Source organism: Chionomys nivalis, chromosome 2, assembly GCF_950005125.1.
Source record: "Chionomys nivalis chromosome 2, mChiNiv1.1, whole genome shotgun sequence".
Taxonomy (NCBI): domain Eukaryota; kingdom Metazoa; phylum Chordata; class Mammalia; order Rodentia; family Cricetidae; genus Chionomys; species Chionomys nivalis.
The window spans coordinates 73,594,727-73,657,172 of record NC_080087.1 but is presented as its reverse complement, the minus strand read 5'-3'; the positions used below and the strand labels follow the sequence as shown (position 1 = coordinate 73,657,172).

The following is a 62,446-nucleotide window of genomic DNA, read 5'->3' as shown; positions in this document are numbered from 1 at the left end:
TTCTCAGAAAACTGGGAATCAACCAACTTCAAAATCTGCATTACTACTCTTGGGCATATACCCAAAGGATATTCAATCATACTATAAACATATTTGCCCAGTTATGTTCAAAGAAGCGTTATTTGTAATAATCAAAACCTGGAAACAACTTAGATGCCCCTCAATCAAAGAATGGATAAAGAAAATGTGGTACATTTACACAATGGAGTACTACTCAGTAGTGAAAAACAATGGCATCTTTAAATTTGCAGGCAATACAAATAGCATAAACTATCTCAGAGTTGCTCTAACCAAATAAGTGGAAGACCTGTATGACAACAACTTAAATCTTTGAAGAAAAAAAATTAAAGAAGACACCAGACAATGGAAAGATCTCCCACGCTCTGGGTAGGTAGAATTAACATAGTAACAATATCAACCTTGCCAAAAGCAATCTACAAATTCAATACAATGCCCATCAAAATCCCAGCAAAATTCTTCACAGATCTGGAAAGAACAGTACTAAAATACATATGGAAAAGCAAAAAACTCAGGATGGCCAAACCAACCCTGTTTTGCTTCTGTAAAGCAAAAAACATAGTCAATAAAACAAAAAGGTAGCCTACTGAATGGAAAAAAATCTTCACCAACCCAACATCAGACAAAGGACTGATCTCCAAAATATATAAAGAATTCAATAAATTAGACATTAAAATTCTAATTAACCCAATTAAAAAGTGGTGTACTCACAACCAAGAAAGAGAACTACAGGCCAATCTCACTCATGAACATCGATGCAAAAATACTCAATAAAATACTGGCAAACCGAATCCAAGAACACATTAGAAAAATTATCCATTATGATCAAGTAGGCTTCATCCCAGAGATGCAGGGCTGGTTCAACATACGAAAATCTATCAATGTAATCCATCATATAAATAATCTGAAAGAAAAAAACCATATGATCATTTCATTAGATGTGGAAAAAGCATTTGACAAAATTCAACATCCCTTTATGATAAAGGTCTTAGAGAGATTAGGAATACAAGGGTCGTTCCTAAGTATAATAAAAGCTATTTATAGCAAGCCATCAGCTAACATCAAATTAAATGGAGAGAAACTCAAAGCTATTCCACTAAAATCAGGAACACGACAAGGTTGTCCACTCTCTCCATACCTCTTCAATATAGTGCTTGAAATTCTAGCAATAGCAATAAGACAACATAAGGGGATCAAAGGGATTCAAATTGGAAAGGAAGAAGTTAAACTTTCATTATTTGCAGACGATATGATAGTGTACATAAGCGACCCCAAAAACTCCAGCAAAGAACTCCTTCAGCTGATAAACACCTTTAGTAGCGTTGCAGGATACAAGATCAATTCCAAAAAATCAGTTGCCCTCCTATACACAAAGGATAAGGAAGCAGAGATGGAAATCAGAGAAGCATCACCCTTCACGATAGCCACAAATAGCATAAAATATCTTGGGGTAACTCTAACCAAGGAAGTAAAGGATCTATTTGACAAGAACTTTAAGGCTATGAAGAAAGAAATTGAGGAGGATACCAGAAAATGGAAGGATCTCCCTTGGTCTTGGATTGGGAGGATCAACATAGTAAAAATGGCAATTCTACCAAGGGCAATTTATAGATTCAATGCAATCCCCATTAAAATCCCATCAAAATTCTTCACAGATCTTGAGAGGACAATAATCAACTTTATATGGAGAAACAAAAAACCCAGGATAGCCAAAACAATCTTATATAATAAAGGATCGTCTGGAGGCATTACCATCCCTGACTTCAAACTCTATTACAGAGCCTCAGTACTGAAAACAGCTTGGTATTGGCATAAAAACAGAGAAGTCGATCAATGGAACCGAGTAGAAGACCCTGATTTTAACCCACAAACATATGAACACCTAATTTTTGATAAAGGAGCTAAATGTATTCAATGGAAAAGAGAGAGCATCTTCAACAAATGGTGCTGGCAGAACTGGTTGTCAACGTGTAGAAGAATGAAAATAGATCCATATCTATCACCATGCACAAAACTCAAGTCCAAATGGATTAAAGACCTCAATATTAGTCTGAACACACTGAACCTGATAGAAGAAAAAGTGGGAAGTACTCTACAACATATGGGTACAGGAGATCACTTCCTACGTTTATCCCCAGCAGCACAGACATTAAGGACAACATTGAATAAATGGGACCTCCTGAAACTGAGTAGCTTCTGTAAAGCAAAGGACACTGTCACTAAGACAAAAAGGCAACCCACTGACTGGGAGAAGATCTTCACCAACCCTGCAACAGATAAGGGTCTGATCTCCAAAATATATAAAGAACTCAAGAAACTAGACTTTAAAATGCTAATGAACCCAATAAAAAAATGGGGCACTGATCTGAACAGAGAATTCTCAACAGAAGAAATTCAAATGGCCAAAAGACACTTAAGGTCATGCTCAACCTCCTTAGCGATAAGGGAAATGCAAATTAAAATAACTTTGAGATACCATCTTACACCTGTCAGAATGGCTAAAATCAAAAACAGCAATGATAGCCTTTGCTGGAGAGGTTGTGGAGAAAGGGGCACACTCATCCATTGCTGGTGGGAATGCAAACTTGTGCAACCACTTTGGAAATCAGTGTGGCGATTTCTCAGGAAATTTGGGATCAACCTACCCCAAGATCCAGTAATACCACTATTGGGAATATACCCAAGAGATGCCCCATCAAATGACAAAAGTATCTGTTCAACTATGTTCATAGCAGCATTGTTTGTAATAGCCAAAACCTGGAAGCAACCTAGATGCCCTTCAATGGAGGAATGGATGAAGAAAGTGTGGAATATATACACATTAGAGTACTACTCAGCGGTAAAAAACAATGACTTCTCGAATTTTGCGTGCAAATGGATGGAAATAGAAAACACTATCCTGAGTGAGGTATCTCAGACCCAAAAAGAGGAACATGGGATGTACTCTCTCATAATCGGTTTCTAGCCATAAATAAAGGACATTGAGCATATAATTTGTGATCCTAGAGAAGCTAAATAAGAAAGTGAACCCAAAGAAAATCATATAGTCATCCGCCTGGAGAGGGGAAGTAGACAAGATTGCAGGGCAAAAACTGGGAACTTGCGGGTGAGGTGGCAAGGGGCAAAGGGAAAATGGGATGAGAAACATGAGAAAGGGAGGATGGGAGGAGCTCGGGGGATTAGGATGGTTGGGATATAGGAAGGGAGGATACGGGAGCAGCGAAGTATATATCCTATCTAAGAGAGCCATCTTAGGGTTGGCAAGAAACTTGACTCTAGAGGGGTTAGCAGGTGTCCAGGGAGATGTCCCCAGCTGGTATCTTGGGCAACTAAGTAGAGGGAACCTGAAATGACCCTATCCTATACTGATGAATATCTTGCATATCACCTTAGAACCTTCATCTGGCGATGGATCGAGGTAGAGACAGAGTCTCAGTTTGGAGCAACGGTCTGAGCTCTTAAGGTCCAAATGAGGAGCAGAAGGAGGGAGAACATGAGCAAGGAAACCAGGACCACGAGGGATGCACCTACCCACTATGACAGTGGAACTGATTTATTGTGAGCCCACCAAGGCCAGCTGGTCTGGGTCTGAATAAGCATGGGTTGAAACTGGACTCTCTGAGCATGGCGGACAATGAAGGCTGATGAGAAGCCAAGGACAATGGCACTAGGTTTCGATCCTAATACATGAACTGGCTTTGTGGGTGCTTAGCCTGCTTAGACGCTCACCTTCTTTGACATACATAGAAGACCTTCGTCTTTCCTCAGCGCAGAGAATTTGGACTGCTCTTCAGTATCGAGAGGGAGGGGGAATGGTGTGGGGGGAGAAGAGGAGTGGGGATAGGGGGAGGGGACTGGGGGAGGGGGCAATATCTGGGAGGAGGGGAGGGAAATGGGAAACGGGGAGAAGGTGGAAATTTTAATTAAAAAAGAATAAAAAAAAGTGGTGTACTGAACTAAACAGAGAATTCTCAAAAGATGAATTTCAAATGGCCAAAAGATATTTAAGGACATGTTCAACTTCCTTAGCTACCAGGGAAATGCAAATCAAAATGACTCTTAGATCCCATCTTATACCTGTCAGAATGGCTAAGATCAAAACACTGATGACAACTTATACTGGAGAGGATGTGGAATAAGGGGAACACTCACTCTCTGCTGGTGGGAATGCAAACTTGTGCAACCACTTTGGAAATCAGTGTGGCAGTTTCTCAGAAAACTGGGAACCAACCTACCTCAGGATCTAGCAATACCACTCTTGAGAATATACCCAAGAGATGTCCAATCAATCATATTACAAAAGCATTTATTTGTTCAACTATGTTCATAGCAGTATTATTTGTAACAGCCAGAACCTGGAAACAACCTAGATGCCTCTCAACTGAAGAATGGATAAAGTGTGGCACATCTACACATTAGAGCACTACTCAGTGGAAAAAAAAAACAATGACATCTTCAATTTTGCATGCAAATGGATCGAATTAGAAAACACTATCCTGAGTGAGGTAACCCAGACCCAAAAAATGAATATAGTATGTACTTACTCATAAGTGGATACTAGTCATAAACAAAGGACATTGAGCCTATAGTTCTTGATTTAGAGAAGCTAAGTGATAAGGTGAACCCAAAGAAAAACATATATAGACCCACCTGGAAATTGGAATCAGACAAAAAAAATTTGGGAGCATGGGGGCTGGGTGTAGAAGGAAGGGGAGCCAGGGGTTTGAGGAGAACTTGAAGGAATGGGACAGTAAAGATGGAGGAAGGACAGATGAGAGCAAGGAAAGATATTTATATTGATTGAGGGATCCATTATGTTTTTAGCAAGAAACCTGGCTCTAGAAAACTAGAAAACTGCCTAGGAATCCACAAGGATGACCCCAGCTAAGATCCTAAGCAACAGAGGAGAGGGTGTCTGAACTGGTCTTACCCTGTAGTCAGATTGATGATTATATTAAATATCACCATAGAACCTTCGTCCAACAACAGATGGAAACAGAGGTTGAGACCCACATCAGAGCACGGGACCAAGCTTCCAAGATCCAGTTGAAGAGTGGAAGGAATGAGAGTATGAGTGAGGACCTCAAGACCATGAGGGGTTCATCCACTGAGACAGTTTGCCTGAGCTAAAGGTAGCTCACCAACTCCAACTGGACTGGGAATGAACGAGCTTGGGAACAAACAACTCCCTCTGAAGAGGGCTGACAGTTGGGGCAGACTGAGGGGGCTTTGGTTAACCCTTGGGAGCCTGCTCATGCTGGATTGCCTTAGCTAGGCTGAATACATGGGGAGGTGTTTGGTGTTAAGGCAGCTTTATATGCCATACTTTGCTGATGCCTGTGGGAGGTGCCCCTTTCTGAGTGAATTCAGAGGAGGGGTGGATTGAGTGGGGAGCATTGGGAGAGGGGTTGAGGGAAAAGGGAGGAGAGGCTGCATTCAATATATAAAATAAATAAATTTAATTTAAAAAAATTTAAAAAATATAAACAATAACAGAAATGTGCATAATGAGATCATTTGATTAGATCTTGAACTATGGCCACTTTCTTTTTGGAAAAATAAGAGACACAGGCTTTTTCATTCATATGAAAACACATAACTTTCTGTTATCTTCCTTTTTGTGTTTCTGTACAATCTTTTATGTTTCTGTCATAAAATTCCACTTTTCCTAAGAAACATTGTTACCTGATTATCTTGGGTACCTATATACTGCACTTTTTCTATACATTTGCTTTAAAATCATTACATGGATTCTTGCTACATATTATAAACGCTGTCTGTCTCCTTACTAGATAATTAGAATTTATGTAGTAATTGTTTCATAGATAAAGGAATTTCCTTGATATTGGAGAGGAGCTTGGTTCTGCTTCAATTTGGTATCCCAGACTTTGTTGACTCCCCAAGAAAGGCCTTACCCATGCCCCAAAAAGTGGATAGGAGATGGGAAGCGGGGAGGTGGGAAGACAAGGAAAAAGGAGAAGGGAAGGGAGGGGGAACTTGGGTTGGTATGTGAAATACAAGGTAAATTTTTTAAAAATTTTATGAAAAAATTTCCTATAAGGGAATGGACTCAGATTTAAAGCAAACTCCCCATCATTCTACTAGACCATTTTCTTCTTAATGTTTTCAAATTTTATATGTGGATACAATGTGCTGTGGTTATCATCATTCTCTATCATCTCATACTAATTTTTATATTTTTCTTTTGTTTTTGAGAATACAATATAATTGTATCATTTCTCCCTTTGCTTTTTTCCTTCTAGAACCTTCCATATACCAATCCTTGCCCTTTTTCAAATTCATTACCCCATTTTATTAATTGCTATTATATATATGTATATACATATATATTCCTATATATGACCTGCTCAGCCTGTATAATGTTGCTTGTATGTATGTCTTCAGGGACCCTTCCACTATTGGCGGGCCTCTTTCTCAGCTCGTCTTCATTTGTCATTCATGTCGTTTTTGAGTGTGAGTAACAAATACTCAAGGTGGGTGAGAACATGCTTCTCTTCTTATGATGTGTGGTTATGAAACACATCTTCTGCCACAAAGAGAGTTTTTAGATATAATCTCCACTAATGGGTGATAATTCCACGATTTGGACATTTATCTGTGTGAAAGCAATGTGAGTATATTTTTAACAAGTTATAGACTCATGTTTTAAATAAGGGGTAAAATACAAACGCATTACAGTATCTCTTTGTTTTTGTGTTCCACACAAAACTCAAGCCTTATACAATCTGTGTGTATCAGACACTGCTAGTTTTCATGGATCTGAAAATGGAGTATATAGAAACTTTGGAATGTAAGTTCAGCTCTGCCATGTTTAGGTCAAGTAAGTAAAATTTTTCTTTGAAGCTTGCTTCAGTCTACCTAATACTGTTGGTAAAGTACCAACCTTGGTTCTGAGAAAATGAGAAAACATTACCTTTAGTGCTAGTGACAAGAGCCTCAGGAAATAATAACTGTCCAGTTGAGCAAGAAAGGAATAATGGGTTCTTTCTGATACTTGTCAGTCTTTCCAGAGGGTAAGATGTTCTGGTCTCTGATCAAAATGTTCTTCACCATGTAGCACAAGACAAATCTTTAGACCATCCCTTGCTCACTGTGTACAATTTTTATCATAATTTCCATAACTTCATGAATATTCAGGAACATATTTGCCATGTCACTGGGAAAAGTTATGATCATTATAAAGAGGATTAGAAGAATACTTTTTAACAAAGAAGGAAAGATATAAATAATTCAAGAACGAATGAACTCTCAGACACAAATATCATTCTATAAGCGGTATGGGAAAGAACCTCTCATTCTCAGAAAAAAAAATATATATATATATATATGGATGGTGATAGTTCTAGTTCAAAACTGTGTTATGATAGAAAATAAGTAACTTCAAACAGTATCAATTTCTCTCCCAAATTAGGCTCCAAATGCAAAAGCAACACTTCAGAGTCACTAGGATGGCAAAGATTGAAAAAAGAAAATAAATTTTGTCTTCTGGATTGCTATCTCCTGGCTTTCTATTCATATACAATGAGTTGTTTTGTAATTGGGCAAAGTCAATAATTTCAAATGAATATATGGGTATCACTTTACTGTCCATGTCTCAAAGAGAAAAGGATAGAGATTAAAGATAACAAAGTGAAAATTTTTCAGATTGGGTGTCTTTTTTGCAAAACCAAATTCCCCCAAAAGGCAACACTTTTAGAATGACACCATGGAACACATTCTAAGATAGACATTGAGTCACTCTACATTTAGGACAAAAAGATTTCACTGTGTCTGAGAGTTCGTTCATTCTTGAATTATTTATATCTTTCCTTCTTTGTTAAAAAGTATTCTTCTAATCCTCTTTATAATGATCATAACTTTTCCCAGTGACATGGCAAATATGTGGAGGAAGTATGTGTAAGCAGACAGAGTAGGAGGAGCAGAAAGGAAGAGTATAAAGTCAGAGGCAAGGTTTGCTCCTGTGTGTGCCATCTGCAGGCAACTGGAGGTGATGAGACATCTTGTGGGCTGGCTGTCGTTAGCTGTCTGCATGTATGGACTGGATGCAGGTGAGGTGGAAAAGGCAGGGTGAGAGTTGAAGGGGAAGAGTCCAGAGCTAGTAAGGACTGAGAAATGCTGACAACCCAAGGTCCAGTTGAATGGCAGAAGGAGGGAGAAGACGAGCAAAGAAGTCAGGACTGCAAGGGGTTGGTCCACTAACTGAGGCAGTGTGCCTGTTCTAATGGGAGCTCACCAAATCCAGCTGGACTGGGTCTGAATGAGCATGTGATCAAACCGGACTCTCTGATTGTGACTGACAATGGGGGCTGACTAATAAGCCATTGATAAAGGCACTGGGACTTGTTTTTACGGCATGTTCTGGCTTTAGGGGACCCTAGTCTATATGGATGCACAGCTCCCTAGGCCTGGATGTGGGGGGGGAGGGCCTTGGACTTCCCACAGGGCAGGGTTCCCTGCCCTCTTTCAAGCAGGGTGAGAGAGGGAGGAGGGGATGTGGGGGAGCGGGAGGGGATTGTGAGGAAGGAAGGAAGTGTAAATAATTGAATGAAAAAATAAATAAATAAATAAAATTAAAATAAATTAAAAAAATTAAAAAAAGAAATGCTGACGATCAGCTGTTCATAATAGCTTTTCATTCTAGCAAATCGAGAGCAGAGAGTCATGGATTCTACTTGTGTTCTTCCCCTCCTTGGTTGAGTGAACACAGAACAGAAGATTTTACCTGTGAAAGGGCCTCGGTATTAGTAGTTACACAGCAATAAAAAATTTTCATAAAAGAGGAATACTATGATGGATTGATTTAGAAATTTCTGCAAAGTCTGTTGCTAAAGAAGCAAGGTTTAAAATAAATAGATATGGCCCCAGATATTCTTTGCATCACAGTGATTTATTAATGCATTCTCAGCTGGCTATTCACTGAAAGTATCTGTTTCAAGTGTTGAAAGTATAAGTTTCAAACACACATGACACGGTTTGCCAGTGGGGCAGATGTCAGGGTGAGTGGAATCAGATTCAGATTTGTGGGAAGAAATTTCATCTTGATTCCTTATATAAGTCACTTGAAATTTGAACTACATGAATGGCATCCTCGGGAAACAAGTAAATGGAATGTAGAGCACGGGGTCTCATCTTACAGTGTAGTTGTGAGGGTCAACCAGGAATGGTAGAGGAGTTCCTTAGAGTGGTCAGCATCCTGCAGCTATGTTCACAGGAATAGAGTGCTACAGAAAGTTGGACTTTTCATGCATTGCAGCTTGAAAAAATGCAGAGCATTAGATGAGGTACCCTGCATCTAATGAAGAGAGAGAATGTTTAGTAGCTGTACTAGTATATTTTAAAGAAGTCTAACGTAGCCCAAGTAGATCTCATGTTCACTATGTAAACAAAGATAGCCTTGAACTCCTGATCTTTCAGCTTCTACCTCCTGAGTGCTGAGATTACAGACAAATGTCATCATCCCTACTCAATTTACTTGTTGTTGAGATCAAGCCAAGGCTTTTTGTGTGTGCTATTCAAGCACTCAACCAACTAAGACAAATTCTCAGCTCTTAGATAAGATTAAAATTTTTGTTGGTACCAAATGTTTAAAGGAAATAAGAATAATCTAAGCTAGAATGCAATCAGTAAAGAGGTCAATTATATGATTATAAATCTCAATAAATTTTGTGTAGGAGAAAGAAAAGCAGTGCAAGATAAAATATACTCAGTTGAGAAGTGACATTCACTCATTTTGGTTAAGATGGTCACATGGCTTAATATTGTATCTTTCTTTTATTTCCCAACATTCTCAAGTGCTCTTTGCAGTGTCTTGCTATATCACAGTCTGAGTAAGTCCTCTAAGGATCTTATTCACATTCGTACTGTTCACATCCAGTGTGGAAATAGCCTGGCTACCAGGATTCTTTTGATTAGTTTTATAATTAGCATGCAAAATAATGGTTTTAATTAACTATAGAGTTTCTCTCATATGAATTTGTATGAGATATAAATTATAAGGCATTTAAGCATAAAGTATGGTTTTAATGTATAAGTATTGTGAGGCATAAAGTTAGCTATATGACGAATGTATGTACTCTCTATAGAGCATCATTTTCCCTGTAGTCTTACTTGTATTCTTTGCTTTTACTGATCTTTTTCCATCTCTAGCCTCCTGTGTCCCTCTGCCCTCTTCTGTAGCTCTCCTTCCTCCCTTCAGTAGACTTCTTTCTGATTTCAGATCACATATAATCTGGGTGATGATTAATTATGCTAACCAACTTGACAGGATCTACAACCATATAGGAGACAAGATTATGGACATATCTGTGAGAAATCATCTAGATTATGTTAGCCTAGGCATGCTTGTAAGAAATTATCTTGGTTAGATTATCTTAAGTAGGATATACCCTTAAAGTAGATGGCACTGATTTATTGGTTTGAGTTATAGACTTTATAAAATGAGAATGGTAACTAAGCACAAAAATCCAGCTCCCTCTGTTTCACAATTGTGGATCCAATGTGACCAATATAATTTATAGATATGGAAATATGTCACTACATATGTATGAGAGAAAAATAGTATTTGTTTTTATAAAAGGAATTGTTTAATCCATTTTCCTTCAAGTGAAATAATTTCGGCACCAGATCTGTACCCAAAAGAAATATAAATACTCATAAAGAAATGCTGTGTCAATCACATTTTCCCACAAGTGTCTATCGAATTTTGAGTTAGAACCAACCTGAACATGAGTGATTAAAAACAATCCCAATTCAAATTTACCTGAAAACCCTCCTTACTTTTGCCTTCACTTTTTCCCCTTGCCCTAGGTCCCTTACATATGACTAACATTTACTACAACACCAGGAATCTCCCTACAATGTTCTTCTAATTCCCAGTAAATGCCATTGCCCTTCAGAGATATTTTTCTGAGTTGAAATCTGTTGAACAACAATAAGTAGGAGGAATTTGAATTGTACTTAATATTGTGAATGACTCTAACCTACACCAGGGAAGATATCTGGAAGAGTAAGAGCTCAGTCTGAAGTGTGGTTTTTCATAGTTTGACGTGACATTTCTTGGGTAGATATGCAGCCCCAACTTGATGTGGCATTGCAGAATGTTGCTGTGCATTTCATAGTTATTCTAAGTATGTATTTTTAGGAGGTGGCTTACGTTTTGTCCATTATTTCTGTCTTTCAGAATTGATCTCTCATTTACATCCCCCCAAACAAGGTAAGACAACCAACTCTATTGAACAGACTCTCAAATGTCAGCCTCCAACCCTTAAAAGCCATTATTTTTTAAGTTCTTGCACTTTTCTTTCATGTAGCTTTTTCTTGTATTATTATTCTGATATGAGGGCCTTCCCTGGGTCACAGCAGACAAATATCAAAAGTCCAGTTCAGTAACCAATTCCTAGTCACTCAAAAAAAAAAAAAAATGCTTTCTTCTCCATTGGGACTAATATAAGAGAATGTAAATTTCTTTACTTTGTTCTTTCCTTTTTCATTAACAAATAATAATTATCATGTAGGCAGTTAAATAATGTTTGGATGTATATTCACACCAAGAGTGGTTAAATCAAAGTAATTAATATAAATCATTACAACATGAATTTTTTAATGGTAAGAGCATAAGCCACCTGAAGCTCTTTCTTATTCTAAGAACTAGAGAATGTAAGTAGTTAGTAAGTGGAGTTGGGTTAGTGATTAAAAGTGTGCCATTCAGCATGGAGCAATACATTGTGAAAAGTCACAGTTTTACTATTGCTGCAAACAGGACAAAGAAAATGCTGAGGATGAGGAAGAAAAATAGGAGAGGATGAAGAGGGAAAAGAAAGAGAAAGGGGAAGAAGCAGAAGAGGAAGGAGGAGGAGAAAAGGGAGGGAGAAGCAGAAATAGAGAGAGAGAGGGAGGAAGGAAGGAAGGAAGGAAGGAAGGAAGGAAGGAAGGAAGGAAGGAAGGAAGGAAAAGAAAGAGGGAGGGAAGGAGGGACAACCTTCCAAGAACATCATTCACTGTGGGATAGACCCTCCTACATCAATCATTAGTCAAGAAAATGCCCTACAGATATGTACACAGGCCAATCTGACAGAGAAAATTCCTTGATTGAGAATCATTCTTCCCAGGTGACTTTAGTTTGTGTCAAACTGACAAAAAACTAGTCAACACAGATGGTGAGGAGAACTCGCACCAGAGTATGAATTCTGACAAATGAGATCCCTAACTGCTAAAGGACTTTCATTGAGGAAACCAGCATCTCCAACTTGAACCCATCTCTGAGACATAATGAAGCTTCCTTGGACGTTTTGCAGATATTTTGTGTCACAAGCATGAAAGGCAGCAAAAGATACCGGCTTTAGATATGTGTGGGGGTAGTGAGAGAGCAATCAGTATCCTGTCTCCAAAATAGGCTTTTCAAAGTCAAGTCTGAATCATGCACGATAGCTCAGGCTTGCAATTACAACACTCAGAAAGCTGAGACAGAGGGACTAACACGAGCTCCAAGTAAGTCTTGATTATAGACTGAGTTTAAAGTCTATCTGGGTTACACAGTGAGATCAACCTCAAGAAGCAAACAATTTCAAAGTTAGTTTCCAATATGAACTAATTTTATATTCTGAAATCATTCTCTTTTCTAGAAATTTCTATTGCTAACTGTGTCTTTCCATTCGTCTATGGTGATGAAGTCCACTACAATTGTATCTCCACCCACAGTGACTTTGACTGGTGTTCCCTTGACTTTTACTTTCAAGGAAGGTGGAGATACTGCACAGCACTGGGTGAGAGTCTTATAAGAGCATATATAAGATGGCAGGACCCCAGAGGAAAAAGATTTGGGATTTTGGGAAAAAACAATAAGCTCAGATATTGTCTTCTCTGCATAATTTGCAGAACTTGAACACAATCTGATAGAAAAAATAATTGTTTTCTCCACAGGGATTAAATTGAGGACAGTGCTCTTGATGCATCCTTTACCCATTTTTCTCTGCAGATCCTCCAATGTGTATCTTCCCTTTCCAATTTAGAAAAAAGTTTTTTAACGAATGCACCAAGGAAGGCTACATTTTGAATCGGAGTTGGTGTTCACTGACTGACAACTACAACAAAGATAGAAAATGGAAGCAATGCTCTCCTTACAAGTAAGATGATGGGAGAAGGTGGAAAAATGTCCTATGAGCTACAAAAGGAGCAAGACATTAGGTTGAAGAATGAGGAGCCTGAGATCTCGGTCTCCTGGCTATGACTTAGTCAGGGGCCAACAGACACTTCCTGTGAAGTATCTCCTGTTGAGTACAGCAGACTTATCAGACTGTGTTGTGTTGGTCACAAATATTCAGCTCGGCTTTGTAGCACAAACACAGTCACAAATAGAACAAGTACACTGGATCATTGGCAAATCTGACAGGCTGGTGTCCTTTTACATGCTGTTTAATAATTGCAATTATGAGCCGGGCGGTGGTGATGCACGCCTTTAATCCCAGCACTTGGGAGGCAGAGGCAGGTGAATCTCTGTGAGTTCAAGACCAGCCTGGTCTACAAGAGCTAGTTCCAGGACAGGCTCCAAAGCCACAGAGAAACCCTGTCTCGAAAAAAACAAATAATTGCAATTATGTGTTCCTTTTGTCATTGCTGTGACAAAACACCCAAGGAAAGCAACTCAACAAAGGAGGGAAGGGTTTACTTGGGTTCTCATTTTGCTATGGGGATACAGCCCATCATGGTTTGAACAGTGGCTTAGGACAGCTGATTACATTGTGTCTGCATTCAGACAACAGCAAAAGAATGTGCTGATACTCAACTGGCCTCCTTTTCCTTTGCTATACTGTCTGAGGCCTCACCTGAGCTGTTGTTGCCTATATTCGGGTGAGTTTTTACTCCTCAGTTAAACCTTTTCTGACATGCATGCATTTGTGTCTCCAAAGTGATTCCAATTTCAGTCACATTAGCAATGATTACTAATTAGCCGCTTCATTATGCATGCATTGTTTTACATTTCAAAACTTGTTTTGAGTCAGGAAATAAGTATGAGATAGAAGCTCAGTGAAACACAGAAGCAGCACATGACAAGAGAAACATCAGCGTTCTTTCTGTTCTCCTCCCCTGGAACTCCCTCCCACACAAGATGTGTGCTTGTGCTGCCCCACACACCTACACAGATACAAAATTTTAAGGTCTTTAAAACATAATTGAATCTGCTCTCCCCTTTGTCATCATGGCTTGATCATTGTCTAAAACATATTGTGAGAGCTTTCCCTGTGAATGCATCAATCTCCCCCACTTTCTTGTGTGCATGCATATCAAATTTTAGGTGGTTGGAGATTCTCCATCATCTACATATGAGATTTCTGATTTAAAAAAAAAATTCCTGACAATTGACAGTGATCAATGAATTAAGTGTCTTTCAAACAGCAGACTGTACATGTTATATTATTTTTTTTAAAGTTTATTCAGTTTTTATAATCAGGAATGCATGCACTCTTCTTAGGTCACATCTCCTGCCCCGCGGACCCATACTATTCTGATCTCTCCTCAGAGAGAAAAAAAAGACTATTTATTAGAGAAGAAGACACATGTAATATTGATCTTTGGGCAGGAGGGGAGACTGAGACATTCATTCTAATGTGTTCTTTCCATCCCAGTTTTTAGGTAAACATGGGTGTTTTTGAAGAGATAGAAGTTACAAATCCATCAGATGTCTCTCCAAATATAATTCTTCTTTTATCATTATGGAACATTCTGATAATAAACGCTTGTTCTCTTGTCTACACTGGTGTTTTGCTTTGCTGGGATGAGTGGAAAGAACAAATCACATTGGTAATCAATTAATTCTCACATGGTGGTGTTGTAACCCAGGGGAAGGTCTTGAGGGGTCTGGCTACAATGTGTCTGCAATCAGGACACAAAGGGGTGGATTCTGGTGCTCAGTAGACCTACACCTGTTTCACCAAGAGACCTTAGTACATGCAATCATGCTACCCACACTCCACTGTGAATTTTCCATCCTCAATTAAAGTCTTCTGAAAATGCTCAAATCAAAAGTATCTCTAGTTTGAGGCAAGTTAACCAAACTCTCATGGTACCTAAAGCTTCTCATAAGTTTTAATTTTTGATGGAAATAAGATATGCAGCTTAAAACTTTGGAGCTGAAACTCCTATGAAGTACTGTGAAGCACTTGAGTTTAACAAGGTAAACATTTAAGTTTAACAAGTCAGTGGCATTTAATACAATCAGAATGTTGAACAACGACCTCCACCAAGTTGCTAACATTTTTATCAGCACAGAAGTTCTTTTTTTTTTTTTATCAGAAGGAAGTTCTGTCCCCACTAAGCAGTAATCATTCACCTTCTTTTCCCCCCAGACTCTGACAACCACAAACCTTTCTTTCGCTATAAAGTTAACAATTGTGGATGTTCCCCATCACCAGAATCATACAGCATGTGACAATTTGTGCCTGGCTTATTTTCATCAAACTAATGCTTTGGAGAGTGACCCACATTTTTCCATCTCACTACTTTGTTTCTTCCTATGACCAAATAATACTCCACTGTGTGGGTAAACTACCTGTTGTTTATTAATTAATATGTATGTCTTGAAAGTGCATGTCTGTTGTGTGGAGACTGACTAATTTTCTTTTTTTAATCACATACATTTTATTTACTTTTTAAATTTCATTTTACCTTCCCACCACAGTTCTCCCACGCCACCACTCTTCCCGCCTCCCTCGCCTCCCCCAGCCTATCCCCATCCACTTCTCCCATGAGGAGTCAACAAAGTCTGTCACATTAACTTGGGGCAAGACTAAGCCCCTCCCCGCTGCATTAAGGTTGAGCATGAAATCCCATCATAGGGAATGGATTCCAACAAGCTAGCTCATGCACCAAGAATAGATCTTCGACTTATTGCCAGGGGCTTGTCAGATAGTCCAAGCATCATCACTGTCTCCTACATATGAAGGGTCTAGCTTGGTCCCATGGAGGCTCCACCCTTATCAGTTACCATGAGTTACCATGAGGTTGGTTCAGTTGTCTCTGTAGATTTTTCCATCATTATCTTGACGTCCCTTGCTAATATATTCCCTCCTTCCTCTCTTCAACTGGATGCAAAAGCTAAGCCATTCATGTTTAATTAACCTGTTACAAGTGTCTCTCATATTTGGATTTAGAAATTCATTTCTTTCACTGGGTTAAGAAAACTACTACAGTCTCACTGATTATATTGTCTATGTTGTTAGATTTCTGTACTTATCTTTCTACACCATGGATTCTTGGGGGTTTGTCTCTTGAATATATTTAAGTTCTTGAATTTGGCCCATGCTTATCTCATCATTTTCTCCCTACCCTTTTCTATATATGTGTGTGTATGTATGTGTGCATATGCATGTGTGTTCATGGGGGTACAGTTGGCTGTGCCTGCATGCTTGAATGCCTGATATCAACTTTGAAAGTTTTAAGCTCTAGCTCACCACTTTATTTGGGTTGATAAAAGCAAGGTTTCTCACTGATTGTGAAGCTCATTATTATAGCTAGGCTGGATGGCCAGCAAGTCACCAGGATCTGTAGCTTCTACCACCACCCCCAACCAGTGCAGAAGCTATAGATACAAAAATAGGTTAGTATAGATATGATAGGTTGCATAAATTTAACATTGTCTCAACTTGTTCTTTTATCCCCCAAATTCCTTCCTTTGATTGGCCTTATCTGATGCTGACACTTGTCACTGTGCTTTTTATTTAATTGATTGATTCTTTTATTCCAGTATTTCTATTTGGCTCTATTCTAGGCTCAATTACTTTGTTTAGCCTTAACTTCATACTATTGGATGTTTCCTCTAAAGGTTTGGTCATCTCATCCATATTGTTAACTTTCTCCTTTAGACCCGTAATTGGGCTTCTTGCTTCATCTATCCACTTGAGTCTTCTATATGATTGCTGATCTTTTTATTTTTGTTTTGATCTTTTTATCTATTTTTAAATGGCACATAAACATGATGATTCAACATATGTATGGTGTACCATCTGATGTGTTCATGCATGCATACATCTTGTACTGTTTAAAGCAATTCAAACATATCCATCTCTTCAAATATTTAGCATTTCTTTATGATGAACAGTTAAATGACTTTTATTGTTGTTTTTTGAATACATAGTATACTTCTACCCCTCTTTGTAGTTTACCAGAGTGTTTTCCTCTGAATAAATTGTTAAGATCAACTTTTCCCATCCTCACTTCTTCCTAGTCTCACTTCCATTTTTTTTTACCAACTGGGTTTCTGTGCTTTAAGTTTTCTCTCATAACTTAAACATGTCATAATTTATTTTAAAACTTTATTTTTGTGCTTTATTTAAATACTTTTTAAATTAAATATATTTTGATTATTTTTCCCTGCCCTCAAGTCCTTCCATACCCTCTCCCTCATTCACTCAACTTTAAGTTCTTTCTCAAAATAAAAAATAAAAACCCAATATAAAGATTAAAGCCCCTAAAACCAAGAAATAATAAAATAATACCCAAAAATGAAAAGGAAAAGCAAACAATAAACTTTAACCAAATAAAAGCATGCACACACACACACACAAATAGCTGTGGATCCCATTATATGTTGGTCAACTACTCTGGAACATGAGGCCCTGGAGTAATTAATAGCTTTATCTTGTATTTTAGCCTTTTTATTACCTTTGGTTTCCAGAATTGAATGAGGAACTGTGAACTTTTGGAGATGTTATACTGATTCATTGCCTCTTATCTCTTTTGTTTTATGCATGTATTGGGATAGATGTGTCTCAATCTCTCCCACCTTTGTGTTTGTGTGTGTTAGATACACATGTGTTCACAGGAATGAGATGCACTTGAGTTTGTATGCATATGTGAATGCCAGAGGTTGATTTTGAATATTTCCCACTTTTTCTCTCCACTTTGTTTTTGAGACAGCATCTCTTGCTGAACTTGAAACTTACCATTAGAGGTAGGCTGGCTGGCCAGCAAGCCGCTAGGATCTGTTGCTTCCATTCCTACTCCCAAGCAGTGCTGAGGTTACAGGAATGTTTTTCATGCCTGCTTTTATGCAGGTTCTGGGATCCAAACTTAGGTTCTCATGCCTGTCCAGCATATACTTTACCCACTGAGTTGGCTGCTACACAACCTGTTTCTTGCTAGTTCTATTTTCCCTTTCTCCCTATCTTTTGGTCTGTTTGTTTCATTTTACACTACTCTTCCTTTTTTAAAAAAAACAGATTTATTTATTTTATGTATATAGGTGTTCTGTCTACATGTATGACTTTATGCCTGAATAAGAGGGCATCAGATCCCTCTACAGATGGTTGTGAGCCACCATGTGGTTGCTGGGAATTGAACTCAGGTCCTCCAGAAGAGCAGCCAGTGCTCTTAACCACTGAGCCATCTCTCCAGCCCCCTACACTACTCTTCTTGATGACTTGCATGTGTTCCACTGCTACTGAGGGGTGGCACTGACTGTGTAACAATGTGAACCATCTATTTTGTTGTATATTGTTTTCCTCAAACTCTCCTTCCAGGAAGAAGGGGAGGCTCAGAAGACCCTGGAGGTAAACAAAATGTCACATGTCTCAAAAAGTGGAAATTTGCAAGGTTTTTTAAAGTCATTTTACAGCTTTATCAAGGATTTAAAAACTGCTAGAGACAATATGTCCAGCAAAACTACTGAGAGGACATTCTTGTACCCACTGGAGTTACAAGTTGGGCAGGGAGATTCAAGGTGCAGGTTTCATGAGTTGTCATCACTGTTAAGGTGTGCTTTTCTGTGATACAGCTGATTTGGGGGTAGTGGTGAATCCTTGCTCTTGTAAGTAACCCCTTTCCCATACTTTCTTAGTAGTCACAATAAAAATTAATAAGTTCACCAGGTTGGACTTTGGTGTTATCATTACTTTAATCTTTTGTGAGTTCCGAATCTGGAGTAAGTAGGTGTCTGTGTGTCTGTGTGTATTGTCTCCTCAGGAAAACTCTCTCACACAACAAATGTATGCTTTGACATTTTTTCCAGAAGCAGGATATCCAGATAGACAAGAGCATAGACATTTATTATCATAATACTCCTTAATGACAGAGAATTGTAGCTAGAGAAGCAACTAATGAATCTGTAGCTTCTGTCTCTTCAAAACCACACAGCTTACCTAAAAACTGAAGAGAAGGTAACATGTTAGAATGAATATCTTGGTTCTCCACCCTCCCACTGTCAATGTCTCATTTGTCTCCCCTGCTCTTAAACAGTCTTTTCTCCTCTTTGATAGGAGATTAGAATAGCATGAGTCCATTTGGCACAATACCAATGACTTCAGAAGGCTGCACATATTCTTCATTGTAATGGTTTTTGAGGGATGGGGATGTGTACATACACATGTGTGCATGTGTATATATATATATATATGTGTGTGTTGTGTGTGTGTGTGTGTGTTTGAGAAAGGGAGAGAGAGAATATAAGGTAAAGAAGTAACAGAATATTGATAAGGAGGTTCTGGAAAAAGAGGGGGCAATACAATCAAAACATATTGCATAAAATATTTAAATAAAAATTTTAAATACTAACTGAATAAAAACTGATTATACATCTTGTTTTTAATAATGACATAATGTTGTGCTGCCCTCTGTTTGAAAAATCCAACCATAACTGTCAATGTTCACAAGGTTTGTTTTAATCGGAAGCTTCATATATGGATGATGGATAATCTCTAACCACTTAAAATTTGACAAGCATGCACACAAGAAAGTGAGGGAGATTGATGTATTCATAGGGAAAACCCCCTCAGTGTGTTTTAAGTGATGATCAAGCCATGGTGACAAAGGGGAAAGTAGATTCAGTTATATCTTAAAGATATATGTATCGGTGGAGATGTATAGGGTGGCACAAGCACCTGTGGAAGGGAGTTCCTGGGAGAAGAACAGAGAGAAGGCTGATGTTTCTCTTGTTGTGTTCTACTTCAGAGTTTCAGTGAGTATCTATGTCATATTTACTTTGTGACTCAAAACAAGTTTTAAAACTGGAAAACAATGCACGCGTAACAACATGACTAATTAGTAGTCATTGCTAATGTGACTGGATTTGGAATCACCTAGGAAACACACATGCAGGCATGTCAGAAAAGGGTTAACTGAGGAGTAAAACCTCACCTAAATGTGGGTAACAACAGCTCTTGGACTGAAGCCTCAGTCACTAGAAAAAGAAAAAAAGGAGTGATCCAACTGAGTACAAGCCTCTCTCCGTCTGTCTGTCTATCTGTCTTGCTGAATGCCTATACAATGAGATCAGCTGACTCAAGTTCTCCCCCACCACCCCATCTTTCCATACCACCGCTGACTGTGTTTCCTCAAACCAGGAACCCGAGAAAACCCGTCCCTCCTTTCTTGAGTTGTTTTCATCATGTGTTTTGTCACAGCAATGACAAAAGTAAGCAATGCACATGCCATTATAATCATGAAACAGCATTAGACACTACAACATCAGATTTGCCCATGATCCAGTACACTTGTTTTGTTTGTGGCCACGTTTGTGCTACAAAGCTGAGCTGAATATTTGTGACCAGTACCATACACTCTGATAAACCTGCTGTACTCAACAGGAGATACTTCACAGGAAAAGTCTATTGCCCCCTGACTAAGTCATAGCAGGAGAAGACAGAGATCTCAGACTTCCCATCCATCAACCTAATGTCTTGCTCCTTTCACAGCTCATAGGACATTGTTCCACCTTCTCCCGTCATCTTACTTGTAAGGAGAGCATTGCTTCCATTTCCTATCTCTGTTGTAGTTGTCAGTCAGTGAACACCAACTCCGATTCAAAATGTAGCCTTCCTTGGTGCATTCGTTAATGGACTTTTTTCCAAATTGGAAAGGGAAGATACATATTGGAGGATCTGCATAGAAAGATGCGTAAGAGGTAAACTGTGAATACTGTCCTCAAATTAAGCCCTGCTGAAAAAACATTGAGCTTTTTTCTATGATTTTTTTTTATGTAGGAAAGACCATTTTCTGAAATCTAAAACATTTTCTCCAGATTCTACACACTGTCTCTCAGGTCCTGAATATCTAATATACACCTTTATAGGACTCTCACCAAATGCTTTGCAGTATCTCCACCTTCCTTGGAAATAATAATCAAGGGAGCACCAATCAAAGTCACTGTGAACAGAGATGCAGCTGTGGTAGACTACCTCATTATAGATGAACGGAAAAGTACAGTTTTGCGCAGGAAATTCTGGAGAAAAGAACAATTTCAAAATGTAAAAGAGGCTCAAGATGGGAAATGAGTTTATTGTATTATCTTTTGTTTCTTTGATTCCAGGTTCTCATTAGGCTGAGCTTGACTGGCCTACAACTTGCTATCTAGACCAGGCTGGCCTTTAACTCAGAGATCCACCTGCCTCTGCCTTCTGAGTGTTAGCATTAAAAGCATTCACTATCATGCTTAGCAGGAATTGACTTTTTAATTTTTGTATTTCATTTCATTTTTAAGCTAAATTTCACTCCTGTAACATAGTCTGTCTTAGAACTCTGGAGCCAAGACTGGCCTCTAACTCATGTCAGTCCCCCTGCCTCACCGTTCCCAGCTGGAACTTGATTTAAAATGTTCATTTCAGTGAGGCACGGTCCTGCTCTCCCAGAACGCCTACATACAGCTGCAGCTGGTGGCACTTGCTACCTTTCCTGTTTGTGACAGAAAATACCAGCAAATCTCCAACAAAGTCAGAGATTTCCTCAGTGGGAGGTCCCTTAGCAGTGAGAGACTTCATTTCCAGAGCTCATAGTCTGGAACCTTTCCTATCATCTGTTCCTCTGATTTACTAATGTGATCCCCAAACATCTCTCCAGTCCCCCACTGCCATCTACAAGCATTGGCATCACTTATAATTTTCTCTGCCCTATCTACAACAATAGCATCTGTGCCTTCTCCCAATGCACTGCTCTACTCTGACTGACCTGCGCTCACTCATATCATAAACTGAGCCATACAGACGACCCACTGACATTCTCTTGTTCTTAAGAGAAGAAAAGGTTTCGACATTGTTTATCTTTCCTTATAAAAAATCTGAATCTTTTCAGCATAATTCCTAGTTCATTCTAAATATTTATCCGCATACCCACAGATAAGTGCAGTTCTTCCCTTCATCAAGGACACTTCTTTTGGCAACAAACAGAGACCATTACAGAAAATCACAACTGGTCAAAAAACAAAGAACAACTGATCATGAGGTTCCCATTCCCAGTGGATACACCTATAACACAGCTTCTTCACAGAAGACCCAGGGAAAATTGTGGAAGAAGAACAGAAAAATTATAAGAGTCAGAGGACCAGAAAATCTACTGTGAGATTGTGTCTCCTAGAAATGAAAGGAAAGCTTCACCCATGATAGCTCAACAATATAGTTGCCTAAACAAGACCTGAGCAAGGACAACAATAATGGACATGCTAACACAGAAGGGGAAAATATCACTGAACCTCACCCCTAGTCAAAAAACTATAGGAAACTAAAGGATGCTGAGAGTGGGAGAAATAGTTTTTTCTCATAGAGGAGTCTCCTACTTGATTATCCAATACCAAGTGATCAGCCCTAAAATCATGTACATGCATGCATCCCTATACAGATGCAGCAATCTGTGACTATATACGTAAGAATATATAAGTATATATTACAGAAGAGGAGGCCAGGAATTTGAGAGTAATATAGAGGGAACATTGGAGGAGTTAGAGAATGGAAAGGAAATGGAGGGAAATAATGCAATTATATTTTAAAAAGATAAAACCTTTAAATGATATTTGTAAAAAGATGGTTTTATTAATTACATTAATGACCTTGATTTAATGACTCATATGAACCTATATAAAAACATCAAAGTTAACTCCATCCATGCATAATTACTATTTGCCAAAGAAAAGAGAATAAACTATCAAGTACAGAAATGCACATAGTGCCTTATCTGAGTCCCAACGGGTAAAAAGTGCCTTTTTTGAGTGACAAGTGAGAATCTTCAGTTGATCACTTAAATGGATCTTTAGTATTGTTTAGCTGATGTGGCCCAGGGAATCCTCTTAGGTCAGAAAAAGTTTCCATGGCAGGAAAGTGTGCACCTGTTACTCTTTGAGGGGTGGAAGCTGACATTTAAGATGCTGCCAGATAGAGGTTGATTTCTTACCTTCCTCTGGGGGGTGTAAATAGGGAATCAAGTCTAAAAGACAAAAAAAAATAATTGGTAAAATGTAAGCCACCTTCTAAAGTACTGCATATCTAGAATGACTATGACAAATACATCAGTGTTCTGCAACATCTCATCAAGCTGGGGTTGTATATCTGCCCAGGAAATGTCCCAGCAAGCTTTGGAAAACCAGGAAGCTCCATCCACTCAGATGTGAGCTCTCACTCTTTTGATGTCTTCCCTGGAGTAGGCTAAAATCATTCCATGAAACACAGGAGGGAAATAAAGCCCTGACAGCAAGTGATGTGACTCCCTTGGTCAAAGAGAGTAAATATCACATCATGACTCAGTGTGCTTTCATCTTGACCTCCAGCCTTTCTCAATCCTTACTTGCTCTGAATTCTCCCCCTCCAGCCTTCAACCGCTCTCTTCTACTTATCTGCTTTCAGTCCTTTCTTAAATACAACTACTCTGCCTTGTCATAGACAAAAGTTACTTAGATACTATCTCAAAGCATTCCAAGTTGCGTGATTCTTCCTCTTTAGATCTCTTTAGATCCCTGGTAACGAGAATATAAATCCTTTCTAAGAGATGAGGATATGGTTCAGTTGGTTGAGTGCTTGCATAACATTCACAAAGAAGCCCTGAGTTTGATCCCAATAACAAATAAACTGACTAGGGATAGTGGCGCTCATTTGTAATCTTGGCACTCAGAAGACAGAAACTGGGAAATCAGGAATTTAAGGTTATCTTCATCTACATGGTGAGCATGAAATCTATTTGGACTCCATGAGACTCCTTCAAAACAAACTACTACTACAACAAAATGTTCTGCCTCTCTCTTCATTAGACACAGTAGCCCACGCTCTGTGCTCTTCAAGCTGCCATGCACAGCAAGTCCAAATTTCTCTAGGACTCTGCATTCCTGTGGACACGGCTGCAAGATGCTGGACACTCTAAGGAACTCCTCTGCCCTTCCTGATTAACCCTCACAACTACACCATAAGATGAGACCCCTTGTTCTGCATTGAGGTTACTTGTCTTCTAAGGATGTCATTCATATGGTTCAAATTACAAATGACTTATATAAGGAATCAACATGAAATTTCTCCCACCAAACCTAAGCCCAGTCTCTCTGAAATCTGCCCCAGAGACAGCCTATGTAGTGTGTGTTTGAAACTTACAGACACTGTCAGTCAACAGCCAGCTAGGAAGGCATTAATAGACCATCCTAATGCAAAGAATAGCTGAGTCCATACACTATTTATTTTAGAACTTGCTTCCTTAAAAACAGACTTTGCAAAAATTTTCAAAACAACCTGTAATAGTATCCCTCTTTCATGAAGGCATTTTTATCACTATAATACAGATGTTGAAACTAGGGCTTCCTTACATGTAAAGTCACCTGTTCTGTGCTCACTCAACCAAGGAAGGAAAGAACGAACAATAGTTCAATCCACAGCTCTCCACCCTCTTCTTGCTGTACTGAAAAGATGTCACGGACTGTTGATTTCCAGCCTTTCTCAATCCTTACTTGCTCTGGGTTCTCCCACTTCAATTCTCACCCCCTCTTTTCCACCTCACCTGCATTCAGTCCATACATGCAGACAGCTAACGACAGCCAGCCCACAAGATGTCTCATCACCTCTAGTTGTCTGCAGATGGCACACACAGGAGCAAACCTTGCCTCTGACTTTATACTCTCCCTTTCTGCTCCTCCTACTCTGTCTTCTCACACAAACTTCCTCCACAGTGAATTCCCTTTGTCCTAAATGGCATAAAATGATTCAACATCTATCTTAGAATGTTCCTTGCTGTCATTCTGAAAGTGTTGTTTGCCCTGTAGGGGAGCTTTGGCTTTTCCAACATGACAGCCAATCTTTGAAAATCTTACAACTTTAAAAGATGTAGTCTGTGTGTTCTTCTGGGTTCTTTAGAAATTAAACATGGAGATATAATAGTATTTATTCTACATAGCACCACGCGGGCACATTTGAGATTGCATCCAACTCTTGTCTGATTTCTTTTTTAAAAAAATAATTTATTTTTATTTTATCTACATTGGTGTTTTGCCTGCATGTATGTCTGTATGGGAGCGTTGGACCCCCTGAAGCAGGAGATACAGACAGTTGTGAGCTGCCATGTGGGTGCTGGGAATTGAACCCGGGTCCTCTGAAAGAGCAGCAATGCTCTTAACCACCGAGCCATCTCTCCAACCCCACTCTTGTCTGATTTCAAGGGCAATAATTAGCCAATAATTTGTCCTTGGGGATCAGGAAAGAAGAAAGAAGAGGAGAGAGAAAGAGAGGGAGGATGGGAAAAGATGGGAATGGAGAGAGGAAGGTTAACAGTGAAGGAGATGTTTAGAAAATTGAACACCAAACCTGAAGTAGATGTCTCCATTGCAACTGTCTTGGTGTACTTCAAGACAATCCAAAACAAACAACAAATGGTCTTAAAGCCCAATCATGGTAAAATGTGGGATTAACAGTCATTAGCCACTAACTGTCTATAAAGAAATCAGGGATTCTTTTTTCAGACATTTTTTCTGTTGTAACCATATGTAAACATGAGGGGAAATGCTGATAAAGGCACAGAATCTGAAGATGAGTTTCAAAAACATAGGCTTTTTATACTTTGACTAAACTAATGTAATGGCCATAAAACCCCTTCAATGTTGCCATGGATAACAAATATCCTTATCAGATGCAATTAAGAAACTCATAGGCTATCAGTGCTTCTTGAACACACCCTTAGAAGTCTCATCACATGTGGGATCCTGTACTTGATTCCACTAGGGCCAAAGACTTAGAAACTGGGGACCAAAGAGTCAAATCATCCATTAAAATTAAGTGTCTCAAAAAAAAAAAAAATTAAGTGTCTCATGAATAAGTGAAATGTCATGGGTTCCTTTCAAGCATCCTAAGCAGAACTATCTAGCTCATCCCCATCCCAGAGTCCACGAGATCTTACAGGTTAAAGATCTTTATAGTGCACCCACCCAATGAGACAGTGGGACTGATCTAATGGGAGCTCACCAAAGACAGCTGGACTGGGACTGATGGAGCTTGTGATCAAACCGGACTTTCCGAACGTGCTGGACAAGGAGGGCTGACTGAGAAGCCAAGGACAATGGCACTGGATTTTGATCCTACTGTGTGTACTGGCTTTGTGGGAGCCTAGTTGTTTGGATGCTCACCTTCCTAGACCTGGATGGAGGGGGGAGGACCTTGGACTTCCCACAGTGCAGGGAACCCTGACTGCTCTTTGGACTGGAGAGGGAGAGGGAGGGGGATGTGGGGAGGAAAATGGGAGGAGGGGAGGAGGTGGAAATTTTTAATTAAAAATAAATAAATAAAAGTAAAAAAGGAATACCTGATCTTCTCACAGTCATTGGAAATGCCATTTCTCCTTCGGAAATAATTGACTTAATGCCAGTTACAACTTAGCTCACATGTGTGAAAAAAAGCAAAGAATCCCAGTCAAAGAGACAAAAAATTATTTTTGGAGCCTAATTTGGAGGAAAATGATTACTATTTTAGTTAATTCTTGCTCACTATTTTCCATCATAACACAATCTCCAATCAGAGCTATCACAATCCATCTCCAGTATTACACACATCTCCAATAATGAAAGGTTTTGGTTCATGTCCCTTATTAATAGAGTATGGCAAGTGGTTGGGAGTTAGTTGCTTTTTACCTTCTTTGTTGAAGAACATTCTTCTAATCCTCCTTACTGTGTCATAACTTTTTCAAAAGAAAATAGACATATATGCCCCTGAATACTCATGCCATTATGCAAATTCTGACAAATGTGTGCATAGTGAATGAAGAGCGGTCAAAAGCGCCTTGTTGTGCATGCTGAAGGACATTATGATCAAAGGACAGAGCACCTCACCCTCTGGAAAGACTGTGATGGACATCAGAAAGAACCCATTATTCCTTTATGTCTCAACTGAATAGTTATTATGTCCTAAGGCTATTGTCACTTGTGCTAAAGAGAAAGCTTTCCAATTTTCTCAGAACCAAGGCTGCTATCTAGCCTACAGCATTTGGTGGATTGAAGCAAGTTTGAAAGAAAAGTTTTACCCAAGGTCAAAAACCTACAGAAAGGCAGAGATAGACTTGGATCTTAGAGCTACTATGTATATACCCCGATTTCAGGCCAGTAAAAATTACCAACGATTCTGATACACAGGGAATCAATAGAAACTCCATTTCTGTGTGGAACATAAAAACAAAGAGATACAGTAATGAGTTTGCACTTTTACTGTCTATAGAACCTGTAGACCCGTGTTCTGCTTAATAGAATGTTCTGTTTGCGAAAGAATGGGCAGGAGTAGGAGGGAGAACTGTGTTTGGAATGGAAGAAGAAAGAAGGAGAAGAAGGAGAAGGAGAAAAAGAAGAAGAAGAAGAAGAAGAAGAAGAAGAAGAAGAAGAAGAAGAAGAAGAAGAAGAAGAAGAAGAAGAAGAAGAAGAAGAAGAAGAAGAAGAAGAGAGAAGAGAGGTACTGGAGAAAAGAAGGAGCAAAACACTGAAGAGAAATAAGTCAAAGGACTAGGAGAGGACTCCCTGACTAAACTTGCTATGGAACGATGATGGCCAGAGTTCAGATCTTCAAAGCCTACATAGTAAAAATGCCTGGCAGAAACAGTGAATCACTTGCACTCCCAGTGCTGAATTGCTAAGCTCTGAGTCATGTGAGAGACTCTGCTTTTTAAAAATATATATTTTAACTAAACTCTGTGCCTGAGGTCAGTGGGTGGAACAACCTCTGGAGACACTTGTTTGCCATACATGCCTGCAGAGTAGAAAACCCTGAAGGTCTAGCTGTAATATCTACAGCTGCATCCCTCCAGCGGGGATATCCACATCTGCAGGAATTTGGGGAATTATGATGACAGGGCTTCCAACCATGTGGGTGTCAGTGCCATTGCTTCTCACATTCCCAACATGCCCAGAAGAAATGTCCCCTTTGTCCCCTTACTCGAACATCAACCCAACCCAGGAGGTACAGAGTCTAATGTGAGAAAACCTGCCCAAGTCCACAGACAACACAAGCTCATTTTGGCCAGTAGAGGGCACTGTAGCACAAAGAAGTGGCACTATTAGAGCCAAGTCATGTCTCTAACAAAGTTCAATGCAGGCTCAGCAACCAGTGTTAAACTACCCAACAGACAAAAGCCGAAAAGTTCAACTGTCCTTCCTCCTGCCCAATTAATTGTCAGTCTCCAGTCTTCGAAGACCCAAAAAGAAACTGAGTTAACAGTTCTTTACTTTTTTGATTCTTTTTAAATTTTTCTTACTTTTTTTTAACTTCACCTGTGGTGTTTTCCTTATCCATCTCTTGACTACATTTTTCGAAGTATATTCAATTTACTGCATTTTAAAGGTTTGTAATCTTTATTCTATTTCAATCTTTTTAGAAATTTTATTTATGTGTATGTGTGTTTTGTCTGCATGTTGTCTCTGCACCATGGGCCTGCAGTGCCCACAGAGACCAGAGGGAGGGCATCAGATCCCAAAGACTGGAATATCAGATGGTTGTGAACCACTGTGTGCCTGAGAACTGAACATAGGTCCTTTGTGAGAACAAGAGCTCTTCACCACTGAATCATCTCTCCAGTCCCCTACCTCTTTTCTCTGTTTCACTTGAAAATGTAAGCCCAGTCACCACTGCCCAGGTTTCTCAGGATTCACAGCTTCCAAACCCTGCCAAAAAGGTCCAGTAAGCTCTGCTTACAGAATTATCAGGATGTGCCAGGTCACAGCCTCACATGCTTCCACATTTCTCCCACATAACGTTTCCCACGGTCCAAGTGAACAGCATAATGGCAGCAACGACCCCACTCTTGGGGATCAATCTCTGAAAGTAGCTGCCTTTTCATTGCTGCAACAAAATATTTAACAGAATAAGTTTAGGGATAAAGCGATTTATTCTGACTCATAGGTTTAAGGTGTGTGTGTGTGTGTGTGTGTGTGTGTGTGTGTGTGTGTGTGTTATGGTAGTTTAAATGATGTGTATCCCCTATTCTCTGATATTTGAATATATTGTCAACAGTTTGTGGCACTGTTTGGGGAGGCTTGGGAGATGTGATCTTGCTTGGAGAAAGTATGTCATTGGGGACAAGCTTTGAGGTTTCAAAAGATTTGGTCCATTCTCAAGTTTGTTCTCTCTGCTTCCTGTTTGTGGCTTGAGATGTGAGCTCTCAGCTTCTGCTCCTGCTGCCAATCCTTCATTCAATCATCATGGACTCTAAACCTCTGGCATATTGTAATAGGCTCAATTAAACTCTTTATTTTATAAGTTGTCTTGATTGTGTTGTCTTCTCTCAGTAATAGAAAACCAGCGGATATAAGTGTTTTTCCCACATGTATCTTAGCACACCATGTGTGGGACACTTTTGGAAGCCATAAAAAAGTGAAGAGTCCCCTGACACTGAAAGATACAAATGACTGTGAGCTGCCATGTGGGTGTTTGGAACTGAACATGGGTCTTCTGAGAGAGCAGTGAATGCTCTCAACGCTTGAGCCATTTCTCCTGCCCATTTACTCACAAGTTTAGCGATTACTCACAGTCCATTGCAATAAGGTAGAACACTGAGATCAGCTATAGCTATGGAAAAAGGAGCATGAAACAGCTAGTAGCATTGTGTTCACCATCAGTAAACAAAAAATGGGTTCTAGTGCTCCATTCCCTTCTTTCTTTGTAATCAGTCTATCACCCCAACCCATGGAACAGTGCTACTCTCATTCAAGGTAGGTCTTCTTCTCTCAGAAGAGTTGTCCTATAGAAATGGTGAGGCAAAGTAATGTAGGTTGACTTCAGCCAGTCCAACAAATATGAAAAATTACAACCAACTTCTCTTCACAGGTCAATTAATAAGGACTCACTAGGCAATTACAAATCTCTTGCCTACCTCATAAACAGGTACTCTTTCCATTCAATTTGCAGTTTCTGGAGGGGTGGTAATAATATTTATACAGAATTGTTATATGAATATCAATAGATCGTGAATGGTGTGGGAAGTTCTTCTGTATATGTGTTGCTTTTATTGGTTAATAAAGAAGCTACTTTTGGCCAATGGCTTAACAGAATATAGCCAGGCTGGAAGAAGATATATATATATATCAAGAGAGAGAGGGCTGGAGAGATGGCTCAGTGGTTAAGAGCATTGCCTGCTCTTCCAAAGGTCCTGAGTTCAATTCCCAGCAACCACATGGTGGCTCACAACCATCTGTAATGAGGTCTGGTGCCCTCTTCTGGCCTTCAGACATACACACAGAAAGAATGTTGTATACATAATAAATAAATATTTAAAAAAAAGAAACTGAACAATATGTATTTATTTAAGATCAATTGAATTTGGCAACTATCTTGGAGGGAAAGTTAGAGACCCACATGTCCAAAGGTCCTGAAGAAGGAATGCCTCTGCTTGGTTGGAATGTTCTGGAAAACAGGGCAGAAGTTAACATGAATGGGGTGCCCAGAGAGATACAGAAAATCAGAACCTGCAAGGATTTGGCCACAGCTCTACCCTTAGGGTTAAGAAGTGTGTGGCCTGCTTGGAGTGACGGGGGAGGTGTGTCACTAGGGGGCGGGCTTTGGGGCTTTGCTGTCTCAAATGCTTAAGCCAGTCTCTTCCTGTTTCCTTCAGATCCAAATAGAGAATTCTCAGCTCCTTACCCAGCACCATGTCTGCCTACTTAACAACTACCATGCTTCCTGCCATGGCGATAATAGACTAAATCTCTAAAACTGTAAGCCACTTCCAATTAAATGTTTTCTTTTGTAAGAGTTGCTATAGTTGAACCTAACAGTGGCAGTGCACATCTTTAATCCCAGCACTCAGGAGGCAGAGGCAGGCGGATCTCTGTGAGTTTGAGGCCAGCCTAGTCTACAAGAGCTAGTTCCAACACAGGCACCAAAGCTACAGAGAAACCTTGTCTCAAAAAACAAAAAAGTTAAATAAACAAATAAATAAGAATTGCTGTGATCATGGTGTCTCTGCACAGCAATAGAAACTCAAACTAAGATAGTAAGTGTTATTATTTCATATTTTACTGACAATAACTAGTATTTCAAATCTTTTACAAATCACCTCAAACAGTTATTTTATACTTACCAACCAATAACACCTTATCCTCTCTTTCTTTTAGCTATGGGAAACTCCTGATTTATTTCCTGTCTCTATGAGTTTGCCTGGTATAGATACTTCACATAAATGCAAGCTGACAGCTAATTCTCATGGTTAGTTTGATTGGATTAATGATCACTGTCTTAGTTAAGGTTACTATTTGTGACAAAGCACCATGATTAAAAATCAAGTTGGGGAAGAAAGGGTTTATTTGGTTTATACTTTTACATCACTGTTCAACACTAAATGAAGTCAGGGCAGGAACTCAAACAGGACAGAATCATGGATACAGGACTTGATGCAGAATCAATGGAGGGGTATTGATTACTGGATTGCTTCCCATGTCTTGCTCAGCTTGCTTTTCTATAAAACCCAGGACATCCAGCCCAGAGATGGCACCACTCACCATGGGCTGGACTCCCCTGCATTGATCAGTAATTGAGAAATTGCCTTACAGCTGGATATCATGGAGGCACTTTGTCAACAGGCTCCTTCATCTCTGATGACTCTAGCTTGTGTCAAGTTGACACACAAGCTAGCTACTATAATCGCCTGGGGATGGACCTCTAGCCATGTCTCTGAGAGCTTTAACTGAGGAAAGAGGACCCATGGTAAACACAGATGACATTGTCGTATAGACTCCTGGGTCCTGGGCAAATAAAAAGGAGAATATGGAGAAAGTGAGCTGTACACTAGCCTTCTCCTCTCTGTTTCCTGGCTTTGGATGCTATGTTAGCAACTGCCCCATAGGCCTAAATAAACCCCTCTGCCTTTTAAAATCATATTTTAATTTACCCCTTGCAATTTCATGTATGCATACAATGTACCTTGATCATATCCACCACCAGCCCCCATCCAAACCCCCACAGGACACCCAGCACAGCTCCCTCCTTATTTCTTGACCTCTTTTTGCTTTATATTTATTTATATTTTAGTCCACTGAGTCTTCTTACTATGGCTCACGTGTGCATGAGTGAAATGGGGGTCATTTACTGGGTACCAATGTCCCCCAAAGAAAAATGATTCCCCTTCTCCCGGCAGTCATTGTCTGCCCATAGCTCCTCAGTCAGAAGTGAGAACTAGTCCCTCCCTACCTATGCTCAAATTTCTAACTGACTTGATCTTGGGCAGATCTTGTTCAGATAACCATAGCTGCTGTGAGTTCATGTGTGCATAGTCAAGTCCAGGAGATAGTATTTCACTGCACATCTCTCCAGTCTCCATCTCTTTCATTCTTCCTGCCTGTTCTTCCGTAATATTCCCTGATCCTTGAGAAGGGCAGCGTTCCTTTAACTAGCACACAGTGCCATATACACAATATAGTGTTTGGTTTATTTCACTTAATTAGTTTCAAAATTTATCTAAGTGGTAGCATGTCTTGACCTAACTCCTTGTAAGTGATGATGGATAATATTCCATTGAATGGATAATCAAATTCTGGTGAGTAGCATCTGAGTTTATTCCACATTTTATGATTAATTGCAAAGAACGTGCTGCTTCTTGTCCCTGCTTTCAATTTATTTAGGTGCAGGATGAGGAGTGGAGTTGGTAGGTTAGATGATAAATCTTTATTATTATATTTACTTCACAAAACTGTTATAAAGATTAAAAGATGCTGTACATAGAGTGATTAGCACAGTATCTATCATGTATGTTCAATAAAATCTAGTTGAGGAGACACAAATTTATTTCCTTAATAGTTCATGACTATGACCCAAACATAGATTAGATGATCTTGCAATAGCCAGATCTTGTGTCCAAGCAGGAGAAACAGAATGGCTTGATTCATTGATTAATCACAAAAGAGACACCCAAAGTGTATATACAGCCTCAAGTGTTTTGACTCTACTCATTCTATGCACTAATTTCAGAAGCAATCTGAGTGGATCTAACTTCTCACCTTATAACTTGATGGTATAGTTAGAGCTGCTTGAATCTCTGGGATCATAGAGTAGCTACTTGTGGCTTCTTGCCTAAGAAAATAGACTCTCCCAATGTTATAAAAGATACAAGATGTACTACCAAAATTATTTTAATAGCAACCTTGGGGAAGAAGGCCTGCATTTAAGGAGGCAGGTGAGTAGAGAGAGAAAGCAGACATACTATTACATGCCTCGGGGACTCCTTCTCCTTGGCACAAAACCTTACTGGGGACCTCCCATGCTTACTTATAACTGCTTGATCAGTGTCCATCACAAGCCCTACTAGGAGAAACTGGCATCAATCTCCCCATGACATACTTACAAAGAACTTCATCAACCACACTCCCTATGCATAGGTGAGTCATTAAAAAGTAGAAAGTCTTTCTTGGCATGAATTCTAATAGTTATCCATTATTCATTTGTACATCTCTCTAGGGTAATGAAGTTTGATGAACACTGTATATCCAACCCATCTATGTGTGTGCAGCTCCTCCACATGTTTTGAGTCTGATCCAGATGGCACAGTTGTGCTGGGCTTCATAGCTCCCCAGAAGTTATTGCCATCATTCTTACATGAATATACACTACTCAAAATTAAATTAATAGGCAACAATACTGTTGAAATGTTAGGATGAGGGCAGCCATTGCCTCTCCAAGTTTTTTCATGCCTTTGGACATCTGTAAAAATCTGTAAATCTGATGCCCAGGACATTCAGTTGCTGTTTCTATATATCTATCACATGGTCTTTAGCCAACAGCTCACATATTTTTTATGCAGTAAATCTTTACCTTAAAGCTTACATATTACTTTATGTAGTATGTAAATCTTTAGCCAACAACTTACACATTTCTTCTCCTGGCTATCTCTCTCTACTTTCCTTATGATTCAACACCCTCATGACCAGCCTCTATGAAGGCTTAATTCCTTGTTTGTTTAGGCTATCTATCTATCTATCTATCTATCTATCTATCTATCTATCTATCTACTTATCTCTATCATCTATTATATCTGTCTATCATATCTACTATATATCTTTCTGTCTCTCTGTCTGTGTGTGTGTGTGTCTCTCTCTCTCTTTCTCTGAACTTTCTCAAAAACAAGGGAAAAATACAAAGTATTAAAATGATATTCTAATCTTTGTCTTGGAGTCAAGAAAAGGATGACAAAATAATTCATATAAAAGGTTCAGGCAGCCCTTTCACTTGGTAGGCACACCCTGAAATTTGTACCATCTGTACAAATCTGAGGTTCAGATTTTGAGTACATCAGAGGTATGTTGTGTGCCATTGTCAGAAACGTGTCTGGAATGCACATTCATTACTTCACAAACATAAAGGACAATATTCCAAGTGAATGTAGCTCAGTCCACTGTGTCACCTGTTCTGATAGGAATGTTAAATAAGAGAACTGGCCCTCTTTGGAAACTTCCAAATATCCCTTTTTGAAGATTACCACCTGTGCAGGAGATGAAATGGTACCTGAGACTCACTGGAGATGGCAGGGCTAGGCCTGATCACATGCCAAGAGACTTTAGGAGGCAATAGGAGACAGGAATTTTCTTTGTCTTTGATGTGAGATGCCATCCCTTAGTTTCTACCACTGAATGAGACTGGGCAAGGCCAGGTTTCCATATGAAACAATTGTTCCCTTTCTTTTCTGATTTAATTATTTATTTTATAGCCCAACTGCAGTTTCCCTTCCCTCAACCTCCCTCTGCTACCCCTCCCAGTCCAGTCCTTCTTAGTTTCTGTTCAGAAAGGAGCAGGCCTCCCATGGGTTTCTACAGAGCAAGGTATATCAAGTTGCAATAACACAAAACACCTCTCTTTGTACTAAGGCTGGCCAAGGCAACCCAGTATGAGAACTAGGATCTCAAGAGCCACCAAAGTGTTAGGGTCAGCCTGGCTCCCATTGTTAGGAGTTCCACAAGTGACCAAGCTTCACAACTGTCACATGTGTGCAGAGAACCTAGGTCGGTCCCCAGCAGGCTCCCTGGTTGTTGGATCAGACTCTGTGAGTTCCTATGAGACAGCTTAGTTGTTTCTGTAGGTTTTCTTGTCATGTCCTTGTTGATCCCTCTGGCCCCTACAAGCCAGAGAAAGGATCATTCCCTTTCTAAAAGACTGGACTGCAGCACTAAGAAGACAACCCAGTGGTAGAGCTTTGATTTAGCTTCCGAGAGGCCCCATATTCAATGCCAGTATCACAGAATCACACATGAAGAAGGCTGGAATGGAATATGAACACTGACTAGGACTGAAAGTGCTGAACTGAGTCAGAAGCATGTAAGCAAACCTTCTAAAAAGCAGACCCTTCCCAGAGGAGGGCGCATACCAGGTTTCTCTCTGGAGATCCTCCAGCAGCCAAAGTGTTCAGACCACTCCTACCTGCCTCGCATTTCTCTGGGGAACAAGGAAGTTCTCTTAAAGATATTTTGGACTGCCACACTGAAAAGAGTCTGAGATTACCTGGTCTGATGACCTTGTCCACAATGGCCTCTGAATCTACAGATGTGTGTCAGATCCCTTCACTGGGCCCCATCGCTGGGTTCCCACCAACAGCTTTTTGTCTCTTCTACTGACTAGGAATGAGGCTTTTCTAAGATTCTTGTGTGATTCATAATTAAATAAACATTGGAGTGTAAAATTGCCTTTCTCATTCATTATCCTCTTAGCCCTATGCATCACAACAACTGGCTACCTTATCTCCCTGGCGTGTGTTTCATGTGTCTTAAGGTAGCATATCTTTGCTAGTGATCATTTGTTCTGTACCAAATTCACTCTTTTACTTCTTTTAAATTTCTCATGAATGGCATGTTTTAAATTTTCTTTCATTTCTCCTTCCTTTTGTTTGTTCTTTCCATGAGCAATTTGAGTATTACTGACAATTTGGTTTTGGGAGGGTTGGAGGGGTTCTTGTTTGTGTGATTGTTTGTTTGAGACAGGGACTCATGTAGCCCACTCTGGCCTCAAACCCACAAGAATTACCTTAAACTTCTGATCATCTTGACTCCACTTCCCAAATTCTGGGTTTACAGGATTGTGACACCATGCTTGGTTTATGAGGTACCAGGGATGAAGCACAGGGCTTGTGTATGCTAGGCAAGTACTTCATCAAATGAGCTCCCTGCACAAACCTAATAGTGCTGCTACATCAATTCCACTCTTCAGCAAGTTCTGCATCTCCACTTTGCCAAGCCTTTATAAAATCAAAGTTTTCTTTACCTTACAGTGAATGACTAGCATGGTATTGACCTTTAAAAAGTCAGATTTTGGGGGGTCTTTCATTATGGATTTACATTTGTACATAATCAATTACAATTACACAAAGTCACGATAAATTGAAGATCTGGTTCTTATTTGGTCATGCCATGCCAAGAGAAAATCATCATCACTACTGGAAAGCATGATCCCCTTTACAGTGTGATCTTTAATTTTTAATTACATTTATCTTCAATTGTGGAAGAAAGCAGGGATCAAGGGACAACTTGCAGGTGACTGTTTCCTCCTTCCATCATGTGGATTCTAGGGATCAAAGGGGTCATCAGACTAGGCTTGGTGGTAAGTGAATTTACCCATACAACCATCTCATCAGCCCCTAAAATGTGATCTTCAAATGCTCTAATATTGCAGCAGACATGAAGGTAAGGGCCTGTAATCGCAGAACTTGGGAGGCTATGGTAAGAAACTCAACATTTTAATGCAAACCTTGCTTATATACCAAGACATTATCTTTTTTTTTTTTTGAAAAGCTATGAGCATCGCAAAAGGCAGTCATTGAGTGGGGTGGCTCTGTGTGAACCTATTTAAGGCATAAAAAGCTGGGTAATGGAAACCCAGGCTTCCATTTTGTACTGTGTTCTCACATTAACTCTTATGTCCAGCTCTAGACCAGAAACCTTTCCAGTGCCCAAGAACTGCTGGCTTTGCAGCCTGGGTAAGAAAGGACACAGACACCGACCTCTAAGACTCAGATCTTTAGCTTTCTCCTTTCAGGAACTAAATGGGTACTGATGTCTGTTGAGATCACCTGGTAGCCAAAAAGAGTCAAAGGCCCAGAAAGGCATAAAGATTGCTGCCTGGGTTCTAAGATGGGGGCCACTGAATAGGGGGCCCTACATCCTGTCAACCCTCCATCTAACCAGGTTTCATGTGATCCTGCTAACAAGATCACTGCAGCTATTCCCATCATCTTGGTACCTACAGAACCAAGTTCATGGAGGTTAAGGTTTACACAGGCTCTTTCATGTTCTGGATGAAGAAGGAGATAAGTGCAATACCCACCCATCCACATGGTGCCAGGTACAGCCCCTATTGTCTAGTGTTGATAATTCCTCAGTATCTTCTATTTAAAATCCACTAAATTATGTTCAGCTGTCTTCCAATTTAGGAAGACAATTTAGGAAGCTTTTGCTTCTCAGCAGAGTATTCCAAAGCTGCTTTGTCAATGTTGCTGTGGTGTTTCCACAGCAAAATTCTTCTCATCTGTTAGGGTAGGTTTGGGGGTTTTCTCTCCCTCTTTTGAGTGAAAAAATAAGGCATTTGTGGAGGAATTCTTCGCTGTCAGTTACAAATGGTGGGACTGGGAAGGATGGATCATGAGATAAGTTGGTTCAGATATAAAACAAAGTGGACATGAAACAGTGCATGAACTGTGTTCTCAAATTTGGACTTTCTTCAGCAATGAACATTTACTTGACTTAATTGGAACATTTTCATCATCAAAGCAAAATCAAGCAGAAGTTATGTAGATTTCTCATGTTCTCTTTGTTCTACACATGCATCACCTCCTCTATTAACAACAGCCCCATCTGAACAGTGTGACTAAGACAATAAAGAAACGACACTGATAGGTTGCTTCTACCTGACATGGTATTTTTTAAGAGCTTCATTTTATATACATAGCAAATAAAATGTGGAAGCTAAACAATAACTCTCCATGAAATACCATAATCCATCATTTAAACCTAAAGTCATCTCCAGTCAGAGCATCATCATCTCACATCTTAGAAAAAGAAAATTTAAATTTGAACAAAATCTTGAAATCAAAATTCCACCTCTTCCTCTCCTGGCCAAAAGAAAGATGGATACTCTCCAAGGAAACTCAGTATTTCTCCCCAGTTCTCCTCTTCCTCTTCCTCCTCCTCCTCATCTTCATCTGGTCAATCTCACCATTATATACAATATTTCCAAATGTGGTCTTTGTTGAAATTTGGAGTGAGTGAACACCACTTTTTTCCAAACACCTCCCCATCCTCTGTGCAATCCCAGTAGATCATGCGTCTGAACCAGAAGGGAAAGGCACATTGAGCATAGTCTGTAAGAGAAAGAGTCATTGAGAAGAGAAATACTTTCTTCTTTGCAGCAAATACACACAGACAGACACAGACACACATGCACGCACACACACACAAACATATACAGACATACACACATACCGACATATACCACCCATATGTAGACATACGTACATATATACACACATATACAGACATTCATACATACATACATACACACACACACAATTCTACACAAGCTGCTCTCCCATAGTACACCAATAACTTAAGAATCCTCTTCTCCTTTTATGTTCTACTAGTAGTTTTCTTAAAGGATGATGGAGTCAAAACATTTCTAATACATCTTTGATTATATGTGATTTTGATGATATCAGAAATTATGCATCCCAGGGACTGGTAAGACATCTCAGCAAATTAAGTCTTCACTGTGCAAGCATGAGGACCCAAGTTCAGATCCCCAGGACTCAAATAAAAAACCAAGCATAGTATTACATGCCTCTAATCTCAACAGTGTGAAGTTAGAGACAGGTGGATCCCCTGGACTTCCTGACCAGGTAGTTTTAACAAATTAGTGAGCCCCAGATTTCATGAGAGACCCTGTCTCAAAAAAGATTAATAATAATAAAGTAGAGAGTAATAGAAGGAGACACATGACATTGGCCTCCACATACTCACAATTACACAGCCACACATACTAACACATATAGCATATGCATTCATACATGACACCACCAAATAAGTTATGTATCTCTTATTTCCACTTCAGAATTTGCTCTGGATTCTGAGTTCTTGACTATCACATGAAATTATTCCCAGTACAAGGGATGACACTCTCACCTGTGGAGTTTAGAGTCAAGACTCTCACCTGAGAGAGAACAGTACTTCCAGTAACCTTGAAAAGTCTTGTTCAAAGAACACCACTTGTGTTTTGCATTGAAAGTGACACAGTCATAGAATATTTCATTTCTATACCAGAATGGAAAGACACATTCACCATCTAAAAGAAAACAAAAATCCTTTATCCATCGTTCCTGAGTGTGTTGGTAGTATTTTTTTTAATTAACTAAATGAGACCTCTGTATCGGCCTACCACACAAATACACACACAAGAATCAGAGAACATCTCAGAAAGGGAGTGGGAAGAATGTAAGGGCAGGAGGATAGGAAGGGGATCGGAGACATAGGATCTTCTAGACATAGCATGACCATCACTCTCATGATCTCACTGCAGCTGTGGGGACCTGCCTAAGATCAAACCAACAAGATGAGTCAACATTCGAGCCTGCATCACTAATTGTACTCAGAGAGTTGCCAAAACAGGAAAAAACGGAGAGGACATGAAAGGAGGAAGGGGTGTTAGAGACATTAGGGGATTGGAACAGGGTCTTAGAGATGGACATGGTCAAAATGCATTGTTTACATATGTGAAATTGCTGAAGAATAAGTATAAACTATTCTATTAATAGAAACTATTCTATATAATATATTTTGATATTTTTTTAAAACTATTCTATTTTAAAACTATTAAGTGAGTCCTGATGGAGGTGGGTCATCTTTCTATCTGTTGTTTCATTGGTTAAGTAATAAAGAAACTGCCTTGGCCCCTTTAATAGGACAGAAAATTAGGTGGGTGGAGTAGACAGAACAGAATGCTGGGAGAAAGAAGCCGAGTCAGGAGTCGCCATGATTCTCCCACTCCAGACAGACGCAGGTTAAGATCCTCCCTGGTAAGCCAGCTCGTGGTACTACACAGAATATTAGAAATGGGTTAGATCAATATGTAAGAGCTAGCCAATAAGAGGCCGGAACTAATGGGCCAGGCAGTGTTTAAAAGAATACAGTTTCCATGTAATTATTTCGGGGCATAAGCTAGCCATGCGGGCGGCCGGGTGCCGGGGACGCAGCCCTGCCGCTCTTATTACAACAGAGTCCTACCAGGACTGAAGAGATGGCTCAGTGGTTAAGAGCACATACACAAGAAGATCCATGTTCAATCCCCAGCAGCCCCCTGAGGCAACTCACAAAATTCCTGTAACTCAAGCTCCAGGGAAATGCCTATACCTCTGGCCTGCATAGGTTCTTGCACTCCCATGAACACACCAAAATAGAGACACAGGCACATACATAACCAAAAACTGAAAGTAACTCTTAAAAAAGATGAGCTTTTCCTCCAAATCCCTGACCTCTGAGATCAAAGCCACAATCAGAACTATGAATGCCATTGTGGAAAAAAAATGAGAAATTCCTGGATTCTACATGTTTAAAAACACATTACTTATTTGACTCTGCCTAGGTTGATGCCGTGTTTTTATATTGAAACATCTATACTATGGTTAGACAGTTGATTATAAAATAAAGTGTTTTTCTATCTCATCACTGTTTTGTTCACAATATTCCGAATTATTATTGGTTGGTTTTTATATAAATTTTAAAATCGGGGATTCTCTATGAAAATGGTAGAAGTTTAAAAGTATGCATTTTTAGTGTTGGTAAGACATCATGGTGTCATAGTTCGTGTTTTATCTGTTTACAAGGGTCATACATGATGTTTTATGAAAAAACGGGGGAAAATTTTACTAGAAGAAGAATCATCAATGTTCCCATTTTATGGGATCAGAAGAGAACACAGAGGCACTGGATTGTGGTTTAGTGGTTAAGAGCACTGGCTGCTCTTCCAGAGGACCTGGGTCCAGTTAACCAGCACCCACATGGCTGCTTACAATCATTCGTAACTTCAATTCCAGGGGATTTGATGCTCTCTTTTGGCCTGCTCATGCACTAGACATGCATATAGTGAACAGACGGACATACAGACAGGTAAAACACCCATACACATAAAATAAAAATAAAGATAAAAATTCTAAGAGAAAGAACATATATTAATAACAAAAATTTTCTGATCAACTTACCTTCTATCTCTGGCTTTCTAATGACAGAATCTGAGAGACAAAAATTTAAGTAAAGTTCATTTCAATCTTAGGCTTTAAAATAGACTCTTGTAGCAAATGACATTAATAGCTATGTTAGGCTAAGGAAAAGCAACATTGGCATGAGGGTATGTTGGGGAAAACATACATGTACTGTTTTTCAGACCCAGTTCTATCCACCTAAATGATTTACTTATTGAAATTCTACATATTTTTCATTCCTAAGAACTGAACCCGGGCCTGTGCACACTGGGAAAGCAATAAGCCATGCTCCCAGTCCCTTACTGGGAGACTCCAGGCAGGTGATCTACCAACTGAGCCACACCCCTAACCCCTCACTGGGGGATTCTAGGCAGACTCTCTCCTAATCCTATACATCTCTTAATGACTTAAATTCAAAATACATTTCATCATCAGTGTAAAAGAGAGTACCTTCTCTCTTATCAGTGTCTGACTGGCTATTAAGATTAATTGTCCAGAAAATGTGTTTACAATATATTTATTTTATATCAGTCACAAAGACAGATTCTAAAATTTTTTACCAACTTTTCAAGTAGCCTATTATTTTATATAGGCTTATATGTTATTTCTCTTTCATAATATCAAATAAATTAGAAGTCCCCTCTCCAGTCAAGTTAACTAGTATTGTTGGCAATAAATAATCCCATATTTCTAAGGTTTAGTTGGAGTAGTACTCCAATTAAGAATGCCATTCACAGCAGTTAACTCGGAAAAACACAACGGGTCAAAGTGCAGAGAATAGGTATTTATGGAGTGTTCAGCCACGAATAGAACATCCATATCACACGCACTACCCCTGGGGCTCAGGGAACATCATGGAAGAGGGGTAGATAGGTTGCAACAGTCAAAGAGCATGTAGGACCAAATCAAGGCTTCTGTGGGTACCAGCAGACACACACACACATGCGCACACGCGCGCACATACAATTAAAAGTAAAATACTTCTTCTTAGAAATAGTAAATTAAAGTCAGTAAGGGAATTTTCAAGAAAAACATGCCTTATAGTACGTTCAGCTGTTATCAAAAATAACCATATGAAGAGACACAAGAAAGTTCTGCTTCAATATTTTCTTAAGTAGTCAGTCTTTGAGAAAAGAAAATAACAGTTTGATGTGTTCATAATGACATATTTAATCACTTAAAAATAGTGAAAAAATCATTGTTCTTTCTATTTTTTATTTTTAATATTTTTATTAATCTCATACATTATATTTTGATCATATTCACTCCATATAGAAGCTCCTTCCGGATTCACACCCCCATTCCATACCTACCCAAGTTTTTCCCTATGTGCTATTGGGTGTGTAGACATCCATTGGAGTGTGGGCAACTTACCTGAGTCAACCTCCTTGAAGAGAAGTAACTCTTTTTCTCCAGAAGCTATCAAGTAGCAATAGCTCCTCAGTGAAGGGTGGGACTTCCTGCCCACCACTCCTAATAACTTATCACTACACTCATAGACTTCAGTCTTCCTCAGAGAAGCTTTTTTTTTTGTTATACTGGCATTTAACAGACACCCACAACTTGTCAACATGCAGAGAACAAGACACTGTAGGATTTTCAACCTTAAATGGGACATCTACACCACACTTCTTCCTCCCCAGGCTCAGGGATCATCATGAATGAGGGAGTAGAAATATTGTCAGAGAAAGTACAGTGGATGAATTTAGGGAAACAGTGTTTCCCAGACACAGCAGGATGGTCGCACGTTTGAATTCACAACAACTTTGACAACATATACAGGACCCACACAAGCTCAAGCCATACAAACTCCTCAACTATTTTTTAAAGGAATTTACTTTGCCTTGTATATATACATACAGTAGTATTTCATCTTTTAAAAATATGGACTTGTCACATATTTTTCACAACTTCTAATAAAAGGTTTTGAAGCAAACTCACCCATAGTTGGTGCATAATAATCTGAAAGACACAATTGGGAACAAATATTTATTTCAATAAATTTAACACTTAAAATGAAAAAAAATCTCACCAAATTCAGTTGTTGTGAAAAATATAGTTTAAAGATCATTGTTTAAACAGGAGAAAAGACTTGGGATCTAGTCTTAGAGGTCAGTGCAGAGATGAGCTTTGACTGCCTAGGCTGCCTGAAGCTATGCTAATGTCCAGGGACTGTGCAGCTACTGGAGGCTATGTTGATGTCCATGAACTGTGATACCACCGAAAACCATGCTAACGTCTATGGTCCATGCTGCCATCGGGTATCATGTTGGTGTCAATGACCACGCATTCAGAAACGGAGGGCCGTGTTGATGTTTGTAGCCCATGTTATCACTAAAAGCCATGAGGATGTCCATGGTTTGTGTTGTCCCCTGAATCTATGTGGATGTCTATGGCTGTGCTGTAGCCAGAAACCATGTGTAAGGCTATGATCCAGGCTGCCGCTTACTATAAGGGGCAAAGAAGCTTTTTGCTGTGGTATAGGTGACTGGAGGCTCACAGTTGAAATGAGAGGCATAGAAGGCTTCGGTGACAATCCCTCTCCTCTACTCCTCCACCCTCCTCAAAGGAGAAACAGTCTAGACTAGACCTTCTGGTCTAGCCTTTGAAGAGAACACTTGAAAATTGTGAAAGGGATGCTGAAGTGTAGCTCTTTGCAGTTGATGGCTTCTGGTAGGTGTTGGGGTGGGAAAGGACTCAGTATTTCTTAAGGAGATGACTACTAAAGATTTGACCATGCTCCAGTGAATATACTGGCAACACAAATTAGACTTGATATTTTTTTCTTCTTTATTTTTTCTGCTTCTTGTTTGGTTTTGAAGGAGGTTATAAGGTTGGGGAGGGGTGTCCTGGTAGGATTTGGAAGTGAATGTCATCAGGGTGCCTTACGTAAAATTTCCAAATAATCAATAAAAATACTGTATTTTAGAAAAATAATGGAGTTTTGGTTTCCCAGGTCATTGTATGAGTTGTCTTCCTATTCCTGATGTTCCAAATATTGCTGCAGAATCTGGACTCTACACAGCCCAGGGCCCAGAAGTTTATCTGTGCCCATGGCTGTAACCACAGCCTTCCATTAATAGATAGATTTGACTGGACCTAAAGTTGGTATTCTGACTCCAGAAGATTCATAGAACCCAAGGGGTGACTGACATTTTGACCTCACCTAATCAACTTGGTGCTGAGTATCCAGCTTTACCCTTGGTTCTGTTGGCACATAGCCAAAATGGGATAACTTCAATTATCCATTTGATAATCAATACTGTCTTCACCAACCTCCTGTAGATATTCCTTTAATAAGAATGAGAGAAAACAGAACATCCCAACAGACTTGAGAGAAGTGAAAACCAACCCACTGTAGCAAGCATGTAAAACATGACAAAGCAACACAAAAATAAATACAACACAACTTCCACATGTGACCCATTACCTACCAACCAACTCCACTATAAGGCAATCCAAAGTTACAGAAATTAAAAAGAGAAATGCCTTTAGGAAGAGTAATTTTGGGGGCGTTCCCTATGATTAACATCCAAATATAAGCAATAAAAGGGTTAAGACAAGAAAACATAGGATACCGAGTGCTCGGCCCTGAATGGGACATTCATATCAAGTCCCTCTCCCTAGGGCTTAGGGAATGGTGCAGAAGAGGGAGCAGAAAACAACATAAGAGCCAAAGTGTGGGAAGAGGTGTTGTGAAATTCTGCCCTTTAGACATGGCATGACTGGCACACTCATGAACTCATGACAGCTATGATTATCTTGCACAAGATCAATAGAGCCAAAGTTCCAGCATAAATGGGGGAGATGATCTCTCCAGGCCCATGCCTTACTGGAAAGCTGTTGGCATTTACAAGCTCTTGGGGGTGTGGCTACTGATAGGATTGTCATGCCTCAGTGGACAGCCACACTCATGCATTCTTGGGTGCCATTAACTAGACTTAATGGGCTATATTTTTTTAAAAGGTTGAGGATGGGTCATGTTGGAGGAAATTGAAGGGGGAAATAAGGGTATATATATAATCATATTTTATTATGTGTGTATATGTATAAAATTCTTAAAACAATAAAAAATTAATAAAAATAGAATAAATAGAAAGCAAATGAGGTTACCATTTGCTAGCTTTTGATTCTATATTTTGTTCCCCAAATGATAATAATTTCAACTCTGGAATAAGATCACTCAAACCAGCCCTCTGTGAAATGTTTCCAACTCAGTCAATTTTCCTTCTCCAGGCCATGATCATAAATAGTTTCAGCATGTACTGTTCAAGGCCTGTGTCTTCCGCCTTCCCACGTGCCTGTTCAATCATTGACTGAAGATATCTGTGACATTCATTTTTTTCACCCTAAAGCCTACCAACCTATCACTGCCACAATGCTCAAACTTAATCTTTTGCATTGTTTGATTTCTCTGAAAGCAGAACATCTCTAACTTCTGATGACATTCTATCATCTTCAGACTGACTGTGGTGGAAACATGATCATTACAGCCCACACTGACTACCATGAGCAACATCACAAGTTTTCAGTATGCACTTCAGGGGCTCAGACAGAAGCCTCATAGTCACTTAGCAGGTAAAGGTGCTTACCACCAAGACAAGTCTAAGGATCTGAGTTAGATCCCTAGAACCCACATAGTGAAAGGGGAGACTCTGCTCTCACAAGCTGCCCTCTGACCACCTACCTCATAGGCACTGGGATAAGCTACACACACACACACACACACAGTGTAAAACAAAACTGAGGTGACAACTGGAGAGATATGTCAGTGGTGAAGAGTACTTGCTGCTCTTGCAGAGAGAAAACTTGGGTTCATTTCCCAGGAGCCACATGTCAACTCATAACCACCTGTAACTCCAGTTCCAGGGCATCTCTTCAACCCTCCATGGTCACCAGGAATGCACATGGTGCATGTATATTCACAGAGGTAAAAACGCTCATTTTTGGACAAAAAGGCATTGATGGGGCCCTGTGTAATTCTAGGAAGCAAATGTTTGTGAACTGTCTAAAAGAGGAACATGAATAAGCAACAGATGGATGACCAAAACTAAAGCAGTCTTACATCATTCTAAGTAGAGGCTAACATGACCAGGATGCATGGGATCTCAATCTAAATAGCAGTGATATAATAATAACACACGTAGTGATAAGATGTTAGCCCCTTCAGAGGCCAGACAGTGAGTGTGGAGAGGTCTTAGGAACATCTTATCAGTTTTCTAGACATGTACTGTGTATAGTGTAAATGGTAAAAGAGAGACCTGGGCCGGCAAGGTGTCCCAGAGGAAAAAGGTGCTTGCTGCCAAAGCCTGATGACCTGTGTTTGATCCCTGGAATCCATATGGTGGAGGGAGGAAACAGACTCCTACAAGTTGTCCTTTGACTTGCACATGCATAGTGTGCATGCACATACACAAATAAACATTTAATTTTTAAATAAAGACACACAGTTAAGACAAAAGGTGTTATCTTCCAATGATCATAAAATAGGAATTCCAGCTAATGGAGAAGTGGTCGCACAATAAGAATCTCTTCTTCCTCTTTTCTCTTTCATTTTTAAACACTTATCCATTTTGGCTTTTAGCTATTTTAAACCATCCGAGGAGTACTTAAATGAGCATGTGCTCTCAGCCACTCCATAAAAATCAGAATGCACAGTTCTTCACAATCCTCGCAATACTAAGACATGGATCAGAATAAAGTTCCTCTGTAAATAGCTTTTTCAGAGTCACTCAAGACAACACAACTTGGATAATGAAATAAAATAGGTTTTACATAATTAAGTCTCATTTTTCTCCTTCTGTAGGCATTTAAAACATGAAAAAGAAAACTTGCTCTGTAACATGATTTCTGGCTTTCTCCCTTGTTAGTTTAGTCTTGCTAGTTTTGAGACTTTTGGACAGATCATGTTTTTTATACTTTAAAAAAACTGAGCAATAAAGAACTTGCCCTTTTATTTATCAAGACACACAAAATCAGGGTGGCCTCTCCCATACGGGACATCTCAGAATTTGTTACACATGGTATTGAAGTATGCAGCTACTTCATCAAAAACTCGCCCCCAGCCACACTCACTCCCACGCCTCACCTTCCTCTTGAAGACTGAACAGACTGTGAAGCAGGCAGATGGAAACCAATAGGATACCCAAGGGCTGGACCATGTTTCTCCTTCAGAAAGTGCTTAATAAACCTGGCTTACTCTAAAGATCTTGCAGACCTGGGATCCAGTCACAGCCTCTGCCTCTTCCTGGTTCCGTCATCTCTCCCCTCCTCCCTCTTCTTCCCACTCTTACCGTCTCTGAACAGCCAGACTCAGTCTGCTAATTTTTCCTATCCTTTTCTACTGTAAGTGTCCGTTTGGCTTCCCATCTCCCCCCTCTCCTCATCTCTCTCTTCCTCCTCCATCTCTTATTTCTCTCCACCTTTTCATCTATTCCCATCTCTTTTTTCATCATCTGCCCAGCTAATTCCATCTCTAACTCCACATTGGCTAGTCTTCTACCACCTTCTCTCCCTAATCCCTTGACTGCCTCTACTCTTCTCCCCATCTTCCCCAACCCCTCCCCCCTCTTCACGCTCATCCTTAGCCTCCCTCGGCTGCTCACTGTATTCTCCGTCTTCCCCTCTACTTTTCTTCCTTCATTTTCCCTCCCTCTCTCTACACTACAAAACTAAGCCTCTAGCTTTGCAATTGAATTAATACATAAAAAGAAAGACTTCATCTTAGCAGCACTAGGCACAAACAAAGAAATACAATGTTGAGTAAATTCAAGATGTTTCCATGAAAACAATCACCCAGGTCACATGAAGAGTCATGTGTCTATGGATACCTTAATTCAGCCTCATAAGCCAGCGTTGAGGAATACATTATAGAGACCCAGGGATGTTTCTTATTTCATAGGACTCTTTAGAGAATGAATAGATTGGTAGATGAGGGGCTGCCTAGCTCCCTAAATAGCAATTGTTTTCATATTACACAAAGTATTGACTAAAATTTACCTTCAAAGGAAACAGAAATATTTTTCAGCAAGGCTACCTTACCTCTTCCTCTGGGAAACTTTACAGATCCTCTGTCTTGTGCCATCTGACGGTAACTGTTTGGGGCACTAGGAACATCATGACCCAGGCAGTACCATCACCTGCCAGTACAGGGGAAATCTGTAGACAGAACCTAACTCTGGAAGCAGCAATAGGTAGAGTCTGGGTTGGCTTGTAGAGAACATTGTTGCCTTTCTACCCAGGAGGGTTCCAGTTCCACGTGCCTGTGATATCATGATGCAGTGAAGAGGTTCAGGGGACTCAGTTCTGAATTCGTAGCTTCCATGAGTTCACTTATACTTCTAATGGAAGATGAAAAAGATAAAGAACTCTGCCAAAACATAAGTGCCAGAAAGTCAAGGCTAGAGTCTAAGAGGCTATCCTTTTACACTTTTCTTGGAAAAAAAAAAAAAAGATTGCATGGTTGCTTGATTGGTTAGGTTTTTGAGACAGGGTCTCACACAGCCCAGGTTGACCTCAAACTCTCAGTGTAGCTGAAATAGATCTTTAACTCCTGATCTTCCTGCTCCAGAGTGCTGGAATTACAGGCATGTTCCACCAAACCCAGCTTCAACAATCATTTTCATTAAGAAATAATTATTGCATCCATTAATGTGATACAGTTTGAAGTTGTTGCATATTTTTAAAGTGTGGATGGTGATATCAAGTTAACCAAGAAATCTATCACCTCCAAAATGTACCTTTTTGTGAGCAGAGTACTGAAAGTTTTTTAATGTAATGATTTTATGTTTTAAAGTAAGAAGGCACATCTTTATTTTTTTTTACCTTTGAAAGTGATCTCAGGGGCTGGAGAAATGGCTCATCAGTTAAGACCCCTGGCTTCTCTTCCAGAGGACCTGGGTTCAATTCCCAGCACCCACATTGCAGGTCACACCTGTCTGTAACTCCAGTTCCAGGGTATTTGACAACTTTACATATGCATACATGCAGGCAAAACACCAGTTCATATAAGATTTTTAAATTATATTTAAATTTTTAAAAAAAGAAAGTGATCTCGGAAGACTTCTATTTTAGGAATTTTTTTTCTTTTTCCCCCTTTTATTAAGAAGACTATTTTCTTATACAGTATATCATTTTTTTTTGAGACAGGGTTTCTCTGTGGTTTTGGAGCCTGTCCTGGAACTAGCTCTTGTAGACCAGGCTGGTCTCGAACTCACAGAGATACACCTGCCTCTGCCTCCCGAGTGCTGGGATTAAAGGCGTGCGCCACCATCGCCCGGCCTACAGTATATCTTGATTACAGTTTCCCCTTATTGCATGTCTCCCCGTTCCTCCCCACTTCCAGATCTACTCTCTTTCTGTGTCTCAATAGAAAAGAATAGGCTTTTAAGAGATAATGAAATTTAACAAAATGAAGTATAATAAGATAAAACATAAATCATTACATCAAAACTTGACAATGCAAAACAACAGAAGGAAAAGGACCCTAGAAGAAAGCTCTAGAATCAGAGACACATTTGTTCATACACTCAGGAGTGCCATGCAAAACTAAAAGCCATACTATATACACAGAGAACCTGGTGCAGACCCATGTCTGCCTTGTGCTTGCTGCTTCAGTATCTCTGAGTTCATATGAGCTTTGCTCATGTTGATTTAGAGGATCTTTTTCTCATGGTGTGCTTCATAATCTCTGTCCACCTCCTTTTCCATGAGGATTCCTGAGCTCTGAGGGAGGAGATTTAGTGGAGATTCTCTCTCTCTCTCTCTCTCTCTCTCTCTCTCTCTCTCTCTCTCTCTCTCTCATGTGATGTCTAGCTTTGTGTCTCTGTATTTATTCCCATCTGCTACAGAAGGAAGTTTCTCTGATGATGTCTGAATAAAGCACTGATCTATGAATATTTTCTAGTATTTGGTTTTATCATAGGTTTCTTGGTTATCTTGTCTCTGGTCCTTGGTTGCCCAAGCAGTTTTGGTTGGGGTTCAATCTCGTGGAGTACATCTTAAGTCACAGCAGACTTGGTTGCTCCCACACATTTTGTGCCACCAATACCCTAGAATATTTGAAAGGTGTGAAAGATTGTAGATCGAAGGATTTGTGACTGGTTTTGTACTTACATTTCTCTTTTGGTAGCCTGCAGAGTACGTTCCCGTGCCAAAGATACTTGAAGATGGGGGTGGTTCTATGTAGGCACCAATTCAGCTCTCCATGCTCAATGAGTTGTGTGGGTGTCGTCTTCAGCAATGGGGCTATACATCTTGCCAAAAAAAAAAAAAAAAAAAAGGTGAAAATACATTCACTATGACCAGGGTTGTGGCTTTTCTGTAAATGATGATGTACAATTCTACCAGTGGTGGAGAAAGACTGATAGAAATGTGTTAGTCTCCTCATATTCACCTGTCCTGGTCATGATAGAGGGTTTCCCTGGGTTTCCCTCAGTAGAGTCTGTAAGGCACCTTGCAGGGTCTCAGAGAGTTGGCAGGGGGTGGGGATGCTGCAGGGAAGGCTGCCAAACAAGTTATTCTGTGATTTCTCATGGGATGAGCAAGGGGTGTTATGTGTATGAGATGTTGCCTGCAGTAGCTCAGAATCCAGCCATAAGGGTCTCTCATGTTTCAAATAATTCTATGGAGGAGGTGACTTCTAGGCAGGGGCATAAAAGTCTCAACACAACTTTCAGTTGGACCCTGGCCCTGGGGAAGCATCTGCTGAGGTTGTTTTAATATAGGTACTGGCAGGCCAGAGTTATGGCCAAGAGGGGCACAGATGGTGCTGAGAGCACAGGGGATGCAGATGTTGATGGAGCATGCAAGCGGCATATGAAAGGGGAATTTTCTCCTCAGAACAAAATGGGCTTTTCAGGCTCTGATCTATTAAAAAAAACACTTAAATTATCATCATAATCTTCTAGTTTTACTTGAGACAAGCCTCTCACCATTCTGTGCAAGTGGCAACCACATCTTACCAGCAATCAAGAAGGGAAACTGATCCAGTGCCCTGAGTCCCCCATGACATAACTACTCCCTTATTCAGCAATCCCTCAGCAGGCCATCCTAAATGAAGGCCACTCATTTTCTAGAACATTCTGGGTTCCCAAGAGACAGATTAACATGATAGTCTTCATATTCCTTTTTGAAATTATTTACCATACAATCCTGGGCATTACCATACAATTACTGTGGCGTCCTCCCATTTCATCCCACTAGATGGCATTCACACACAGGAGGAAGACAGAAGAGACTAGTACTCCTGGATTGGTTTTCACTGTTCATCCATCTCTCCAAAGTACATTCTTAGGAATCTCATGCCAGCCCAATACACAGAAGTTAAACTCTGTGTTCTGTTTCTTTACCAGAGTATTCAAACAGCCCTAGAACATCAGAAGTTGATCAGATCACCTTTCCATTCAGTCAAGTGGGCTAATAAGAACCAAAACCACATGAACCTGAATTTTTACCAGTCTTTTATATAATCCCTGAACCTAAGTTCTGTTGACTTTCAGGGTCTTTGAAATGGTACTCCAGACATGGAGAGAGATATTAATGGGATAGATAGATAGGTAGGTAGGTAGGTAGATAGATAGATAGATAGATAGATAGATAGATAGATAGATAGATAGATAGATAGAGGCGGGGGAGAAGTTGAACAAAATATAAAGAGAAGAAGAAAAAGAAACAGGGATGGGGAAGGGAGAAGAGAGTCAGTGAGTGAAAAGAGGGATATGTCTGAGATACAGCAATAGAATCACTAAGACACAGGAAGACACGAAGACAAAACTAGAAATAGACAATGTAGGTAGGCAAGAGAATGACCAAGGTCTCTTATTCTGGAATAATGAATTAACTAAGAACAAGGCATCGGATTTACCTGTGGTCCCATTTCCCAGCAGATTAGTGTGGGTCTTTCATAAGTCCTTGCACTTCCTCACCTCAGCTTCCTCATAAAGAAATCTTGCTTGAGACCAAGAATAATATGTAGTCAGTTCTAATAGGCCAAAGAAGGAAATACAGCCATCTTAAAAGAAATTCTAAGACCTTAGAATTACATTTAAAAGTTAGAATGAAGCTAGTAAGGTAGGTCAAAAGGTAAAAGTGTTTGCTGCAAGCCTCATGACCTTAGTTCCATCTCCAGGTGCCACATGGAGAAAAGAGAGCTGACTCCTGGAAATTGTCCTCTGACCTACACATAGACACATGCACCATGACAGGAGCACGCACATACAAAATACGTAAATAAACTCTAAAAGTTAAGTAAAATGTTTAAAAATTAATACACAGCAGGGTATAATGGCATACATCTTTACTCCCAGCCCTGGAGAGGCTGAGGCAGGAGGCTAACTGTGAGTCCAAGACCAATCAGGACTACACAGTGAGTAAAGAACTAGCCTGGGTAACAAAGTGAGATCCCTGTCTCAAGAAAAAAAAATCAGACCAGCAGTCCTCAGGATCACACCTAGCACTGCAATGAAACACCAGATGCAGCCTCCCTTGCCCCCATCCACACCTTCTGTGAATCCCATATGCCATCCCTCCCTAGCCTCCCACAACATCACTGTATCCCATCCACTAACTCAGGCAGACAACCGCTGCTCAACCAAAAGCTTCACCTGTCAGATGACCAGGGAGGCTGCCTGTAGACCTTCTCCACTCTCTTTGTTCCTCCAGACCTAATCCTCAGGGTGGCTATCTCACCTGGCCTCCCCTTCCCTTCAACACCAGCAATGAGCCAAACAGGCCAATACAATGGGCAACATACAGATACCACAGTCTCTGAAAATTCAGAGAGGAAACAGAAACCAAGGAGCAAAACACACACCAAACAAAAATAAACCCAGAAATCAGTACCTAGACCTAGAATCACCCCAAACCCAGATGCTTAGATGCCAGAGTAAGACCACAAGATGCCAGATTAAGACCACAAGCATAACACAAGATAACAGCCAGGGCAATAAGGGTCCACCAGAATCAAGCTATGTTCTGTAGCAGTCCCTAAATGTTCCAACTTAGCTAAAGTACAAGAAAAAGACCTTAAAACCAACTAGATAAATATGATAGCAGTCTTTAAAGAGGAAATTAACAAACCCCTAAAAGATATCTAGGACAACACAAATAACTGAAGGAAATTAGTAAATCCCTCAAAGAAAGCAAGGAAAGCAGAAACAAACCATTGGAGGAAATGGATGAATTCCTTTTAAAAAGCCAAGAAAAAACAAGCAGTTGAAGGAAACAAGCAAAACTGTTCAAGACCTAAAAATGGAAAGAGAATTAAAAAAAAATAGACTAAGGGATACCATAAATGAAAAATTGTTGTGTTTGTGGGTTTCTCATGCCCATCATTTCCATGAACCACCACCCCCACCCCTGCACCGGCTTGTACAATCCCTCTTCCTTTCTTCAGCAGGACTCCAGGAGCTTGACCAAGTGCTTGCCCATGGATCTCTGCATCTGCTTCCAGCAGTTAGCTGGCTTTTGGGAACTTGTTCCCCATGCTGGATTACTTCACTCAGCCTTGATGCAGAGAAAGGTGCTTGGTCCTGCCTCAACTTGATGTGCCATGCTTTGTTCAAATCTGTGGGAGGCTTGTACCTTTCTAAATGGAAACAAAGGACTAGTGGATGGGAAGGGGGTACATGGAAAGTGTGGGGAGGGAATAGGAAGAGAGAAGAGAAGGGAAACGGTGGTTGGTATGTAAAATAAATTTATTTTATTTTATTTTTTTATTAAAAATTTCCGCCTCCTCCCCACCTCCCTTTTCCCTCCCCCTCCACCCACTCCCCACACCCCACTCTCCTCCCCCTCCCTCTCCAGTCCAAAGAGCAGTCAGGGTTCCCTGCCCTGTGGGCAGTCCAAGCTTCTCCCCCCTCCATCCAGGTCTAGGAAGGTGAGCATCCAAACAGGCTAGGCTCTCACAAAACCAGTACATGCAGTAGGATCAAAACCCAGTGCCATTGTCCTTGGCTTCCCAGAAGCCCTCATTGTCCACCATATTCAGAGAGTCCGGTTTTATCCCATGCTTTTTCAGTCCCAGTCCAGATGGCCTTGGTGAGGTCCCAATAGATAAGCCCCACCGTCTCAGTGGGTGGGTGCCCCCCTTGCGGTCTTGACTTCCTTGCTCATGTTCTCCCTCCTTCTGTTCCTCATTTGGACATTGGGAGCTCAGTCCATTGCTCCAATGTGGGTCTCTGTCTCTATCTCGATCCATCGCCAGATGAAGGTTCTAGGGTGATATGCAAGATATTCATTAGTATGGCTATATGATCGGGCCATTTCAGGCTCTCTCTCCTCAGCTGCCCAAGGACCTAGTTGGGGACATCTCTCTGGATCCCAGGAGAACACCTCTAGAGTCAAGGCTCTTGCCAACCCTAAAATGGCTCCCTTAAGTAAATATATACTTCCTTGCTCCCATATCCATCCTTCCATTATCCCAACCATCCCATTCCCCAGGCTTTCCCCATCTTCCCCTTCTCACTTGTCTCTCCCCATCTCCCCTTCCCCCATCCCACCCTACCCCCAGTTCCCAATTTTTGCCCAGCAATCTTGTCTACTTCCAATATCCACGAGGATAACTATATGTTTTTCTTTGGGTTCACCTTCTTATTTAGCTTCTCTAGGATCGTGAATTATAGGCTCAATATCCTATATTTATGGCTAAAAACCAATTATGAGTGAGTACACCCCATGTTCATCTTTTTGGGTCTGGGTTACCTCACTCAGGATAGTGTTTTCTATTTCCATCCATTTGTATGCAAAATTAAGATGTCATTGTTTTTTACCGCTGAGTAGTACTCTAATATGTATATATTCCACACTTTCTTCATCCATTCTTCCAATGAGGGGCACCTAGGTTGTTTCCAGGTTCTGGCTATTACAAATAATGCTGCCATAAACATAGTTGAACAAATACTTTTGTAGGATGATAGGGCATCTCTTAGGTATATTCCCAAGAGTGGTATTGCTGGGTCCCGAGGTAGGTTGATGCCAAATTTTCTGAGAAACCACCACACTGCTTTCCAAAGTGGTTGCATAAGTTTACATTCCCACCAGCAATGGATGAGTGTACCCCTTACTCCACATACTCTCCAGCAAAGGCTATCATTGGTATTTTTGATTTTAGCCATTCTGACAGGTATAAGATGGCATTTCAAAGTCGTTTTGATTTACATTTCCCTGATTGCTAAGAAGGTTGAGCATGATCTTAAGTGTCTTTTGGCCATTTGAAATTCTTCTGTTGAAAATTCTCTGTTCAGTTCAGTGCCCCATTTTTTAATTGGATTAATTAGTATTTTAAAGTCTAGTTTCTTGAGTTCTTTATATATTTTGGAGATCAGACCTTTGTCTGTTGCAGGGTTGGTGAAGATCTTCTCCCAGTCAGTAGGCTGCCTTTTTGTCTTAATGACAGTGTCCTTTGCTTTACAGAAGCTTCTCAGTTTCAGGAGGTCCCATTTATTCAATGTTGCCCTTAATGTCTGTGCTGCTGGGGTTATATGTAGGAAGTGGTCTCCTGTGCCTATGTGTTGTAGAGTACTTCCCACTCTCTCTTCTATCAAGTTCAGTGTGTTCAGACTGATATTGAGGTCTTTAATCCATTTGGACTTGAGTTTTGTGCATGGTGATAAATATGGATCTATTTTCGTTGTGCTACAGGTTGACAACCAGTTCTGCCAGCACCATTTGTTGAAGATGCTCTCTTTCTTCCATTGTATACTTTTAGCTCCTTTATCAAGAGTCAGGTGTTCACAGGTTTGTGGGTTAAAATTCAGGTCTTCTACTCGATACCGTTGATCGACTTCTCTGTTTTTATGCCAATACAAAGCTGTTTTTAATACTGTAGCTCTGTAATAGAGTTTGAAGTCAGGAATGGTAATGCCTCCAGAAGTTCCTTTATTGTATAAGATTGTTTTTGCTATCCTGAGTTTTTTGTTTTTCCATATGAAGTTGATTATTGTCCTCTCAAGGTCTGTAAAGAATTTTGATGGGATTTTGATAGGGATTACATTGAATCTACAGATTGCTTTTGGGAGAATTGCCATTTTTACTATGTTGATCCTCCCAATCCAAGAGCAAGGGAAATCCTTCCATTTTCTGGTATCCTCTTCAATTTCTTTCTTCAAAGACTTAACGTTCTTGTCAAATAGATCTTTCACTTCCTTGGTCAGAGTTACCCCAAGATATTTTACGCTATTTGTGGCTATCGTGAAAGGTGATGCTTCTCTGATTTCCCTCTCTGCATCCTTATCCTTGGTGTATAGGAGGGCAACTGATTTTTTTGGAGTTGATCTTGTATCCTGCCACATTACTAAAGGTGTTTATCAGCTGTAAGAGTTCTTTGATAGAGTTTTGGGGGTTGCTTATGTATACTATCATATCATCTGCAAATAACGAAAGTTTAACTTCTTCCTTTCCAATTTGAATCCCCTTGATCCCCTTATGTTGTCTTATTGCTATTGCTAGAACTTCAAACACTATATTGAAGAGGTATGGAGAGAGTAGACAGCCTTGTCGTGTTCCTGATTTTAGTGGGATGGCTTTGAGTTTCTCTCCATTTAATTTGATGATAGCTGTTACCTTGCTTTAAATAGCTTTTATTATATTTAGGTATGACCTTTGTATCCCTAATCTCTCCAAGACCTTTATCATAAAGGGATGTTGAATTTTATCAAATGCTTTTTCAGATCTAATGAAATGATCGTATGTTTTTTTTTCTTTCAGTTTATTTATATGATGAATTACATTGATAGATTTGCATATGTTGAACCAGCCCTGCATCTCTGGGATGAAGCCTACTTGATCATAATTTTCCTTATGTGTTCTTGGATTCAGTTTGCCAGTATTTTATTGAGGATTTTTGCGTCGGTGTTCATGAGTGAGATAGGCCTGTAATTCTCTTTCTTGTTTGGGTCTTTGTGTGGTTTTGGTATCAGGGTAACTCAGGGTAACTGTAGCTTCATAAAAGGAATTTGGCAATGACTCTTCTGATTCTATATTGTGAAATACATTAAGGAGTATTTTTGGAAGTTCTGGTAGAATTCTGCATTGAAACCATCTGCTCCTAGGCTTTTTTTGGTTGGGAGGTTTTTGATAATAGTTTCTAATTCTTCGCGACTAACAGTTCTATTTAGATTGTTCACCTGGTCTTGGTTTAACTTTGGTATTTGCTACTTATCTAAAAAAAAATGTCCATTTCTTTTGCATTTTCCAGTTTTGTGGCATACAGGCTTTTGTAGTAAGATCTAATGATTCTCTGAATTTTCCCTGTGTCTGTGGTTATGTCCCCCTTTCATTTCTGATCTTATTAATTTGCGTGTTCTTTCTCTGTCGTTTGATTAGTTTGGATAGGAGTTTCTCGATCTTGTTGATTTTCTCCAAGAACCAACTTTTTGTTTCATTGATTCTTTGGATTGTTTTCTGTGTTTCTATTTTGTTGATTTCAGCCCTCAGTTTGATTATTTCCAGTCTTCTACTCCTTCTGGGTGAGTCTGCTTCTTTTTTTTTTTTCCTAGAGCTTTCAGGTGTGCTGTTAAGTCTCCAATGTGTGCTTTCTCCGTTTTCTTTATGTGGGCACTTAGTGCTATGAATTTACCTCTTAGCACTGCTTTTATAGTGTCCCATAGGTTTGAGTATGTTGTCTCTTTATTTTCATGAAATTCAAGGAAGACTTTAATTTCTTTCTTTATTTCTTCCTTGACCCAGGTGTGGTTCAGTAGTTGACTGTTCAGTTTCCATGAGTTTATAGGCTTTCCGGGGGTAGTCTCATTGTTGAATTCTAACTTTAATCCATGGTGATCTGATAAGACACAGGTGGTCACTAAATTTTTTTTTGTATCTGTGGAGGTTTCCTTTGTTACCGAGTATGTGGTCAATTTTCGAGAAGGTTCCATGAGCTGCAGAGAAGAAGTTATATTCTTTCCTATTTGGGCAGAATGTCCTATAGATGACTGTTAAGTCCATTTGCTTCATTACCTCCATTAATTCTCTTATTTCTCTATTAAGTTTCTGTCTGATTGACCTGTACATTGGTGAGAGAGGTGTGTTGAAATCTCCTATTAGTGTATGTGGTTTGATGTCTGCCTTGAGTTCTAGTAATATTTCTTTTACATAAGTGGGTGCTTTCATATTAGGGGCATAGATATTCAGGATTGAGACTTCATCCTGATGAATTGTTCCTGTTATGAGTAGAAAATGTCCCTTTCCATCTCTCCTGATTGATTTAAGTTTGAAGTCAACTTTGTTAGAAATTAGTATGGCCACCCCTGCTTGTTTCTTAGGTCCATTTACTTGATAAGCCTTATCCCAACCCTTTACTCTGAGTAGTTGCCTGTCTTTGTGGTTGAGGTGTGTTTCTTGTAAACAGCAGAATGTTGGATCCTGTTTTCGTATCCAATCTCTTATTCTGTGCCTTTTTATAGGAGAGTTGAGTCTATTGACATTAAGTGATATTAATGACCAGTGGTTGTTAACTCCGGTCATTTTTTTAGTTGTAAATTTTGTGTGTTCCCCTTCTTTGTGTTGCGCTGGTGAAGAGTCTCTAGTTGTCTGAGATATTGTGGTCATTGTTGGACTCCTTGGTTAGTGATTTTCCTTCTATTACTTTCTGTAAGGCTGGATTTGTGGCTACGTATTGTTTAAATTTGTTTTTATCCTGGAAAATTTTGTTTTCTCCATTTATAGTGAATGAAAGATTGGCTGGGTATAGTAGTCTGGGCTTGCATCCATGGTCTCTTAGTTTCTGCAGTACATCTATCCAAGACCTTCTGGCTTTCATGGTTTCCATAGAGAAGTCAGGTGTAAGTCTGATAGGTTTACCTTTATAAATAACTTGGCCTTTTTCCTTTGCTGCTCTTAGTATTCTTTCTTTATTCTGTATGCTTTGTGTTTTGATTATTATATGGCGAGAGGATGTTTTTTTTGATCCAGCCTATTCGGTGTTCTGTATGCTTCTTGAACCTTCATAGGTATATCTTTCTTTAGGTTGGGAAAGTTTTCTTCTATAATTTTATTAAATTGATTTTCTGGACCGTTGAGCTGCGCTTCTTCTCCTTCTTCTATTCCTATTATTCTTAGGTGTGGTCTTTTTATTGTGTCCCATATTTCCTGAATGTTTTGTGATGAGAATTTGTTGGCCTTGCTGTTTTCTTTGATCAGCGTGTTTATTTTCTCTATGGTATCTTCAGAATCTGAGATTCTTTCTTCTATCTCTTGTATTCTGTTGGTTATGCTTGCTTCTGTAGTCTCTATTCGTTTACCTAGATTTTCCCTGTCCAGCTGGCCTTCTGTTTGTGTTTTCTTCTTTGCCTCCATTTCAGTTTTTAAGTCTTGAACTGTTTCCATTATCTGTTTGATTGTTTTTCCTTGGTTTCCTAGGGTATCATTCACTGATTTACTCAATTCTTCAAACTTTCTGTTATACTTCTCATCCATTTCTATAAGGGCATTTTTTTCATGCTGTTTAATGGCATCAATCACTTTCATAAAGTCAATTTTATCTACTTCTTCATGATTAAGGTGTTCATGTCCTCCTGTTGTGAGGTCGCTGGGTTCTGGTGGTTTCATATAGTTTTTCAGATTGTTGGGTGAATTCTTGCATTGGCGCCTGCCCATCTCTTTCTCTGAATGCTCCCCTATGGATCTTCTTTTACCGGATCAGGTCTCCTTGCCTACTGATGTACCTTCCCAGTGATGGCTCTCTGCAGTGATAGCTCTCCTGGTGCTCCAGTGATGTCTCTCCTTGCTTGTTGCAGGCAGGCCAGTGAAACAAAGGAAGTCTCCTCTGCCTACTTGCCCTGAGGATTTGCCCCCAGCGCCAGACAGACTGAGCTGGATGGTGTTATGTGCCCAAAGAGGAAAGGGGGAAGAAGGAAGAAGGGTTTTGGATGCGATGCAAGCTGGGTGGGCCAAGAAGAGAGAGGCAGTATGCGGGGTGTAGAGCCCCTGCAGGGAGCCCAGGGAGTATAGGGTGGGGGATGAGGAACTTCAGAGTTCCCTGTCCAGGGCTGCTTCCACCGCCACCGGTCACAAACTCACCCCACTGCTGTCTCTCCTGGTGCCGAGATCAGATCTCCATGCAGGTTGGGTAGTTCGTAAACAAAGTGCCTACCTTGGTTGGTGCAGGCGGGCCAGTGAAACAAAGGAGGTCTCGCCTGCCTACTTGCCCTGAGGATTTGTCCCCAGCGCCAGACAGACTGAGCTGGATGGTGTTATGTGCCCAAAGAGGAAAAAAAGGGGCAGTTTTCAATTCTTGAACTGCTTTCATTACCTGTTTGATTGTTTTTTCTTGGTTTCCCAGAGTATCATTTAAGTATTTATTCATTTCTTCTAACTTTTTGTTATACTTCTCATCCATTTCTATAATGGCATTTTTTACATGCTGTTTAAGGGACTATCGCTTTCATAATGTCATTTTTTCCCCTTCTTCTGGATTTGGGTGTTCAAGACCTTCTGTTGTAAGATCACTGGGTTCTGATGTTTTCATGTTGTTTTTCAGATTGGTGGAGGAATTCTTGCCTTGGCACCTGCCCATCTCTTTCTTCAAATGTTATCCTATGGATCTTATGGAACAGGATCAGGTTCCCTTGCTGGCCAGGTACCTCGCTGACAAAAGGCCTACCTTGCTGCAGGCAGGCTATTGAAGCAAAGGAACTCCCGTCTGCTTCTTGCCCTCAGCACCCCATCCCAGTGCCCAAACAGGCTGAGCTAGGGGATCCTGTGACCCTGCAGAAGGGAGGAAGAAGGGAGGAGGTTCCTGGGTGCAAACTGGAATGGGTTAGCGAGAGAGAGGCCCCAGCAGAGGGGAGCAGCCCCTGCCAAATGACCAGGGAGTGAAGGGGGTCCGGGAATGTCCATGTTCTGCTTCCGGGCTCCTGCCTTGGGTCAAGAACACAGTCACCAACCACTCTGATGTGTCCCCCAGAACAGGATCAGGTTCCCTTGCTGACCAGGAACCTTGTTGGCAAAGGGCCTACCTTGCTGCAGGCAGGCTATTGAAGCAAAGCAATTCCCGCCCGCCCCGTTTCCCTCAGCTCCCTGACCCAGCGCCCAAACAGGCTAAGCTGGCCTAAAATAAATTTTAAAATGCTAATTAAATTAAAATTTTAAAACCTTTTTAAAGGAATAAAGAAAGAATTATGTACCTCAAAAAAAAAAGAAAGAAAGAAAAATTTAGGAATGGAAACAAGAATTACAGAGGCAAGTTTCACCAACAGAATACAAGCAACAGAAGACTCTCAGGCATTAAAGATATGACAGAAGAAAGGAATGTATCAGTAAAATAAAGTGTTAATTCTAAAAAATTTCTGACATAAAATTCAGGAAATCTAGGACACTATGAAAAAAACAAGCCTAATAATAATAAGCATAAAAGAAGGAGAAGAATCTCAGCTCAAATGGTCAGAAAATATTTTCAACAAAATTAGAGAAGAAAACTTTTCTAACCTAAAGGAGATGCCTATAGAGATATAAAAAGAATACAGAACACCAAGTAGATTGACCAGAAAAGAAAGTTTCCTAGCCACATAATAATCAAAATACTAAACATGCAGAAAAAATATTAAGAGCTGCAAGGGAAAAGACCAAGTAATATATAGAAGCAAACTTATTAGAACTACACATGACTTCTCAATGGAAACTCTAAAGGCCAGAAGGGCCTGGACAGACATGCTACAGACTCTAAGTAACCACAGATGACAACCAAGACTACTATACCCAGCAAACTTTTCAATTGCCATGGAAGAAGATAAGATAATACATAATAAAGTCAAATTTAAATCTAAAAGTCCAACCCTACAGAAGGTGTTAGAAGGAAAACTCCAAACCCAGAAGGTTAACTATACCCATGAAAACGTGAGGAATAAATGATATGATACCAGTAAAACCAAAAGAAGAGAAACACACACAACAACAACAGTAAAACAACAGGAATTAATAGTCTTTGGTCATTGATATCTCTCAATATCAATGGTCTCAGTTACCCCAAAAAAGACACAGACTAACAACAGAATGGATA

General features: G+C 39.9%; 3 protein-coding genes across 3 annotated transcripts; 1 reads left to right on the top strand and 2 right to left on the bottom strand.

Moving 5' to 3' along the window:
* Nucleotides 1-6,477: 6,477 nt before the first annotated feature.
* Nucleotides 6,478-13,164, top strand: LOC130868587 (binder of sperm protein homolog 2-like). Its single transcript, XM_057760751.1, has 5 exons — nucleotides 6,478-6,512; nucleotides 8,017-8,087; nucleotides 11,219-11,251; nucleotides 12,660-12,800; nucleotides 13,013-13,164. The coding sequence occupies exons 1-5, from the start codon at nucleotides 6,478-6,480 to the stop codon at nucleotides 13,162-13,164; spliced, it is 432 nt and encodes a 143-aa protein (XP_057616734.1).
* Nucleotides 13,165-20,754: 7,590 nt separating this feature from the next.
* On the bottom strand, nucleotides 20,755-30,918 carry LOC130868576 (binder of sperm protein homolog 2-like). The gene is made up of 5 exons (XM_057760739.1): nucleotides 30,893-30,918; nucleotides 24,769-24,839; nucleotides 23,185-23,217; nucleotides 21,107-21,247; nucleotides 20,755-20,906 (listed from the first exon to the last, which is right to left on the bottom strand). Exons 1-5 carry the CDS (start codon nucleotides 30,916-30,918, stop codon nucleotides 20,755-20,757), a joined length of 423 nt encoding a protein of 140 aa, XP_057616722.1.
* Nucleotides 30,919-37,388: 6,470 nt separating this feature from the next.
* On the bottom strand, nucleotides 37,389-47,685 carry LOC130870118 (binder of sperm protein homolog 1-like). Its single transcript, XM_057762703.1, has 5 exons — nucleotides 47,540-47,685; nucleotides 43,393-43,413; nucleotides 41,452-41,481; nucleotides 39,408-39,539; nucleotides 37,389-38,562 (listed from the first exon to the last, which is right to left on the bottom strand). The coding sequence occupies exons 1-5, from the start codon at nucleotides 47,610-47,612 to the stop codon at nucleotides 38,420-38,422; spliced, it is 399 nt and encodes a 132-aa protein (XP_057618686.1). The 5' UTR covers nucleotides 47,613-47,685; the 3' UTR covers nucleotides 37,389-38,419.
* Between the last annotated feature and the right edge of the window lie 14,761 nt (nucleotides 47,686-62,446).

Coding starts and splice junctions, on each gene's coding strand:
- LOC130868587 (XM_057760751.1), top strand. CDS start 6,478: ATGTCGTTTTTGAGTGTGAGTAACAAATACTCAAG. Junction 6,513..8,016: donor GTGAGTAACAAATACTCAAG/GTGGGTGAGAAC, acceptor TGCCATCTGCAG/GCAACTGGAGGTGATGAGAC. Junction 8,088..11,218: donor CATGTATGGACTGGATGCAG/GTGAGGTGGAAA, acceptor TCTGTCTTTCAG/AATTGATCTCTCATTTACAT.
- LOC130868576 (XM_057760739.1), bottom strand. CDS start 30,918: ATGGCAGGAAGCATGGTAGTTGTTAA. Junction 24,840..30,892: donor GGAAGCATGGTAGTTGTTAA/GTAGGCAGACAT, acceptor TGCCATCTGCAG/ACAACTAGAGGTGATGAGAC. Junction 23,218..24,768: donor CATGTATGGACTGAATGCAG/GTGAGGTGGAAA, acceptor TTTGTCTTTTAG/ACTTGATTCCCTATTTACAC.
- LOC130870118 (XM_057762703.1), bottom strand. CDS start 47,612: ATGGTCCAGCCCTTGGGTATCCTATTGGTTTCCATCTGCCTGCTTCAC. Junction 39,540..41,451: donor TAGAAAGCCAGAGATAGAAG/GTAAGTTGATCA, acceptor GTTTTCTTTTAG/ATGGTGAATGTGTCTTTCCA. Junction 38,563..39,407: donor GAAGTACTGTTCTCTCTCAG/GTGAGAGTCTTG, acceptor TTTCTCTTACAG/ACTATGCTCAATGTGCCTTT.